Source organism: Sminthopsis crassicaudata, chromosome 4 (assembly GCF_048593235.1).
Source record: "Sminthopsis crassicaudata isolate SCR6 chromosome 4, ASM4859323v1, whole genome shotgun sequence".
NCBI classification, from domain to species: Eukaryota; Metazoa; Chordata; class Mammalia; order Dasyuromorphia; family Dasyuridae; genus Sminthopsis; species Sminthopsis crassicaudata.
The window spans coordinates 294,799,216-294,871,304 of record NC_133620.1 but is presented as its reverse complement, the minus strand read 5'-3'; the positions used below and the strand labels follow the sequence as shown (position 1 = coordinate 294,871,304).

The 72,089-nt window shown below is 38.1% G+C and overlaps 2 protein-coding genes across 11 annotated transcripts; one reads left to right on the top strand and one right to left on the bottom strand.

Moving 5' to 3' along the window:
* The first annotated feature begins 33,340 nt into the window (after positions 1-33,340).
* ACHE (acetylcholinesterase (Yt blood group)) lies at positions 33,341-38,899 on the top strand. 3 transcript variants are annotated; one of them, XM_074264925.1, is made up of 5 exons: positions 33,341-33,361; positions 35,242-36,308; positions 36,648-37,132; positions 37,697-37,866; positions 38,540-38,899. In XM_074264925.1, the coding sequence occupies exons 2-5, from the start codon at positions 35,244-35,246 to the stop codon at positions 38,659-38,661; spliced, it is 1,842 nt and encodes a 613-aa protein (XP_074121026.1). In that variant the 5' UTR covers positions 33,341-33,361; positions 35,242-35,243; the 3' UTR covers positions 38,662-38,899. The 3 variants fall into 3 exon arrangements, with proteins under 3 accessions (XP_074121026.1, XP_074121025.1, XP_074121024.1); XM_074264924.1 differs by lacking the exon at positions 33,341-33,361 and adding an exon at positions 33,378-33,577; XM_074264923.1 differs by lacking the exon at positions 33,341-33,361 and adding an exon at positions 34,302-34,494.
* Positions 38,900-39,907: 1,008 nt separating this feature from the next.
* On the bottom strand, positions 39,908-70,957 carry SRRT (serrate, RNA effector molecule). Of its 8 annotated transcripts, none has more exons than XM_074264921.1 (20): positions 70,565-70,957; positions 69,047-69,176; positions 59,547-59,675; positions 58,396-58,542; positions 57,948-58,136; positions 56,003-56,172; positions 44,239-44,417; positions 44,034-44,132; positions 43,804-43,921; positions 43,487-43,656; positions 43,191-43,252; positions 43,015-43,093; positions 42,639-42,827; positions 42,098-42,271; positions 41,843-41,996; positions 41,502-41,695; positions 40,775-40,931; positions 40,429-40,515; positions 40,200-40,332; positions 39,908-40,098 (listed from the first exon to the last, which is right to left on the bottom strand). In XM_074264921.1, exons 2-20 carry the CDS (start codon positions 69,166-69,168, stop codon positions 40,023-40,025), a joined length of 2,628 nt encoding a protein of 875 aa, XP_074121022.1. In that variant the 5' UTR covers positions 69,169-69,176; positions 70,565-70,957; the 3' UTR covers positions 39,908-40,022. The 8 variants fall into 8 exon arrangements, with proteins under 8 accessions (XP_074121022.1, XP_074121019.1, XP_074121020.1 ...); XM_074264918.1 differs by having other exon boundaries at positions 40,429-40,551; positions 70,565-70,956; XM_074264919.1 differs by having other exon boundaries at positions 40,429-40,551; positions 43,487-43,653; positions 70,565-70,955.
* Positions 70,958-72,089: the final 1,132 nt, after the last annotated feature.

Genomic DNA, 72,089 nt, shown 5'->3' with positions numbered 1-72,089 from the left:
TTGGTCATTTCTTCCTCCCCAACTCCAATTTAAGTAATTATCTAGGCCAGCCATGTTCACTTCACTCATTTTCTGGCTTTGCTCCATTCTCAGACTGTTTTCTCCATCTTCCTATAACATCTGCTTTTAAATTTCCTTTTATGTATTTACCTTTATCCAACAGAATGTAAGCTTCTTGAGGGCAGGGACTGGAATTTTTGCTTATATATGTATTTTCAGTGCTTAGCATTGTGCCAGTAAAAGTTTAATAAATGCTTTCTGGCTTGAGTTGGCTAAAATGCTCTATAGGCCTTCCTCCTAAAATCCCAAGCCTATTTTAAGGGGCAGTTGAAATGAGAAGAACCTAGTGAAAAAGTGATGGGGTCCTGGAGTCACTAGATGAGGTTGACAGAGAAAGCCTGAAATACTGATAAGATTACTCCCTCAGACACACAGGGAAGAGAACTATCAACTCAGCCTTACAGTCTTATCCCCTGTGGTGGTCGTGGGTAACTCCAATCAAAAAGCCAAATGATCAAATCCTTGAAGTTAAATTTCCCCTATAAATCTGTCCATGGCCCATGCCATCTTTGCTGAATCCTTTTTGGGTTAGCCTGCCACTGCATTCTGCCTCATGGTATCTTTCTCGTCCTCTCTCCCCAATATATGTGGTATCTTTCAACCCCACTATGCTCCTGACCTTCCTTCTCCTCCTTATAACTAACTTACTCTTTTAGATTGCCAAGTCTCTTTCAGGACATTTAAGGACACGTTAAGGGCATGCCCCCAACCTCATGGGCTATTTCCTTTCTCCTGGTAAATGAATGGCAAGTTCCACTAGAAAACTTGCCATTTCCATCATTAATTATTAAAACCCATTTCTATGCTCTCCCAGCTCTTTCATATATACCATTCCTGTTGTCTATTGCAACTCTTCATTTTGTCTGTAACTTTTTCTAAACAAACCTACTTTTTGCCCAAGAGAATGGCCATTTTGAATTCTTCACATGATGGAACCCTAACATTTGCTACCTGCCATCATCTGGTGTCTATATCAGCCACATAAATAGCGTCTTTCCTCTCATCTTTCCACTTTAGCTCATGGTACCTTTCTCCTTGCTATAGTTAACTAACCCTTAGGATGCTAAATCCTTCTATGGATTTAGCCAATGGCATATTTCTACCTCATGAAGAATATCCTTTCTCCTGGTTAATTGAGTTCCACTAGAGAACTTGTCTTTTCCATTGTTGATTGTTTAAAGCTCTTTCCTTGCTAATTATATGCTTTTCCAAATCTATTTCTTATTTACCATTCTTGGTGTCTATGTATCTCTGCATTTTGTCTGTAACCTCTTTTCATAAATTAACCTATTTTTTTTGCCAAAGAGTGTGAATTCTTCACACCACTGAACTTCAACAGTTGGTGTCAATTGCCTAAACATAAGTTTCATCATTTAGTAGTGTATCTCAGACACATCAGAGGGACATGGTGGTAAAGTCCTGAGGGCCAGTCTTAAGGGTTATAGATATGTACATATACTCCCCTCATACATGCATATACAAAATAAATTTCAGCATTAGTCATGTTAAAAAAAAGGGGGGGAAATGATATAGGATTTATTATAATTCACCATCTATTTTCCCCAAGCTTTCTGCCAACCTTCTTTTTCCTAAGTTTTTTTTTTCCTTATCCCTCCACATCTTTCTGTCTTTACTTAATGCAGAGAAACGATGACTAAGTCTAAAACTGGGGCAATTTTCAACTAAGCCCATAAATCTCCTTCTTTTACCTACCTTCCTTCTTTGTCTTTTCTCTTACTTCATTCTTCTTCCCATCAGGGAGAGGAAGATAGAAACCAAAAGGTCTCTTCCTCCTGCTTTGGTAGATTTGCAGCTTACTTGCACATAGATAGCAACATGGACTAGCATTTTCTAGACACTTGATATTTAAATAAAGATCTTGTTCTCTGTGGTCCTGGTGAGGAATTCAAATATTACCTGGAGTTCTGGGATGTAATTGTCCTTTAGACTAATCATTAAGATGTTTTTGTTTCTAAGATCAATAGACCAGATTTGAACCATTAAGACAGTTAATAGGTAAAAGGTGACTTTGAGTGGGACTGGAAGCCACCTTAATATGGTTCAATCTAGGGGCATGTGAGGATCTCTGATTTCATACAGAAACACACAACCTAAAATCTTGGGCTATTATAAAATATTCCTTATCAAATCTCCTTTCCCTATTCCAGCTATCAAACATAAAGAAACCCTCAGGAAGGACTGTTTTCACCTAATGGGATCCCGTGACAGTTTATTAAAAGGGCAAAAACTCAAAGTGAGAATTGTATATTTGGGAACCACTAAGAAAACATCTTGCAGAGACAAGGCATTTTCTTTTGTTTTGTTTCCTGGCATCGTATTTCATGACAGAAATATGTATTATGGAAGTAGATAGCTGGGCAACCCTGCACTCTAGAACTATTTCTGATTATTGGACACATATAATTGCATGAGCATGGATTATCTGGGAGAAATAAGGATTTTGTTAATTGCCATGAGCTAAATGTGAGGGTTTTTTTGTTTTTTTTTTTTTTAACTGAAAGGGTTAGACTGGAAAGAGTTTTTAGAAGATTGGTAGGAAAAAGGTAAGAAAGAAGAAAAGCAATTAATTCCCTTTCTCTGCACTGCCACCTGCTGCCAGTAAGAGATGACTTGTACCAGGTTCTTACTGTAAAAATGGGATTGCAGTTTCCCCCTGAAAAACTCCCCCATTTTTTATTCTGATTACCTAGATAAGACCACATTTTGATTGGATCATACAATTAGAACCAGGAGGGAGAGATTCTGAGGTTGGAGTAAGCATGGCATTTGTAGAACATCTCTGAGGAGCAATGGGAAGATTGAACTAAGGTAGAAATGGGAGATACCAAGGAGAGTCATTAGCTCTACTGTACACTTGGAGTGGAGGATTTAAGAAAGATTACTTCTGCTCCCGACATATGCCTATTTATCCACATGCTAATGTATAACCTGCCATTTTAATTACCCCAACATTTCCAGTAAATTGAATTTTGCCTCAATCACAAAGACACCATAGAGAATGCAAATGTCTGCCTAGATCTTAAAAATGTTCCTAACTTGGAGTTTAGTGTGATTGTAATTGAAGTCAGTAACTTTCATCAAAAATAAACCCTCTAAAACTGAAGACAAAGGAAACCAAGTAGACTGTAGGGATCATTACATTGTTCCCTAGGCTTAAAATTAATTATTATTGGAATAGAGTATTACACTTATCTTTGTTTGTACTGGCTGTCCCCTGCTACCTGGGAGGCAGAAACCCCTCAGATCTCAGCCAAGGATACAGAATTGGGAAAATTCTACAGATACTAGCCTAAAAATCTCTGCTCTTTTTCTGAAATAATTTAGCACCACCTTAGCAGTGAAATACGATGGCTCACCCTGAAAAGGAACAGAGCAATCCCCAGAAAAGCCACCCAGTTGAGCAGTATTGAGAGCAGTATTCAGTGGACTTCTGCATGGACTGCTCTTGAGGAAAAAAAAGGAATCCAAGCCTGAAGTTCCTAGTTGTGAGTAGATTGCCCTTCACACACAAGGTTGCCTCATGATAATAATATTGTATGCTTGTGCCCATTTTTCCTTCTGGATTTATGTGTATTAATAGCAAAGACAGGCTCAGATTTATGAATAGCATGTTAATATTTTTAATTATTCTTGCTTAACCTTCTATTTAGTAAAAGCTTATATAAGGCTTATCCCAAAGCTTAGTGATTGGATCCAACATATTTCCTTTCCCAACCCTTTTTATTATATCCTATGTAGCCTTTTGGGGGTTGTTGCTTCTTTTGCTTTTGCTTCTTTTGCTAGGATACATTATATATATTTCTAAAAAAAAATTCTATAAAGGTGCTTATGGAAGAGCTTCTCATTCATCAACATGAGAACATTCAGTCTTATTAATAAAAGAGAGGGAGATGTAAGGGTTAAAAAGCCTCTAGGAGCAAGGAATGCGGCTCAAGACACGTGGGAGGACCTGAGGGATGAGAGGTACTGAGGCACAGGCAGATTCTACATGGAGGTGGGACATAGCCCCAAGAGGTGGTGTCTGATCTCATGGACCACGTCTCCCTTCTTAGTACTCCCTTCTTAGAGCCCAGCACACCTCCCTTCTTCTTGGGCCAATCCCTTTATGACCTGCCCATCCAGGTTCCTAGAGGACCTCCCCTCCCCCCCATCCTTATGTGTTACCTAAGAATAAAGTTCTCTTTTGCTTCACCCCTACCTCCTGGTGGTCTATCTCTGTGGGATCTGGGTTGGTGCCTGAAGATGGGTAAGTGTGGCCTAGCCGTGCCACCGACGTGTGGGCAGTTAGTTAGAGTAGGTCTAAGGGGAGCTACAAAGTTAGAATAGCATTAAGAGATGCTACAAAGGAGGACTCTGACAAGAATTTTAGTGGCAATGACTAAGAGAGAGACCCCTCCCCCATGTTTGTCACAGGGCAACCTATTTCCTTTACTTTTATGGAGATGAACAATGGAGACATCCTTGAATTCCTGGGGGATAATATCCTATTGCAATATAACTTGGAAAATTTCAGTTACCTAGACTCTGAATCCCAGTGAAAGTCCCGAGTCTCAGCACAAAAAGATTGGGAGACTATAGGACTAGAGCCCCACTCTCACGATGATGGGGTGAAACTGTGTCCCCTTTAATCTGTAAAATAATCACTCTGTCCCTTTGATTCCTGGCCTCGAAGACTCCAGAGAGTCTAAAAGAAGGCATATTTTCCAGGCTGGGCTTTTCTAAGGTAAATTTCCCCTCCCCCCATCCCCATTGGTAGCTGAATCCCCATTCAGGAAGCCTTAAAAGTGATTTTCATTCAACTGGAGATCTGGGCCTGACACTGAGTGGCTGAAACTGCAAGATGAGTATTTAAGCTTGGGGGCACTGGCTTTCTTTTCAACTGGAAGTTTAAGCCTCAGACTTCTATAAAGAACAATTCTAAAGTCCATATTTTTGCAACAGTCCGAAGTAGAATGCTTTGCCTACCAGGCAGTGAAGAGACCGTGAAGAGACCTTCTTCTCAGTGAAAACCCTTTTTATTTCTCTGCCAGGATTTTGCCACTGAGGAAGTCAGTCTTCCTAGCAAAGCTGACTTCTCAGTGTCAATAAAATTTCCCTTTTTTGCTACTAATATTTTGGGTTCATGAATTCTTTCACGTTGGACTTGTGCCTCTGACCAAAAGGGGATTCCCACAACTCTCTGCACTGCCATTAGAACAGCATCACATAGACCTATAACTCTCAGTTTAAACAACTCCTTGCCTGAGTACAGGAAGTCCCTGGTACTCTGCCATTCATTAATTTTTTCTCTCTCTGCCACTGTCACTGCCTCTACCTCCACTGCTACTATCCACTGAAAAGAATACAGGAAACATCATCAGAACAGTAGTGGAGACTATGTACACTGGATTTGGATTCATATGAGCCTTAGTTTTCTGATTTGTAAAATAGGGACTATAATATCTACAGTACCTACATCACAGTGATATTGGGGGAATCAAATAAAATATGTACTTTACAATCCTTAAAGACATAATCCTTAAATCCTTAAAGTTTTTTGTTTGTTTGTTTGTTTTTTGTTTTTTGATGAGATAGCCAGGGACAACATGTCTCCTATCTAGTTGCCATAATTCATAATTTCTAATCAGGATCATAGCCCTGCCCAGCCAGCATGAAAAAGGAAAATTAGAGTGACTGAACCAGCTTCATGGAGGAGGTCCAGTTGATCTGAGCCTTGAAAGAAATGAGAGATTCTGGGAGGAGAAGAAACCACAACTTAAAAATGTAAAATACAAGTTATTGTAATTACCATGTTAAAGATAAATAAGAGTATAAGATTTGGGCCTTTCAGACTTATTCCTAGAAAAATATTATAACCACCATCCACCATTCTTATATAAGTCAATATCTGAATGAATAATGAAATTTATCATTGAATAAGCATGTATCAAAAGCTTATTATGTGCCAAGCACTATAGAATGACTAGAGATACAAATACAAAATCAAAGACAGCCCCTGATGTGAAGAACCTGACATTTCAATAGGGGCTGACACATATAAAGGAGGGGTAGCTAGGGAGGGGCACTTTGGAGGAGATTACCAATTTTTCATATCTCTGCTAAATTTTGAGAAATTTGTTTGAAATGTGAAAATATTAAGTGCTATATTCTTAAAGCCTAGAGAAAGATACTCTCTGTGTTAATTCTAAAGAAAGAGCAATTTAATCATGAAAAGGCTGCTTCCTCTGAATTGTCCACCAGATAAAATTTCTATTTAAACTACCAGTCCACACCTTTTGAGTTGAATAGCCTTTTCCCACTAGTCTGTAGTACTCCTGCTAGACACCAGAGGGCACTAAAACGGTGAATACTCAAGCTGGTTAAACCTGTAATGCAGAGATGGGGCTAGAGCAAGTCTGATTAACTTGCTGACAAGACCTGACTTTATTAGGGTAGGGATTTTTAACCTGAACTCTGTAAAATATATTTTTAAAAAAACATTGATAACTGGCTCCCTTTGTAACCTTCTGTAATTTTATGTATTTAAAAAACCCACTTGAGTGGGGTATGAACAAAACTGTCAAGAAAGTTAATCCATTCTCATTATCAGTAATGTCCTTCAAGAGACTGGACTGAAATGAGGACTATTAAAAAAATGGGATACTCTGGATCTCCTCAAATAATTGGTTATTAATAATAATTTCTCTCAGTTATTGTCCTCCTAACACAAGATCCCAGATCTGATGAGTGTGGCTGTAGAGGAGTGGGGATACCCTATACCAAGATAAGGTTGAGATGGGTTCATGATTTAGACATAAAGAGTAATAATATAAGCAAATTACAACTCCTTTGTCTACTTCTCAGATTTATGGAGAAGGAATGAATTTGTGGCCAAAGAACTACAGTACATTATGGAATGCAAAATGGATAATTTTGAATATATTAAGTTAAAAAGTTTTTGTACAAACAAAACTAATGCAGATAAGATTAGAAGGGAAGCAATAAATTGGGGGAAAATTTTACATCAAAGAGTTTTGATAAAGGCCTCATTTCTAAAAGATATAAAGAACTGACTCAAATTTATAAAAATTCAAGCCATTCTCTAATTGACAAATGATCAAAGGATATAAACAAAATTTTAAGATGAATAAATTAAAACCATTTATAGTCATAAAAATGCTCCAAATCACTATTGATTAGAAAAATGCAAAATTAAGACAACTCTAAGGTACACTATATAGGAAAAAATAATGATGACAACTTTCCTATCATCTTAGCTAATTTGAGAGGTGTATAGTGGTACCTTAAAGTTGTCTTTGTTGGTATAACTGATCCAGCCATTCTGAATAGCAATTTGGAACTATCCCAAAAGTGGAAACTGAGTGTATGGCCATCGGGTAAAGAATGGCTGAATAAATTGTGGTATGTGAATGTTATAGAATATTATAGTTCTATAAGAAAATGTTCAGCAGGATGATTTCAGAAAGATCTATAGAAACTTATATGAACTGATGCTAAGAATAAAACCAAGAGATCACTGTACACAGCAACAGCAAGATTATACTTCAATGGTCAATTCTGACTGATGTGGCTCTTTTCAAGTATACTGAATATAAACCAATTATATCACTAGGAAACCATTATTTGTTGTAAGATTCAATCAATCATACTGAACTATTAATCACCATGCTAAACTAGATAACCATTGTCTCATCGATTCCACTTAGTACCTTGTAAGAATCCATTGTTTCAAGTTCAGAGTTCTGGCCCATAACAAGTTCCAATGGTCTTGTGATGTGATGAAGAGAGCCATAAGCACAGACCAGCACAGAACCCATTCTGGGGCCCACCCCAGCAAACTAAAAATAGGCCTCAGGGCATTTGAATCAGTGGCAGCAGTGGCAGTTTCCAGACATCTCAACCCAAAGACAACTTACAAGGTCGGCAAGAAAGGTCTGTCACACCTGGATGAGAGTGTAATACAATTTAGAGCAGACCACATCAGCATAGCCCCAGCCCCAGCAAGCCAGGAGCAGGCCTTGGGAGACAATGAATCAGCTGTTGGCAGTGACTGCTCCTGGAACTCCCAGTCCAAAAACATTAAGGGGATCAAACAAATGGTCAGAAGGAGATTACAAGGGTCTCTTTATTAGCTTTGGGGCAGGATTCTGTTCCTTTGCCCATACTTGGATCTGGTAGCACACCAGACTTGCAGGCACCATGGAGTAAAAATCCTCCTCACAGTTCCAGAGCAGAAACAAGTGTTTGTGGTCATTCACAGATTAGAGCACAGGATACGAGAGTAGTAAATACCTCTCTTTAGAAAATACAATCTTGGAAGAACTGAAAACTTATAGGTCCCTGGAAGTATTTCTGAAAACAATTGCATAAAATCCTTGAAGTTTGGGACAGTACACCCTCCATCCTGGAAGCATGACCCTATTTTAACAAAGAGTTAAAAGTCAAGTAATAGGCTGGGAAAATGAGCAAACAGGAAAAATTTTGACCATAGAAAGTTACTATGGTGACAAGGAAGATCTCAAAACACACACTCAGAAGATAACAAAGTCAAAACTTTTACATCCAAAGCTTCCAGGAAAAATTAGGAATTGATTTCAGGCCATGGAGATCTCAAAAAAGGTTTTGAAAATCCAAGTAAGACAGATAGAAGAAAATTTGAGAAAAGAAAGAAAAGTGATTCTTATATCACTTTTATCTTATATCACATGATTTTCTTATAAATCATGGAAAATTAATAAGAGTTTGGTAAAAAAGATAAACATACAAAATACTGAAGGAAATAACACTTTTTTTTTTTTAAATTACAGCTTTTTATTTACAAAATATATGCACGGATAGTTTTTCAACATTGACCCTTGTTCCAACTTTTCCCCTCCTTCCCCCCACACCCCTCCCTTAAACAGCAGGTAGTCCAATACATGTTAAATATGTTAAAGTATATGTTAAATACAATATATGTATACATGTCCAAACAGTTATCTTGCTGTTCAAGAAAGATCGGCTCTAGAAAGAAGGTTAAAAAAAAAAACTGAGAAGGAAAACAATAACAATAACAGAAAGAGTAAAAACACTATGTTGTGGTCCATACTCATTTCTCATAGTTCTCTTGCTGGGTATAGCTGGTTCTCTTCATTACTGAACAATTGGAACTGGTTTGGATCATCTCATTGTTGAAGAGGGCCACATCCATCAAAATTGATCAACATATAGTATTGTTGTTGAAGTATATAATGATCTCCTGGTTCTGCTCAAGAAAATAACACCTTAAAAAAAACTACATTATGGGACAGCTAGGTGGTGTTTAGAATGCCAGTCCTGAAATCAGGAAGTCCTGAGTTCAAATCTGGTCTCAGACACTTAACACTTTCTAGCTGTGTGACCCTGGGCAAGTCACTTAACCCCAATTGCTTCAGCAAAAACAAAACAAAACAAAGCAAAAACAAAAAAACCTACAATAAATGATAAAGGAGGTACAAAAGCCAATGAAGAGAAGAATACTCAAAAAGCTGAATTCACCAAATGGAAGAAAGGCACAAAAATTCACTGAAGAAAAAAAAAAAAAAACTCCTTAAAAAGTAGAATTTCAGATGAAATAATCAATTATCTAGAGTCATGTGAAAAAAATGCTTTGTCATTATTAATTGAAGAAACGCAAATTAAAACCATTCTAAAAGGAGAATGACAAATGGTGAAGATGTTGAAAAAAAATGAGACATTAATGCACTGTTGGTGGAGTTTTATAGAGTAAATTGTAAATATGCCCAAAGGGCTATAAAACAAAATATACTTTTTGACCCAGCAATATTATTAAGTCTGTATCTCAAAATAGATTTAAAAAATGAAAAGACAAAGGACCTGTATATATTTTTTCTTTTTTTTTAAATTAAATCTTTTTATTTACAAAACATATGCATGGGTAATTTTTCAACATTGACTCTTGCAAAACTTTGTGTTCCAAATTTTTCTCTCTTTCCCCCACCACCTCCGCTATGTGGCAAGTAATCCAATCCAATGTTATATATTTTAAAATATATGTTAAATCCAATATGTGTAAACATTTATACAATTCTCTTGCTACAGAAAAAAAAAAATTCAGATCAAAAAGAAAGTAAATGAGCAAAAACACAAAATGCAAGTGAACAACAACAAAAAGAGTGAGAATATTATATTGTGATCCACATTCAGTTCCCATGGTCTTCTCTCTGGATGTAGATGGCTCTCTTCATCACAAGATCATTGGAAATGGCATCAATCATCTCATTGTTGGAAACAGAAACATTCATCAGAATTGATCTTTATATAATATTAATGTTGCAGTGTATAATGATATCCTGGTTCTGCTCATTTCACTTAGTATCAGTTCCCAGGCCTCTCTAAAATTATCTTGCTGATTGTTTCTTATAGAACAATAATATTCCATAACATTCATATACCATAACTTATTCAGCCATTCTCCAACTGATGGGCATCCACTCAGTTTCCAGTTTGTTGCCACTACAAAAAGGGCTGCTACAAACATTTTTGCACAATGGGACCTATATATAAATATAAATATAAATATATATATATATTTATAGCAGTTTTTTTTTTTCGGGGACAAAATCAGAAATTGAAGGATGCTCATCAATTGGGGAATGGCTAAACAAATTGTAGTATGTGATTATGATGGAATACTATAGAGCAGAATACTCTCAGAAAAACCTAGGAAGACTTATATGAGTTGATGCAAAGTAAAACCTATTATGTACAGAGTTAAAGCAATAATATAAGATGACCAAATGTAAACAGTTTAGCCATTCTCAGCAAAATAATGATACTAGACAATTTTGAAGCTCTTAATGATGAAAAATGCTACGCAGCCTCAGAAAAAGAACTGAAAGTATCTAAATACAGATTAAAACATACTTTTTTTTTTTGCTTTATTTTTCTTGAGCTTTTTTGGATCTGTTTTCTTTTATAATATGTTTATTATAGAAATGTTTTATATGACTACACATGTATAGTCTTTATCTAGTTGCTGATCTTCTCAATGAAGGGTTGTGGGGAGGAAAGAAGGAAGACAATTTGGAACTTAAAATTTTAAAAATGAATGTTAAAAATTATTTTTAGTGAAAGAACAAGACAGGAAAGTAGAAATAGGAAAAATCAGCCAGTCACCTCAAAGAGATCCTACAAGGAAACCATCTGCTAAATTTCAAAATCCACAGATCAAAGAGAACATTTTACAAGCAACAATTCAAATATGCTGGAACTACAATTAGAATTGCACAGGATTTATCAGTGGCTACAATAAAAGATTGCAAGTCCTGGAATACTATATATTGACAATCAATCAAAGAATTAGGGTTGTGACCAAAAATATCATGTCCAGCAAAATTAATTATAATATTGAATTTAAAAATGGACATTCAATGAACTTTCAGAATTTCAGGTTTTTGTCTCAAACAAACCTGAATTCAAGAGAAAATTTAGATTCAAAGAGCTAATATCAAATATTCCTTTCAAGTATATATCTAAGATTGATATTAGAATTGGGTAGTCCAAAAGAAAGATGAGGTAGAGCTGAGTATAATGTGATTCTAAAAAGCAAAACTGTCTTGGAAAAATAAAAATATTAATTATGCTATTCAAATGAAATGCAAGAGAAAGAACCAATTCAGAAATTGGAATTATAAAGGGGAGGGTTGATAGTTCTGAAAACCTATTCACATTGGGAATGGGTTAAAGAGGGATGCTATATATACATTCATACATACACATGCATATATATACCTAGAAAGGTATATAAACTAATAGGAGTAGGATAAAGTATTTAGATTAATGGAAATGGGATAAAGTGGTAAGGAAAAGGTGGGGGGAAAGAAGATAAAAAAGAGAACCATGGTTGGGGGAGGGGCTTACAGGTGGAGGATTAAGTAGCAAGAAGGCAAATAGATGGGTAGAAGTAAAGTAGAAGAGTTAGCAGGGATAAGAAATAAATATACACAAACATAATAACAATGATAAGGAATGTATTAGAAAAAAAGTAGGGGTAAAATCATTGATCTCTGACAAAATCAAACTTTAAAAAGATTCAGTCAAGTGAGAAATTAACATTATATATGCCAGACATATTAATATTGTTTTAGATGTAGTGAATCTCTGTGTATATGGGTATGTAAATATATGTATGTATTGCATATACATTATATATTGTATCTGTACATACATATGTGTATATGTATTTATATATGTGGGGGCTATATGTGTGTATGTATGTATGTGTGCATGTGTGTGTACATAATATATCCATGCCTGCCTGAGGAAAGTGCAGTGGAGACAAAAGGGGAAGAAAAAAATAAAGTAGAAAATGCCCAGAAGACAAAAGAAAACCTACAATCCTTGCTTCCAGCAAAGAAAAGATGGACAGTTATGAATACAATGTCTTCTATTATTATATATGCTTTCTTGAAATGGAAATTTATTGTTACATAATTTGAATTCTCCCTAATGTTCTGCTGGGCATATGACAATTTCTTTTCCTGTCTTTGTTTTTCTTTAAGTTTCAAATAAATAAATGCACTTAAAATTGTTTTTATATGTTAGTGAGAAAAAATAAAATACTAAAAGAAAAAAAAGAAAATTAGAATGGGTCAAACAGAAGTTAGTGATGCCATAAAATAACAAGAGATATTAAAAATAAAGTCAAAAGTCTGAATTTTTTAAAAAACAGAAGAAAATGTAAGACATCTCATAATAATGGTAGCTAACCTGGCAAGGAGAGATCAAATATTATCTGAAAGTCATGACCGAAAATAGAGCCATAATGGAACATTATCTGAATCTCTGAAAACCTGAAAGCAAAATAAAAATAAAAAGAATCCACTATTCACCTTCTGGGGAGGGGAAACATCAAAGATGATCCCAGAAATATCCACAGCTTTCAAATCAAAGGCAAAAAATTCAGCAGGCATCCAGAAAGAAAGAATTCAAGTAACAAAGAGCCACAACAAGGATCACACAAGATTTAGTACCTACTACCCAAAAGAAAAATTTGGAATGTTATCTTCCAAAATCAATAATAACTTAGCTAAATAACTAAGCATAATGTTATGGGGTAGAGGTGGAATATGCTTTTAATGAAATAGAGAAGTTTTAAGGATCCCTTATGAAAATACTTAGAGCTAAGTAGAAAGTTTTAATACAAACACAATATAGGGACAATATAATACAATATAAATTAAGAGAAAGAAAAATATTAATGAGCAATCATAAGACAATAAACAAGGGCAAAAATCACTTCATTCTAATAAGGAGACATAATACAAGTGTCCCTTCAGAAAAATAATGTCTTCGGGCATTATAGAAAGAGTCAAGTAGAACAAAGTGTTTTCATTATGTTATAATGCTCAAATAAGTCAAAGTGACTTTATTATGTTTTGATGATCTTAGAAGAAAGGCATACACTAGGCAAGAAAAGGAGAAAAATGATAGTGAAAATTATCTCACATAATCACATAAATAGAAGACTCTAGAAACAAGGAAAAGGGATAGGAGATATATTTGAACCTCACCTTCATCTGAAATGTCAAAGGAGAGTATAATGTGCATAACTGTACACAACACATTGCGTTAGATATGGAAATACATTTCACTCAACAAGGAAATAGGGAAAGGACAGAGGGGTGATGAGAAGATTCACGGAAGAATTAATAACTTAGCTAAAATCATAAGCAAAACAAATTCTAACCTCAGAGTTTATATGGTAAAGACAAGTTTGAAAGGAAAGAAAAAAGGTAAAAACCTAGATTGGGTTCTGGGTGAGGGAAAGAAAAGGGTCAGGGAAGAAAATGCAGATGGCATCTGCACACATCACTCAATATATTTTTCTTTGTAAAGAAGGGGTAGGAAGTAAAGGGGGGATTATAAGAATAGGAGGAGGGAAATACACAATTATCAGAATAGAATTTTTTTTCTATAATAATAGCTTTTTATTTTTCAAAGTACATGTTAAGATAGTTTTCAACATTCACCCTTGCAAAACGTCTTGTTCCAAAATTTTCTCCCTCCTTTCCCACTTCCCTCCCTCCCCTAGAAAACAAGTAATCCCACATAGGTTAAACATGTGAAATTCTTCTAAACATATTTCCACATTTATCATGCTGTGCAAGAAAAATCAGATCAAAAGGGAAAAAAGAGGGAAAAAAAAAAAACAAAAAACAAGCAAGTACACACCAACCAAAAAAAAGGTGAAAATACTATGTCCTCATAGTCCACTTTCTGGATGCAGATGTCTCTTCTTCCATCACAAGACTATTGGAATTGGCCTGAATCACAAAAAAAGAACCAAGTCCATGACAGTTGATCATCACACATTGTTGCTGTGTACAATGTTCTTTTGGTCCCATTCACTTCACTTAGCATCAGTTCACATAAGTCTCTCTAGACCTTCCTGAAATTAGTCTGCTGATTGCAGAACAAAATTAGAATGGAATTAGACTCATCCATAAAATGAAAGGGGATAGCATAATGGATCAGAAATCAGAATCCATGAATATGTTGCTTACAAGAAACATACTTGAAATATAAATATTCAAGGGACAGCTAGGTGGCGCAGTGGATACAACACCAGGCTTGAATTCAGGAGGACCCGAGTTCAAATCTAGCCTCAGACACTTAACACTTCCTAGCTGTGTGACCCTGGGCAAGTCACTTAACCCCAGCCTCCAAAAAAAAAAAAAATATATATATATGTAAATATTCAATAGAGTTAAAAATAACAGGTTGAAACAAAATCAATTATGTTTCAGCTGAAGTTTAAAAAAAAAGGCAGGAATAATTATCATGACTTCAGTCAAAACAAGAGGACAACTACTACTTCTCTCTCTCAGATAACTTAGAAAAGACACTTCAAAAAAAAAAAATCCTAAGAATCTACTTTCCTCCTTCCTCTTTTTAAAAATAATTTTTGAGCTTTTTCCAAGAAATCTTTTGGGGCTTCAGACTAATTCACATTTTTCTTTGAGGCTTTGGATATAACAGTTTTGACTTTGTTTTCTTCTTTCTGAGTTTGTATGTTGATCTTCTTTGTCAACATAGTAATTTTCTAAGGTCAGATTCCTTTTTGGTTTTGTTTGCTCATTTTTCACTCTATTTCTTGACTTTTAACTTTATACTAAAATTGGGCTCTGTTCTGGGGATGGCAAGTGCATTTTCTCAAGCTTCAGGATTTTTTTTTTTTTTGAACCGTTGTTTTCAAAGCTAATTCTTAGGGTATATAGTTTTACAATTCTTCCAAAGAGGTACAATCTAAGAAGACGGGTGTCTACTACTCTCCTACCCTGTAATCTGATCTGCAAGTGACCCCCAAACACTCTTTTCCACTTTGAATGAGATGAGGTGAGATCTTTCAAAACAGTTGTGAAAATCGAGTAAGGCTTCATGTACTTCAGAGTTTGAGTAGGCCTGAAGGACTTTGAGGATTGAGTCAAGGGCATAATTGAGTCCCCCCTCCCATGACACAATTTCCTCCCTATTTCAGTCAAATATGGGCAACTATGTACTTATTGGTCAAGTTCAATTTCATGGATAGTTCTCGAATTTAGAATGTAAGACTCTCAGACATTGAGGATGAGGATCAGTGGTGGGAGGGGGTGTTTTTCGTTAGAGATTAAAGGTGCTGTCCTGCCCACAGGAAGCGCTTCCTCTCTTCAATTGTCTGCTGGGGGGGGAGGGGGGAGGATGCCCTTCTCTCGAGAATGTACAATAAACTTTGCTTTTCTCTAGAGCTCTCTCCAGCTTTTTTATTAAATGGTGACCCCTCACCATTTCCATACCACACAACTTCCAGACAAGAAACTATGTTATGTTGAAAGGTGCCAAAGACCAGCTTTCTTTGTAATGGCCAGAAACTGGAAACTGAGTGGATGCACATCAATTGGAGAATGGCTGAATAAATTGTGGTATATGAATATTATAGAATATTATTGTTCTGTAAGAAATGACCAGCAGAATGATTTCAGAAAGGCCTGGAGAGTTTTACATGAACTGATGCTGAGTGAAATGAGCAGGACCAGGAGATATATTTCAACAACAATACTATATGATGATCAATTATGATGGACGTGGCCCTCTTCAACAATGAGATGAACCGAATCAGTTCCAATAGAGCAGTAATAAACTGAACCAGTTATAACCAGCAAAAGAACTCTGGGAGATGACTATAAACCACTACATAGAATTCCCAATCCCTCTATTTTTGTCCGCCTGCATTTTTGATTTCCTTCACAGGCTAATTGTACACTATTTCAAAGTCCAATTCTTTTTGTACAGCAAAATAACTGTTTGGACATGTATACATATACATATATTTAATTTATACTTTAACATATGTAACATGTATTGGTCAACCTGCCATCTGGGGGAGGGGGTGGGGGGGAAGAAGGGGAAAAATTGGAACAAAAGGCTTGGCAGTTGTCAATGCTATAAAATTACCCATGTATGTATCTTGTAAATAAAAAGCTATAATAATAAAAAAAAAAAGTGCCAAAGACAATGAATTAAGATACTGAACATATTTCAAAAAATGACATGTTCTTTTTTAAAAGAAAAATTAAATGAAAATAGTACAAGACTTCAATGTACCCTTTCAGACCTAGACAAATCTTACAAAAAAAAAAAAGTTAGGAGTCTGAATTGAATTGAATTTTAGAAAAATTATATGTGATATACCACTACCAATGACTGACTCAAAATAAAAAGGAATATATTTATTTCTTAGCCTCTGAATGATACCTTTACAAAAATTTACTGTATGTTAGGGTATTAGAAACTCTTACAAACAAATGCAGAAAATAAAAAAATCAAGTACAATAAACATGATGCAATAAAAATCATATTCAATAAAGAGTTAGTTACTGACATGATAATTAAAATTAATTGGAGACTCCATATTTTCTGATGACACAATAGTATACTTTATACATCTTGGAAAATCAGCAAAGAAAGACAACAATTGAGGCAATTGATAATTTTAACAAATTTTCAAGCTACAGAAATCAACAATATTTCTCTATAATAATGACAAAATCCAAAAGGCACTAATAGAAAAGGAAAGCTATAAATAAGTACAAAATGCATAAAATATCTGTTAATCACACAAAATGCTCCTTAAAGAAATAAAGAACAGTTTGAATAGACTATTCACTGTTCATGGCTTGGTCATGTCAACATAATAAAAATTACAATGTTCCCAAAATTAATTTACACCATTAATGCTATCTCAAATTATCAAAGAAATAATTTACAAAACTCATAAAATAATTACAGAATTCATTTTGAAAAAATTAAAAATATGGAACAGGTTTGAAAAACATAATTTGTTAAGGCAACTACAGGCAATAATGAACTGACAGGTAGGTATAACAACCACTCAATTTATGAATTCTTTAAGTTGATAATTTTGTATGGCCCATGAATGATATAAATATCCAAATGGCCTTTGGCAGAAAAAAAAAAAAAAGTTCCCTATTCCTGATCTAGAACATCGAGGAAAATAATGAAAAGTTATATAAACAAAGGGGAAATAGCCCTTCCAAACATCAAACTATATTTAAAAAGCATCAGTCATCCAAAACATCAAAACAATCTAGTCAATACCAGATGTTTAGAACCAATGTTTAGAAATGTAGCACTTAGGGCACCAGTCTTGAAGTCAGGAGGACCTAAGTTCAGATCAGGTCTCAAACACAACATTTTCTAGCTATGTGACCCTGGGCAAGTCACTTAATTTCAATTGCCTCAGCAAAAAAAAAAAAAAAGAAAAGAAATGGAGATAGACAAAAGAGATAGACAAAGAGAATCAGAAACAATTAACAATGATTTTCAATAAACTGGAAAGCATGAATTACTTGGGAAAACCTGATAATAATTTTGAGGGAAATTGGAGTATAATTTGGCAGAAATTAGATCAAAACTTTATATCATATTCCACAATTTATTCTATAATCAATAAATAATACATACGATAATATAATTAATAAATAATAATTAAACAACAATTAATAAATTATATTAAATAATATATTATTAATTAGTATTAATATTAAAGTTTATAATATTTAAAAATTAGAAGAGAAGCAGATCATACACCTCTCACAGCTCTGAGTAACAAATGCATTCTTAACTAAATATAGCATAAACAATTACAGAAGATAAAATAGATCACTTTGATTACATGAAAACAAAAAGGGAAGCAATCAAATGGGAATTTTTTTCTATTAAATGTATCTAAGAAGGATTTTGTATTGAAGACATATAAACAATAGTTATATATATATATATATATATATATATATATATACATATACATACATACATATATATGATGAAAAATTCTAAATAAAATACTAGCCATAATATATCAATATACACATGTATTGTGTATATTGTGATATACACAATATATCACAAAGATTATATATGATGACCAAATATAAACACAGGGATGATTGAACATGAGAAAAATATTAACATAATTAATTATGTAAATAACAAATTTAGAATAAATTTGAATAAACTTAGAAAAATAAAACAAATAAGAATTATATGATAATATCAATAGATGTAGTAAAAGCTTTTGACAAAATATCAAACTCATTCCTATTAAAAATGCTTGAAAGCATGATGAAGATGAGCTAGAAACCTTCCCAGTAAGATCAAGGGTGAAGCAAAGATGTCCAATATAATTCAGTGTTGTACTAGAAATGCTAACAATTGTCATGAGAGAAGAAAAATATTGAATAAACAAAAATAAACTATAAGGTAATAAAACCATCTCTTTTTGCAGACAATATGATGATAAATTTGGAAAACCCTAGATATTTAACAAAAAAGGTAGTTGAAACAATTAAAATTTAAATAAAATAGCAGAATGCAAAATAAACCCATGTAAATCATTAACATTTCTATATATCACCAGCAAAACCCTGTAAATAGAGAGAGTAAGAGATATCTCATTTTAAAAACTGCAAACTGCATAAAATACTGAGATTATATCTGCCAAAACAAACCCAGAACTATATGAACAAAATTTTATATATATATATATATATGTATGTGTGTGTGTGTGTGTGTGTGTGTGTGTGTGTATACTTTTTATACAAATAAAATCAGACCTAAATATTTGGAGAAATATTCGTTGTTCATGGGTGAGCAGAGTCAGTATAATAAAGATGAAAATTCTACCTCAACTAATCTACTTATTCAATGATATCTCAATTAAATTACAAAAAAATTATTTTACTGAGCTAGAAAAAATATAAATAAAATTCACTTGGAAGAACAAAAGGTCAAGAATATCAAAGGAATTAATGAAAAAAAATTAAAGGAAGGAGATTTAGCAGTACCAGATTTTAAACTATATTATAAGATAGTAATTACCAAAACTATATCATACTAAGAAACAGAAAAGTAGATCAATGAAGAAGAGTAGACACAACATGCAGTAGTAAATGATTGTAGTAATCTTGTGTTTGATAACATAAAGATTTAAGGTTTGGGAATAAAAATGCACCACTTTTTTATTATAGCTTTTTATTTACAAGATATATGCATGGGTAACTTTTCAGCATGGACTCTTACAAAACCTTCTGCTCCAACTTTTCCCCTCCTTCCCCCCCCACCTTCTCCCCCAGATGGCAGGTAGACCAATACATGTTAAATATGTTAAAGTATATGTTAAATACAATATATGTCTACATGAATGTCCATACAGTTATTTTGCTACACAAGAAGAATCGGACTTTGAAATAATGTAAAATTAACCTGAGAAGGAAATAAAAAAGCAAGTGGACAAAAATAGAGGGCTAAGAAATGCTATGTAGTGGTTCAACTCATTTCCCAGAGTTCTTTCACTGGGTGTAGCTGGTTCATTCATTATTGAACAAATGGAACTGATTTGGTTCATCTCATTGTTGAAGCTCTCTATGTCCATCAGAATTGATCATCATATAGTATTGTTGTTGAAGTATATAATGATCTGGTCCTCCTCATTTCACTTGAGCATCAGTTCATGTGAGTTTCTCCAGGCCTTTTTGAAATCTTTCTGCTGGTCATTTCTTACAAAACAATAATATTCCATAATATTCGTATGCCACAATTTATTCAGCCATTCTCTAATTGATGGGCATCCATTCAATATCCAGTTTCTAGCCACTATACATAGGACTGCCACAAACATTTTTACACATACAGGTCATTTTAACTTCTTTAAGATCTCTTTGGGATATAAGCTCACTGCCGGATCAAAGGATATGCACAGTTTGATAACTTTTGGGGCATAGTTCCAAATTGCTCTCCAGAATGGCTGGATGTATTCACAACTCCACCAACAATATTATCAGTGTCCCAGTTTTCTCACATCCCCTCCAACATTCAGCATTATCTTTTCCTAGCCAATCTGAGAGGTGTGTAGTGGTATCTCAGAGTTGTCTTAATTTGCATTTCTCTGATTATTAATGACTTGGAGCAACTTTTTATATGACTAGAAATTATTTCAATTTCTGAAAATTGTCTGTTCAAATCCTTTGACCATTTATCAATTGGAGAATGGCTTGATTTCTTATAAATTAGAGTCAATTCTCTATATATTTTGGAAATGAGGTCTTTATCAGAACTTTTGATTGTAAAAATGTTTTCCCAGTTTATTGTTTCCCTTCTAATCTTGTCTACATTAATTTTGAAAAATATACTACTAAATGAAAAAAATTGTTGAGAAAACAGGAAAGCAGTCTGGCAGAAATTGGGTAGACCAACATCTTGCACCATTTGCCAAGGTAAGATCAAAATGGATACATGATCTAGATGAGTTATCACAAGAAAACTAGAAGAACATGGAATACATATCAGGCTTGTGGTGAGGGATGAAGTTATAAATAAACAGGAGATAGAGAGTATTGTGAGATATAAAGTGGATAATTTGACTACATTAAATTAAAAAGATTTTGTGCAAATAAAACCAATGTAACCAAGATTAGAGAAGAAAAACAGAAAATTTGGGGTGGGGGGAAGCTTATATAGACAGTTTCTGAGATAAAAGTCTCATATCTCAATATATACAGACAACTTTGTCACATTTCTAAGAATATACATCATTTCCCAATTGATAAGTGGTCAAAAGTTTTGTATGAATAGACCATTTTCAGAAAAAATTAGAGCTATTTATAGCACATGAAGAAATGTTCTAAATTATTATTGATTAGAGAAATGAAAATTAAAATAATTTTGAGATATCATCTCACATTTATCAGTTTGGCTAAAATGATAGGAAGAGAAAATAAGAAATGTTGGAAAAGATAAGGGAAAATTGGGGCATTAATATACTGTTGGTAGAGCTGTGAACTGATCCAACCATTCTGGAGAGCAATCTGGAATTATGTCAATGCTGAAGATGTTTTAAGAAAATGAGGTATCATCCCAAACTGTTCTCATATAAGATGGTGAACTTAAAAAATGTTGTGAATGTTCTTACTATTTCACCAATCTTCCCTCATTCCTCTCTACCTGTCCTTGGACTTTCCTCTTCCCTGAAGAGGATACAATATTGAAAGTGGGCCAATTAATAATGCCACAATGACCTCTAAACATGCAAATAAAAGGAAGAATCCATTGATATGGCAAACTGCCATTATCTTATTTTAGGAAATTGCTACAGCCACTCCAGTTTTCAATAATCATCATCCTGATGAGTCAGAAGCCATTAACACAGAGGCAAAACCCTTTAACAGATAAAAAAGGCTCAGGAGATAGTATTTTTTAGCAATAAAATATTTTTATTAAGGTATTTACATTTAAAAAAAGATATTGTAATGCCGAAGAAACTGAGGCGTTAGAGATTAGAGATTTTTTAATATTTTATTTGAGAGGGAGAGATTGTGCTGGGACCAAATGGATCCATAGTTTGGTCCCAGGGCTGAATGAGACTATCGTTTCCAAGAATCCAGCAGCGAATACCAGGGGGTAGACCAAGGCAAGGTGGAGTCCAAGCAGAGAGGGGGAATAGACTATCAATCTAGTTCTGACAAGGTGGGGTGAGGCACCAGATATTCTGATGACTTAGAATGAGTTAGGAGCCAGGAAGTCTGAGCTCCCCCTTATCTTGAGTTTACACATTTACAATTTATAACTTAGAGTAACTAGCCCTATGTGATGGGGGGGGACCCTGAAACTGTCTCTATTTTTTGGGGGGAGCTGAGGTAAAATACTTGAGAAACTCCTTGAAGGAGAGATCTCCTTGCTCTCTTGTCTCTGCAAAAGACCTGCCCCAGGGAATCAAGATAAGTAGTTTCATTTTGTTATCCTGAAGGAGACCCATTGATAACACTCACTACTGATTACACTCTCTATTGAGTTGAAGATTGTCCAGAGACACTCATTCAATTGAAAATCTTCTATTCAATTGGAAGATTTCGGTCTGATTTCAATTCAAACTGCTCCCCAGGCAAGCTCCCCCCAGCTCCCAGTCAAGATAAAATAAGCATTTGCTAGCTCAATTCTTCACAGAAGCCCAAAGCAGAAACATGCCAAGCCAAGGAACCTCTCTCTCTCCTTGGCATAGCTGCCCTCGAAGACCCTCTGCCCACTGAGAAAACATTCTTTTTCAGCGTTAATCCCTCTTTATCTCTCTCACTTATTTCCCTCTTTACCTCTCTGTCAGGATTTCTCTGCTAGGAACTTTTACCTTGCCTCTGAGGAAGTCAGTCTTCCTAGCAAAGGCTGACTTCTCAGTTTCAACAATAAATTTCTTTTTGCCAGTCTAACTTTTTGGGTTTGTGAATCCCTTCATGAAGAACCTCTGCATCAACCCATAGGGGTTCCTACAACTCTCTGCCCTGCCCCAAACCTCATCACTAAGTTATATCAGTCCTAATGATCATGAGGGGGCTTGCAACCAGAGGGAGTAAGGCAGAACAATTTAAGGGGAAGAACAATTGGGGAAACTGAGGCAGTACAATTAGGAAACTGAGTCAGGACAATAAAAAGTAACTGTGGCACAATAATATAATACTATTGCACAGTTCATAGACTATAGTATAGTATTTATACTATATAAAAGTTATTTTTCCATAACTTGTTTATATCCTGGGAAATAAAAAAATTCATGTCTGGAACCAAAAATCACAATATTTGCAAAGTATGCCTGTACAGGAATATAATGAAAAGTTATTGTGCTATAAGATATAATCTTATGTGATAAAGCATGGAAAGATCTAAATGAACTGATGGAGAGTGATACAAACAGAACCAAGAAATACTATAAACAATGACTAAACAACGTAAATGGCAAAAATAACTACACATACAAAAATAAAGTGAATGTTACAAAATTATAAAGATCATGGCTCAAAAGAAGAGCTAGGAGAAAAGATCTCAAATCCACCCCTTTGCAAAGGTAAGAAATCCACAAGTGCTTTACATTATACATATTTTTAGACTCTTGATGTATTGATCAGATTTTTCCCCCTCTTTTTTTGTCTTTAAAAATAATATTTGCTATATAAGAATAAATCTCTAAAGGGGAAGAGGAGGAAAAGGAATACCAGGGTGAATTGTAATGATATTTTTTGAATGTTACAATTGAAATGTTTTTAGAGAAAAAATTTTATCTCTAAACACTTTCCTCAACAAAAGAGTTAAAGAACAGTTCAGTAAATTGGGCATATATGCAAACTAAAATAAATTAGAAAACCAATAAATTTGAAAATCCCAATTATAGAAAATATTCAAATAGAAATTCTGAAAATTAAAGAAATTAACAAAATTAAAAACAAAAAGAAATTGAATTAATAAATAAATCTAAGAGCTAGGGTTTTGAAGACAAGGAAATAGATAAACAACAGCTAAATTGATTTACTAAAAGAGGAAAGCCAAATTAACAGTAAAATCAAAAAAATCAACAGTAAATCAAAAAGGCAAATTAACAACAAATGAAGAAAAAATCATGGAAATCATTGGAAATTTTCTTTTGTCCTATGATGTATCAGTAAAACTGACTCCTAAAGTAAATGGAAGAATATTTATAAAAATATAATATACCCAGATTAAGTGAACAAGAAATCCAGTTTCAAAAAGGAAATCGAATAACCCATAAATGAGTTCTCAAAGAAAAATGCTCCAGGACCATAGGGATTTATAAATCAATTCTATCAAATCCTGACAGAACAATTAATTTCAACATTATGTAAACAGATAAAATAGGAAAAAGAGTCCTATTAAATCTCCCTTATGATACAGAAATTCATATTAAAAGGAATAGAGAGTAAAGGAAATGTAAGAAAAAAGGAATAGACAGTTTAGAAGTCAGAAAGACCTTGAGATAAATGCTGTCTTTGATCTATACTGGTGGTGTAATCCTGAGTTAACACATTCATCACTCCATGTTCTAGGCAACTCTTAAAATTGTAAGTGACAAAGAAGGTGTTAATCTGCATTGGTAGAGGGAGTTTCCCTATTTGGTCATTCCTTCTAATAATGAAATCACAGAGCCAGTCCCTACCCCTTTCTCCTTGTTTTGTCTACTTAAGAAAAGAATCTCTGATGTCTGATAAAAGGCTGCTGTCAAGGACAGCAGTGGTCTGGAATTGTTCCATATTTCCATAATTCTGGGCAGATATTCTGAGCTAAAAGCAGATAAGTATCACTCAGATATAGTCCAGCTCTATTTAATTCTTCTAATTGAGCTCAATTCAATTAAACAAATATTTATTTTATATATCATTGCAAAGCACTATTCATGGTACTGGGAAGATTTAAAATGTACTGAGATGGTAAGAATCTTCCTTTCCCTAATTGCAGGCCCTTCTCAAATTCGGTGAATATGTAACACTTCTTATTCCCTTTTAAAGGGTTGTATATAAAGCAATCTGGAATGATTTGCATAACCTTGTCTAGGAAGGTGGGAGGCAAATGGAGAATGGGAGTACTTTTCAAAATCCCAGAAGATCCATTTTGAGGTATTGACTAAGTGGAAGGCAGACTGCTTGGGTACTAACAGGCTGAGAAAAATGAAAGGGACTCACCAAAAGTGGAAAATCAGAGGTTCAGACTAATCCAAGCAGTGACATTGAAGGGGTACAGTTTCTAAGGGAAATATAGCAGTAATTCTAAGATCCCCAGACCTTAGGATGCTATTGTTCTAACAATCTGGGGACCCCCATCATGATACCTTTGTGTGCGGTCTCCTCAGCTGTGCTACTGAGAAGACCCATTATGTAGAAGGTGGAGCTGTGGATGCCATTAGTATGAAAGAGAAACAAGATAGTCAATGTATGCAGAGATAGCACTATCTTCTGGGGAAGAGAAACAAAGCCTCAGAGAACAGGAGCAAAAAGCAGGAGCAGCAGCTAGAAAAAGAGAGAGAGAGATCAGCAGAAGATGAATTGATTGCATCCTGACTGACAAAGGCTCTTACTTCTTGTTGGGAAATTCTATTCCAACATATTACTTTAAGTCATTCCTTATTAAGTCATTATGATGAGGTGTGAGATCCCCTCTGGTTGGAGCAGCAGGTCCTATGCAAAAGAATTCGAAAACCCAAAATCTGTGGCAAAAGGAATTTTATTTTCCCTAAGAAGACAGTTTGGTAAGAAAGTCAGTAGGCAGGGCATAAGAAAAGGTGATATCTTCAATAATGGGCATGATTCTGTTTAAGACATCTGCAAAGATAGGTTGACAAACCCTTGATTATATCCAATAAATCTTGGCCTGGGGGCTGGGGAGCAGTTTGAGCCACTCAATAGAGGACTATCAGGCCAAGATCTCCAATTGAATGAGACCACTTATCTTGGTTGTTTCCCTTAAGGACAGAAGGGGCGTGGTCCCTCCCAAGAGGCTGGCAGAGTTTGAGACTCAGGACAAAAGGGGGGACAAAGTTTCAGGGCCCCCTCAAAGGTTAAAGGGGACACAATTTACATCAATTACTTAAAGTCATTATTACTTTTAGTCATGGCAACTGTCAGATGCCTGGGCTTACCAAAGGCTTTTGAGGACTCTCAAAGTTAAGGAAACTGAGGCAAATAGGGTTAAGTGACTTACTAAGGGTCACATATTTAGTAAGTGTCCGAAGCCAGCCTGGAATCAAGAAGAGGGTTCCTGACTCTAGGTGTGGCACCTCTCCACTGAGCCACCTAGCTGCTCTCAGACACTAGCTATGGACAAGTAGTATCTTAATCTCTATAAAAGAGGATTAATAATATTACCTCCCAGGGTTGTTGTGAAGATCAAATGAGATAATATTTATAAAGTGTTTAGCACAAGGCCAGGAATATAGTAGGTACTATATAAAGGCTAATTAATAATTAATGTGGTAGAGCTCCTCATTTGGCACCTATATACTGTTCCTTTTTTGGCAGTGAAGAAAAACATGATTGACTGCCAACTTCAGACATCATGATTGGTCACTGCATTGATTAGAGCTCAGATGTCTTTCAATGTTGTTTTTTTTTTTTTCCCTTTGTATTATTGTAATCAGAGACATCAACAATCAGAGATTACTGACAAGCATTTTCATGGAAATTTTTGAAGAAAAACACCAGAAAAAGTAAAGGAAACAGTTCATATCTGCCATCTGGCTGTCATGAGAAGAAATGATGGATGCCAAGTGTTTTCTTTCCCTTTCCAACTCTTAGGAGAGAAGATAAAGAAAATCAATGAACAGCAATTACTATTTGCTTCCTCAATACGGGTAATGATTAGTGAGATAACCAGGGTACCTTTCAGAGAGATTACCCTTCTCTCCCCAACTTTAAGAAGGGGAAAGATGTTGTCCTTCTGAGTAATTCCTCAACAATCCTCTCTATCCTTCTCTCCAGGGAGAAAGAATTTAGGCAGAAAGCCTATTTTTTGTTTGTTTTCAGAAATACTTAATGCTGGCCTCTATATATGCTATGAACGATTTCATCCTTTTGCCCTCTTTCCCACTATGTTGTCTGGCTCCTTCCTTCCTGTTTACATTCCTCCCTTCCTTCTTTCCTTTTTACGTTCCTCCCTTCCTTCTTTCCTTCCTTCTTCCCTCTCTGCCTCCATTCCTTCCTTTCCCCACTCTGTCTATATAGGGTATCATACCCTTATCTATACAAGCTGTTAAAAGCATTTTTTTTTCTCTTTTGCCCCTCTGAACTTTCCCAAGATATCTTGGCATTTACTGTCTAGATTTCTTTCTTAAGTAACAGACTGATTCTAATTGGACCAATAGGTCCTAAGCCAAGCCCCATTTGGTCATAGTTTGGGTCCTGACTGACTAAGATTGAATGTAAATAGCAGTCATTTCTGCTTTGGCCAGAAACCCTGAGGTCTTCCCCTCTCAGATTCATTCATTCATTTATTATTTATTTTTATTTTTTGATCTAGGTGAAAGAGGCACTTCTTCACCTCAATTGCTACCTACAAGGGTAGCATCACTGAATGTGTGAGACCTCAGTCAAACTGAGACCAGTTGAAGACCCCCATTTCAATCAGGGCTATCTCCAGCCATGTTGGTCTATATCTTGCCACTGGATGCAGATGGCTCTGGAGGGGAAAGTGACTTTGCATAGACTATAGCCTACCCTCACTAAACTAATTTGCAAGTTTTCATTTAATTATTCTTCTAGTTCTGCTAACTTCACTCTTCATGCCAATTTTTTCAAGATTCTCTAAATTCTTCAGATTCATCTTTTTTTTTAATCTGGTATTTCATCAGAGTAGCAACTTCCAGTGAGATGCAAATTGGCATCTTCTCTGCAGTTTAAGGAATCTAACAGTAGACAGATTAAATGATCTGTCCAGGCTCACACAACTAGTGTGTACACGGATACAATATAGTATAATATTGTTTCATTCCATTCATACACTATAGTTTCTTAAGTTGTTCTCAGTAAGTAGATACCCTTTTTGTTTCTAGTTCCCTACGTTATACCACCAAAAAAAAAAAAAGGTTTTAGTATAGTTGGGATTTTCCCTCCATCTTTGACCTCCTTAGTGTATGTGCCTAATAGTGCTATCCCCAGGTCATTTAGCTATTTTTAAAAATATAATTCTAAAATATAGCTCCATCAACAATGTACATAGTAACATAGTAATGAAAAAAAAAAAAGCTAAGAAAGGCTTAAGAGCTTTGATTAACACAATGATCAACCAGAAATTCAGAACATTAATAATGAACTTCCTGACAGAAAGGATGATAGACTTAAGATGCAGAATGAGATATATATTTTCACATATGGCCAATGTGTGAATTTGTTTTCCTTTACTATGCTTATTTGGTATAAAGGAAGGGCTTCCCCCCACCTTGTAATGGGGTGAGTGGAATTTGAGGGAGAATAAATGAGGTGATGCCATAAAAAGAAGAAAAATGGAAATAAAGGTCATTAGAGCACTTATTAAAATGTATTTAAATGCCCAGGAGAAAACAGAAAGAAGTTCAGAAGGAGATAGAAGTTAGGACACAAGTTCTACACTTACAAAGGATCAAATGTCCATTTCAAATCTGTCACTAAAATGGCAAGCTACTAATGGAAGTGAAGGACCACCTGGTTGCCCTCAGTACAGATTCTTGACTTTTTTTCCCCTTCCAAACAAAATTGGTTATTATTTTGTTTAATTCTATAAAATAGCCATTTGGCCATCTTATTGGCATAGCACTAAATCTAAAAATTAATTTAGGAACAGTTGTCATTTTTTTTTTGTAGTGAACTACCTTGAACTAGAAAAATGTATCCAATTATTTGTCTTCCTTTATCTCTTTAAGAAAAGCATAATGCTCGAAGCTAGCCAGAAAGACCTAGGTTCAAGTTTTTCCTCTAACACATAGTAACTTTGTGACTCTGAACAAGTCAGTCACAATCTCTCAGTGATCTGAGCAACTCTCCAAGTTGCAGAAAAGGTGCTAACCTGCACACTAGAAAGAATTCTCTCTCCTTGGAGTTCCTATATCAGTGAAATAGCATGATTTCTCTAAAGAGCATTTTAAGATTGTACTTTATATATGTATTTATTGTATAGGTTTACATCCTGAATATATCTTGATAGTTAAATTGCATGATGTTATTACTTAGAATGGTATATCTCTTCCTGCCATTTTTTTATTAGTGTGTCTAATACTTCTAAAGGGAGACCTTAAATTTTAAGGGACCACCACTGGGCAAGTTATCCCAGGTACCACCTGAAAGAGATAATAACAAATCAGATCTGATTGCACACTAGAGGGAATGTCTGATATTCTCAAACATCACTGATCATCATCCAACATCATTATCATAATTGTCTGCATGGAAATAATGAATAAGAGGGAAAAATGTATCTAAGTCTTTTATATCAGGAAAAATATCAGAAAAAAAATTTTTTTAAGTTAAGATAAAACATGGACTTTGCCCTTTTAGAATTTATAAGCTAGTATATGAAGCTAGGTAGTATAAGAGATAAAGCATTATGTCTGGAATCAGGAAGACTTGAATTCAAATCTGGCTTTGGATACTTACTGGTTGTATGACCTTGAGCAAGTCATTCAATCTTGTTTGCCTTAGATCATCATCTGTAAAATTAGCTGGAAGAAGGAAATGGCAAAATAGTTTAGTATCTTTGCCAAGAAAACCTCAAATGGGGTCATGAAGAGTTGAAACTACTGAAAAACAAATTGAGTGGAATAAGAAGTGTAGAGAGTTATATTAGAAAATGTTTATAATATCTTTATTAAAATGAGGAGAGTGTTACATATGGTCCGAAAGTAAAAAAGTTATTGCTGATTATGAGGGAGATAGAATTTTTTTCAGGTATATGACTATGGGTCAAATTGACGAGGAAACCCCAAAACTCTGAAAAATCCTTAAAGGAAAAAAACCTCCTTGGACTCTACCTCAGGGAGGTGACTCCACCCTAAGCACAAACAGTCTCATCTTTGTTATCTGTCTCAGTCCTGAAACCTATTGAATTCAATTCAAATTCTAACTCTGGCTGAAATACAGCTCAGAGAGCCAATCTGGGACTTCACCTACAAGCCCCCGTCAGCTTGTAGCCAAAGCCCCCTGTTATAAAAGAGCCAGATTGGAACCCTCTCTTAGCAGAGGTCCCAAACATGGAAGCCTTAACCTGCCATGTCAAAGGATTTCTGCCCACTGGAACACTGGTTCCGTTGCCTTTTATCTCTACCTTCAACTTTATTAACTAGACTTCCAAACCCCATAATAAACCTCTTTTATCAATCTAGGTTTTCAGGTGTGTAAATTCCTTTACAGCGGACTCTTGCACCGCTACTAGACCTCATTTAACTCTGTATCCTTGCACTGAATCCAAAGGGGTTGCAGGAGAGCTCTATTTGAATCCCTGTACCCTGAACCTGCCACTAGACCTCAATTAAACCTAATTTCATTTGGGTACCCCAATTCTAAACCTCATCAAAATCACATATGACCATATTGCAGGAACAGATAGTAACCCAGTATATGTTTGGAGTATGTGGAAAACAGCAGTACGAGATAAGGCTGCCAAATTCTGAAGAGCTTTGATCTTTACTAAGTGGGCAATAAGGAGGCATTAAAGAATTTTGATGATTAGGATTTTATGATTAAACATATGAATAAAAAGAGATGACTTTGATAGTGATATGGACTGGCAAGAGAAAAGAGTGGAGGTGGGAGTGGTAATGGGAAGAAAAGAGGACCAGATGAGGGATGTTTCAGAGAAAGATTTGATAAGTCAATTTGATAAATATTTATTAAGTCCCTCCTGAATGTCTGACACTATGCTAAATTCTGCCTTATAATATTAGATTATTAGAAATGAGAAAGAAAAGAATCAAATAACACTAAAATTATGTCCAAAGTCATCATTATGACTGATAAAATTTGATGAAATCAATATCATTAAATGAAGTCAACAAAGATAACCAAAAGAGGCAATAAAATGGTTTTTAAAAACAAACAAAAATCATCCTACACCACATTCCTGGAGCACTCAGAAATATATAAGAACTTGAGGGAAACTGCCCAGACTAGGTAGGGGAGAATCCCATTTGCCTTGTCCTGCCCCACCCCTTAAAATGTTTATCAGCCCCAATCATTAAAGTTACCTTCATTCTCCCAGGCAAAATGCCTGAGAAGGTGACTTGTAGCTATCTAGCTATCTAGTCCAACCTCCTTATAGAAGCGAAAACTGAGGCTAGGGAACTTGAGTAAGGTCGATTAATAGCAAACAATCTGTGACAATAAAGCAGGTCTCTTTTCTTCTACACATTTCCCATACAAATTTTTTTCATATTTTCTCATTCAAAATTTAGTTTTTATTACCCAGTAATAATATCAACGACTGCTCAGAATTACAACTATCATTTTTCTTAGGCATAAAGCCATGGAAGTTGCAATAAAAAAGAGGATTTGGCTTAGATCCTGGGTTCCAATTCTGACTCTGCCACTTAGTACTTGAGGGATTTTTCTGAGCCTCAAGTTTCTTAATATCTTATGATCTATTTCCCCTCCGTCCAACATCGGCCATTTCCCTCAGGACGGACAAGCGACAGTAGGGGAAAAGGAGATCCAACCTTCACGTCTTGGGATTTTTTTTCCCCATAAGACCCCTACCCGCAACAGATGCAGGCACAATTGTCCCTAGCGCCACCTGGAGGTTTCCACAACCTTACAAGAATAGGAGAAATTCAGGGTTGGTACCAAAGATGCTCAAGATGGAGTGGGAGCCGAGCGGGAAGGGATGCGGTAGGACAAGGCCCTGCAACTGGGCAGGGAGGAGGGGGATCCCAGAATCGGGCACTTGGAAAGCATAAAGAAGGAATAAGATCTAAGACGAAAAACAGTCATAGGCCTGGGTCAGACCTCTGGAAAGTTGCCTGGACACATTAGCGGGAGTTTCTAAGTAGATTAGGCAAGGGCGGGGCTGGCAGGGTACTCAGCCTGCAACTAAAATGGCCAGAAAGAGAAACGAGAAAAGGAGGCTCGGGAGGAGATCATAAGCAGAAGGGATCAGTTCAGAGGGTTCTTGGGCTGGGAGGAGCAGGAAGGCAGGGAACAAGGCTTCCCTTAGGCCCTTCTGCCTGCTCCAGAGAATCTTGCCCCCTTCACCTCCTTCCCGTTCTCCCTGCTTCCATCGAAGTCCCTTTTGGTGCACTGAAATTGCAGAGGGAAAGACCGGGGTGCACTGGGGATTGACAGCCTAGGTATGAAGTGACTGACAAAGCCCCAGATACACCTGCAGCACGTGTGGGAGAAAGAGCGCTCCCACAGCCGCTCACATACGGGGCTCGGGAACAGGTTGAACCCACAGGAACTAACTGGCCGAAGTACAAGTGATCTGCGGACTGCCCCGTGCCAAGATGTGTGGGCGGTGGGGTGGGGACGGGCAATGACATGGCAGATGGAGAGGTGTCACCTCATCTCCAGTGCACTCCTGGGAGCATTAGGCGGCTCCACCCCACCTCACGCTTCTAGTCTATTCTATGGCTTCTACTGGTTGAATGATAAGGGGAGATTGACTGGAGAGTCTGGGGGCGAAAGATGAATCGGAGACAGAGAGAAGTGGTCACGATCCCTAAGGAACGGATCCCACTAACTGTCGGTGGCATTGGCCAATGATTATCCATTCTGGTGATGTCATGGGCCAGTCGGTTTCTGATTGGTGACCAGGGTCCGAGAACCTTCCCTCCCCTCCCCCAACACAAGTTCTTGGGAAACCCAAGCCAGCAGCCTCCCGAGCTTCCTGAGGTTTCTAGTGCTGGGTGGGGACCTCCCATCCCCCATCCTACTAAGCAGTCCTCATTTCTCCGGTTCTTATCTTCCCCAATCCCTCCCCTCACCCTGCTCCATAGGTTTCCTCAGTTCGGTCTTCCAAGCGTCTTCTCCGATCTCAAGGTTTCCAACCCAATGTACCTTTCCTCCACATACATCTTAACTTAGGGAAGCTGAAAATTAGGGGTTGGGACAGGAGGGCCTACACTCCTGCTGACTCCACTAAGAAAACATGGGCTGTAGGGCAGACAGGACAGACAGGCAGCCGCGTCCCGTAGCGAGGCCTTGCACCCTCGGGACCGCACTGACCCCACTAGTGCCCCGCCGCCACGTGCCCGGGGGGGTCTCCATGTTTTGGTGTGTCCGCCTCTCTGCCTCACGGTGGTCAGCGTGTGCGTGGCCCGTGCGCGCCCCTGTGAGTCTAGTAGCTGTCTCACTGATAGGGATGGTTATGTTCTTCCGTTTGTATGGGTGCCCCTCACGTCTATCTCTATAACTGATCTACCCCCTCCCCCTGGGTCGGTGTCTCTGTCTCTGTAAGTATTGTCTAAGTCTGTCTCTCGCGCCTCACAGAGGGGAGGGGGGAGAGATGGCGGGGGAGCTGAAGCCCTGGCGGCCCCGGAGGGGGGTGTGTGTGCCAGAAGCTGGGGGCGGGGAGGAGGCGGCGGCGGCGGCGGCGGCGGCGGTCAGAGCCGGCTTAGCCTGCGTTGGAGAAGCTCCTCCGCCTCCTGCTCCTGGCCCGCCCGGCCCAGGTAAGACCCCAGCCCCCAGTCTGGTCTCCCCCTCACCTCCCGTCCAGCTACTCTGACTCATCGGGTAAGGCGCAGCTCGGGTGCATGCGTGCATCCTTAGCTTCCATAGATCCTTCTCACAGACCCCGCCAGCCCTGCACCTCAACACAACCCCTCCCCCCAACTCGGACCACCCAGTCCTACTCCTCCCGGGACCCACCCTCTTTCTCCAGCGCAGAGAACCAGACACACCAGCGCGCTCCGAGGGCAGAGGGAGAGTGAGCCCAGCGCCCCTCCCCGTCTCCCAAAGACCTGCACACACGCTTCACCTTCGCTCTGGGCGGACGCTCTAGTTTCTCCTTTGCAACCCTTGGGAGGCCGCCACCTTCCAGGGCCAGAGCATTTTATTTAGTGTCTATGAGATCTCTGGGGTGGGGCCGGGACCGCAAAGAGGGCTCCCGGACCCTCAACCCGCTATCCCTAGCTTCCTTTTCCCCAATCCCCTGATCCTTGCAGGGTTCCCTGCGTCCCCGCCCCCAAGGGAAATCCATCTGTATTTTACTGCGGGGGGAGGGGAGGTGTGTGTGGGGGAGCATCAGCGGAAGCCCCGGGTTATAATTAGCCCTTTCCTCGTGTTTCCTAGTTAATCCTCCTCTGCTGCTACCCCCGCCTTGCTGCCGAGTTTCAGAACCTCGCGGGGGATCCTGAAGGCTTCAGAGGACAGCGACTGGGGCGGGGGCGGGGGCGGAGAGGGAGGGGAATGGGGGAGGCAAAAGAGATTTCCGTCCTGATCTGGGGAATTTTGATCCCTGGATGGAAATACCGGAACAGCAGCAGCTGCTATCCCCAAAATAGAGGCGGACTGGCCGTCCGTTCCTCTCTTCCCCAACGCCTCCCCCCCTCCGGATATGGGACCAGCAGACCCCTTCATAATCCGGGTATCTCTTGTCCTCTTCAGACTCCTAACTCTTGCGCCCTTGTCAAAAGTCACGGATTCCCCCACCTCGCTCCTGCGTTCCCGGGTTGGAGATGGGAGACCTTAAAGGGGGTGAAAAAGCGATTGGGGGTGGGGGGAGTGGGAATAAGAGCCAAGTAGAAGGGTACACTTTTGTCAATAGCTGCTGACCCTTGCTGGCTGGATACTGGAACTGCAATCCCAGTGCACTGTACTGATGGAAGGTGGGGAGGACGGAGAAGGGGTCACCTAGGGCAGCTGGTTCTAGGGAAGAGCACAGCAGCTGACAGGAAGAGGCACAGAGCTAGGCCTCTATGCCAGAGGATGGGGCCAGAAGGGTCAGAATAAGGATAGGGGGTGGGCAGAAATTTGAGGCAGTTTCTTGGCCCGATCTCAGAACTCCTGACCCAGGACAATTCCACGAGAATCCTTTCTCTCTTCTCTTGGTCTCCATCTTCCCCAAACTCCCTGTTCTGTAAACTGTGGTTTTGGGTGCCACATCACCTCTCCCCAGCCTCATCTCAAACTCGTACAACCCCAAAAGAATGGGATCTAGACCTTCTGAGAATGAAGCAAAGGGTTCTGTCTCTGGGACTATCAACTGGCCCCTCCTCTTCTATCTCTTCATGATAACTACTATATCAAATCTTAATCTTTTTGCTTTCCGACTTTCTCCATCCCTTCCTTCCTCTTTGGCCATCTTACCTCCTCTTCCTCTTTACCCTTGCAGGCATGAGGATGGCCATTCGACTCTCTCTTCTGTTTCTCCATAGTCCTTCCCCATCCCTTCTCCTCCTCCTCCTCTTCCTCCTAGGCAGGGGGGTAGAGGCTGAAACCACTGAGGATCCTGAACTGCTGGTGACAGTGAAGGAAGGCAAGCTTCGTGGGATTCACGTCAATGCCCCAGGGGGCCCTGTTTCTGCCTTTTTGGGCATCCCTTTTGCTGAGCCCCCAGTGGGACCTAAGCGCTTTTTGCCTCCAGAACCCAAACAGGCATGGAATGGGGTCTTGGATGCCACAGCCTACCAGCATGTCTGCTTCCAATATGTGGACAACGTGTATCCAGGTTTCCAAGGGTCTGAGATGTGGAACCCTAACCGGGAACTAAGTGAGGACTGCCTATATCTTAATGTGTGGACACCCTCTCCCCGACCAGTGGTTCCTGCACCAGTCCTGGTGTGGATCTATGGGGGTGGCTTTTACAGTGGGGCCTCCTCCCTTGATGTTTATGATGGACGATTCCTGGCTAGAGTTGAGGGCACTGTACTCGTTTCTATGAACTACCGAGTTGGTGCCTTTGGCTTCCTGGCACTACCAGGGAGTCGGGAGGCACCAGGCAATGTGGGGCTGCTGGATCAGCGACTGGCAATGCAGTGGGTGCAGGACAATGTGGCAGCCTTCGGAGGGGACCCAAGATCAGTGACACTCTTTGGGGAAAGTGCTGGAGCTGCTTCTGTAGGCATGCATCTTCTATCACCTCCAAGCCGGGGGCTATTCCATAGGGCAGTGTTGCAAAGTGGGGCTCCCAATGGACCTTGGGCCACTGTGGATGTAGATGAGGCTCGTAAACGAGCTACCCGGCTGGCTACGTTAGTGGGTTGTCCTACTGGCAGCAATGACACTGAGCTGGTGGTCTGCCTGAGGAACCGTAAAGCCCAGGACCTTGTAGATCAGGAATGGAAGGTGCTGCCCCAACAGAGTGTCTTCCGATTCTCTTTTGTTCCTGTTGTGGATGGAGACTTTCTCAGTGATACTCCTGAGGCCCTCATCAATGCTGGGGATTTTCGTGGCCTTCAGGTAATTGTGGTTTTTAGCTTCATTAGTCCCCCAAATTCACAAATCTTTCACCTTTCCACTTCATTTGGTCTACCCTTTAAACATACTTAGGCCTAAACAAAACAAAACAAAACACACAAAAAAAAAAAAAAAACCCTGAGAAGGAAAAGAATTAAATCATTTTTTTTTCTTCCTAGTCTTACAAATGTTCTCTTCATTTGTCCTATCTGCCTCTCTTGGACTCTCTGTATTTGCCCTGTTTTTTTTTTTTAAAACCTCTCCCCTTCTCTTATTTTTTCTGTATCTTTCTGTAACTGACTTTTTTGTGTTTACTCTCTTTCTCCTGTTTTTCCCCTTCAGGTGCTGGTAGGTGTAGTACAGGATGAGGGCTCCTATTTCCTGGTCTATGGGGCCCCTGGCTTCAGCAAGGATAATGAGTCTTTGATCAATAGGGCCCAGTTCCTGGCTGGAGTGCAGGTTGGGGTCCCTCAAGCAAGTGAGTTGGCAGCAGAGGCTGTTGTTCTGCACTACACGGACTGGCTACACCCTGATGACCCTGCACGACTTCGTGAGGCTTTGGGTGATGTTGTGGGTGACCACAATGTGGTATGTCCTGTGGCCCAGCTAGCAGGAGGACTTGCTGCACAAGGTGCCCATGTTTATGCCTATGTCTTTGACCACCGAGCTTCTACGTTGTCTTGGCCCCTCTGGATGGGTGTCCCCCATGGCTATGAGATTGAATTTGTCTTTGGCCTTCCCCTTGAACCAACACTCAACTACACTGGCCCTGAAAGAATCCTTGCTCGGAGACTGATGAGATACTGGGCCAACTTTGCCCGTACAGGGTCAGTTGGGTTGGGAGAGTGATGGGATAATAATTAGTCAACTGAGGAACAGACTAGGAGAGAGAAAAATAAAAAGTCTGAGGGAAAAGGATTATAAATAATAAAAGGGGTAATTAAGGATAAAGTGAAATGAAGCAGAAAGATGAGAGGTGGAAAGGGGCAAAAAAAGTTGACAACCTGTGAATAACGAAACTTTAAAGATGGAGATTTTTGAGATAAGGGAGACAATGACAAAGATGGGGAGAGAAGAGAGATGGGAGACGAAAGGATCTGGAACTAAAGGGTCCAACCACCTCATTGTGGAGGTGAAGTAATTTAAGGGAAACTGCTCAAGCTCACCCAGATAAGTGGTAGAGGGGGAATTTGAACACAGATCCAAAGCATCTCTGATGAGGGGAGAGGAGAAGGAAGACAGCATTAATATATGCCACATACGGGGGGGGGAGGGGAGGAGAAGAATGAGTTTACTATGGAAAGAGGGTAGGGTCAAGTACAGAGGAGGGAGGGAGAAGGCGAAACTCCTGGCCGACCTGGCTCTCATCCTACCTTCCCCCTTCCCCCTAGCGATCCCAACGAGCCCCGAGAGCGTGAAGCCCCGCGCTGGCCACCCTACACAGCTGAGGCTCAGGAGTATGTAAGCCTCAACCTGCGGCCCCTGGAGATACAGCGAGGGCTACGAGCGCAGGCCTGCGCCTTCTGGAACCGATTCCTGCCGAAGTTGCTCAGCGCTACTGGTACGCGAATTTAGGAAGGGTTGGAAGAGAAGGATGCATAAGGAGTGCGCTTAGGGCGGGAACAGAGGCACGGTGGGTGCTGGAAAAGGTGCGGTGCCTTGGGAAAGCCGTCTGGTTGCCCCATCTCACCCCATCAGGGTGTAACCCACTCTTCCCCTCCCCCCCAGAAAGGGATGCCCGGTGCGCCCGGTCGGAGGTGGGGCTACCCTAAGGCGCAGGCTTGGCAGCTCCTCCTCCTCCTCTGGTTGCTCCCTCTCCCAGCCCAGGTTACGGAGATTCTTAGGAACAGCCTCAGGAAGGGTCCTGTTGTCAGGGAGCTCCAGATTCGGCGCCCCTCCCACCCCGCCTCGATCTGCCTTCTCCCTCGGGGAGGGAGAACCCCAGATTAGACACCTCAGGAGTCCTTCCCAGTTTACGTAGAAAAAAGCCAAATCCTGAGCATGAATAGAGGCTTAGGGTCTCACTACCCCGCCCTTATATTGGACTATTCTTTCCCATCTTTTTCTCCATCTTCTGCCGCCCTTGTCCTCTTAATCATTGCTCTCACCATTTGCTTCTTATATTGCATTTCTTTTGCTTCTTCTTTTCCCCCGCTCCACTCTCCACCAATGCTCCCCCTACCGCCCCGTGTGCCTCGGAACTCCTCTGTCACGGCCATTGGCCGCCCTCGCAGATAGCCTGGATGAGGCAGAACGCCAGTGGAAGGCGGAGTTCCACCGCTGGAGCTCCTACATGGTGCACTGGAAGAACCAGTTCGACCATTACAGCAAACAGGAGCGCTGCTCTGACTTATGAAGGAGAACGGGACCCTTGAATCTTCCCTCACCACTCCAGGAAGCCGGCCTCCCCTCTTTCTCCCTAGTCCCGGCCCCACAGTTGTATATACTATTTATTTCTGGGCTGGGGCAAACACGGGCAAAGCCGCGGGGCTGACCCCACCCACTAGGGCTCTCTGCCCCCTGCATGTCCGGGGCCGAGTCCCCTCCCCCCGCGGTGCCTTCGCCCCTCTGGGCCAATAAATTTAGTCACTAGAGCTGGTTGTGAGCCTGGTAGGGAAGGGGGTGGTAGGTGGCTGTTGTATAAGGAGAATGCTTAGAAGGGCCCTCTTCTTCGAGGCAACACTGAAGGAGCAGCAGGGAAAGGGTCTTGTAAAGTCTCAGGAGACCAAGGTAATTTACAACCTCTGCCAAGAGCTGCAAATTGTAGCAGAAAAATAAGGATCATCCACCCCAAAAGAGTTTTATCAGATTCACAGTGTCAAAATGTTTTGCTCATCCCACCCTTCCCCCCTTCCCCCAAACCTAGAGTATGCTAACTCAAATTTCTTTCTTTATACCCAAGACTAGTACTGGCCTGGGCCTCAACCTGTCTCAACACTTCTGGGAAGGGGTAGATAGGTGGTGGTAGGTACAGACTGTGTTCCAGTTGTGGCAACTGTTCCTGGCCTGATAAAACAGGTCCTATACCAACAGGATCTAATCAATAATCTAATTTACTCACTACCACAGTATGGGCTGTGATAGAGATAAGCTTTCTGGCTTTCAAAGTTTCAAAGACTATCCCTTTAACTTTCTATGTACTAACCCAGAGAATTGTGGATGCAGGAGCCAAGGCTTGTTGGCACGGTTTGGGGGGGGGGGGTGCGAATAAAATGGGATACCTAGTTTTTCCACTGTCAGGAGACTGGAACTGTGAAAAGGTTGATTGGGTGAGTAGGCCAAAAATAGGAACAGCTTTTGACTCTCAATTTCTTCTACAATCTGAGAATTTTGGCCTTCAGAAAAATGGGGATTAAAGCCTGACTTTAAAAGCTAAATATAAATTTCCATTCTATCTCTATCCAGAGATATACCAACACACCTGTTGGGATCTGTGAAAAATAATAGCAAAGATATTAGAAATTAAAGGGATCTTATTGTAACATATGATTCTTCTTCCTAAAGTCAGAAGGATAAAAGTCAAGGAGTATGATTCTTCTGTAACTCTTATCTGTCACAGGCAATTAAGCTACTTTGGGATTCCATTCTGCACACCCAGTTGCCTCAGTCATATGGAAAGCTGTTTATTGGCAGTAGGGCTGAACATACAAAAAAATTATTTTGGATTTGAAAGGGGGAGGGAATTATAGATACAGCACTTGGGAGAAGGGATACTATTCAGAAGAAATCAACATCTTCAGGGGCATCCAGATCCCGGTATTCCACAATTGCTCTTGGGTCACCACGAACCATCCTGTAAGAGAAAGTAATCAGCCAAGAGGTAAAGCCAGACTTTAATAAATTAGGGTGGAATGGAGAAGAGAACATCTGAAGTTTAGAAATCTCAGATCTTACCGGTTTCGAGGTTTCCCAGGATAACCACCCTGGCCCCGGAAGGAGTCATAGTTGCCACGGCCAGCACCATATGGAGCATGGGGGCCACCATATGGGGGTCCTCCTGTAGGGACTGTGGGCCGGACAGCTGCAGCTGGGGGATGAAATGTTTAAGTAAGGACATCTATTTTTATTCCAATTTTCTCCAATCTCTTTCAAATTATCTCACTCATCCTTCCTTTACACTCACCTCCATAGCCAAGGATAGGTGGCCGAGGCTGACCATAAGGCATCAGGCCCTGGGGCGTCTGATGTGGGTAGGGAAGTCCTGTCAGGCCTGGGGGGAGTACAGCACGGACCGGAACATGAATTACTGCGTTAGGGAGGGAGGGGGTAAGGGGAAGATAGATTCATGGGAATAAGTGCCCTAGGAAACAGGATACCTAGGTTTTAAGATTCTCGGAAGGCCTGGGAAAATGCTAACAAATGGCTGTATGATTGATATATATATATATATATATATATATATATATATATATATATATATATATTGCCCAGAGAAAGATAAATTAGAATCTCCATGAAGCACTTCTTACTTTGAGCGGGACCAGGTGGTTGAGCTGGCTTGACCTCAGGCAGTGCTGGCCGCTTGGCATCAGTAAGGAAGTTGTTAAAAAAGGCCACCTCCTTCTTTACTTCCTCAATTTTTTCAGCATGCTTGTTGAAGATGTGCTTCCGTACAAATTCAGGGCCCTAGGCCAGAAAAGAGGTTAAAATATGACTTTATCCATAGCTTCCTAATTATCTGACCAAAATCATCAGGAAAGACAAATTGTTTAGTTTCCTCATGACCCTTAGGATCATATCCTCATTGGGGTTTTATTGGCAAAGATACCAGGCCACTTTTGCCTTGGCAAACAGGTTAAGTGACTTGCCAAGGGTCACACAGCTAAAAAATACCTCAGGTCAAATTTGAATTCAGGACTTCCTGAATCCAGAACCAGAGTCTAGATCCACCAAGTCACCTAGCTGCTTCTAGGAGGGAAGAAAACAGACCTATTTCCCCCTACTCCTTTGTTCTTTGGAGTTCTCATTTTGGAATCTTTCAAGAGATGATACGTGGATTCCAGTTACTATTTTACCCTCTGATTCTAGGACATTCCTTGATAATTTCTTGAAAGATGCAGTGCAGACTATTTTGATCATGGCTTTCAGGCAGTCCAGTATAAATGTTGTTCCAAGTTGGTTATGCTGATGTTTCCCCCTTTCAAGTTTCCTTAAGACACCCAGAAACCCTTCACCTTAGCTCCCATTATTCCTAACCTTGAATTTTTTGCCACTGAGGGGGCATAGCCACTTGTCTTTGCCCAGCTCCTGGGTATTGGAAGTGACAAATTTTTCCACCTCTTGCTCAGGGTCTTTTCGTCCCATCTTCTGGGCTTCATCCTCTGACAAAGACTCCCGAACACTCAACAAGGGTGTCAGCTTTTCCTCAAATGTCTTCTGCCATTCTACTACTGTGGTAAGAAGAGAATATTTAGGGTGAAATAGAGGAAAGAAGAAAAAAAAAATCACAGATCAGGGTAGTAAGAAATACTACATAAGACAAAAGGGGTTAGTAGAGAAAGGAGTAACAAGGGCAGATAACAAGGCAGATGTCTTGCCTTCACCATGGCTGATGCGATTTGGGGGTATAGGCCCTCGAACATGAATGATGCCACATCTGTTGGGCATTTCATCTTCATTGGGATATTCACAGGTGTTGTAATAGTCCAGAGAGTGCACAATGCGTAAGTACAAAAGGAGTTTGTCAAGAACCTGTATAAACATATGGTATAAAGAAGTCTTTACTCATACTATCTTTCCATACCGCTATACATACCCCTCTCCCTAATGCACACACAGGCAACTTCCCTAACCTTGAGTAGTTTTTCATCTCGTTCCACATTAATTTCAGCTGGATTCCCCTCCTTGGGAGGCTCTTCAGGGGGTCCCCCTCCACTGTTCCCCAGCAGCTCTTCCTCTTCAGCACTCACTTCCTCAATCAAGTAATCAGTAATATTCTTCAGAATTGGATTCTGAGAGGGCAGGCTCTGAATGGGGTAAAGGGAGAGGGAATGAGAGGAGAGAGGTGGGTTATAAGAAAGGAATAAGAGCACCACCCCAGGTTGGCTGAATTGGACTGCTTACCACATAGGGCTGTGAGCTCAGAATCTCCCTATTCAGGAAGGCAGAATTTGAAAGGTGAGATAAGATTCTTATTATTAAACTGCACGGGAATCAATGAGAGTGGTAGGTTTAGATTGGCAATATCTTGACTTTTGTCTAGTCTACAATAGTCCCCACAGTGGGGAGGGAGAAGGGGATAAGATAGGGGTGAGGAAAAGAGGACAATGATACTAGAAGAGTCTCATAATATAAAAAAGATAAAGGAGATATAATCCAGTTGCAACCACTGACCGTAGGCAAGGGAGGGGTCCCAGAATCAGCCCCCCAAAGTTGGGTCCTATCATCCAGAGTATGAATCAGCTTGGCAGCCAGCTTGATGTCATTGCGCACAATTTGTTTGTGTTGAGTAATGCCATTGACATTACGGACGCGTCGAGTTAAGTCTCGATTCACACCAGGGCTCAGTTCACATTCCCGAAGCTACAGAATAATAAATAATTACATTTCAATTTGCCCCTGAAAGATCCAAGATACTCTAAATGTGGCTATGGAAAAGTTCTTCAGAGAAATAAGTAATTGGTGAAGCTTATCAAATGAAGACAGATATGACCAGCCCGTTCAGTGTTTTGTATAACCCTATATAATTTACTCCCTGTATGGCACTCACCCTGATATTTTGCAAGTTCCAGCAAATTTCCTTGATGTTAACACTTCGATCAAAAGTCACCCAACCCCGACGGAAAAATCTAGGCAAAAGTAATAAAGCTTCAGAATAATCTTAATCATCCAAACCCTACTTAGCCCATTCCTCTCATAGTACCCATCCTGTCTGCCATAGCTCACCTCCTCTCAGGCTGGGGTTCTGACAAAGCCACCCGCATGAAGCCTGGGTATTTCTTACACAGCTGGGAGGAGAAAAATTAATCGGTATATTTAGAATTCACATTTCTCTTCTTCCAAGGCTCCTACAACTCAGGGTTACTGTGCCTTATCTCCCTCCCTTCCCAGTTAAGGGAATTCCATAAGACCAAGATCTACTTACAAGAGGGGTAAAAAGATATCTATGTGAGTATCATCACAAAGTGCAATCCCTTCACAAACATCCTCTTTGATAAATAAGGTATTCCCATCCCACTCACAGAGATAATCTCAGCCCGAGGGATATTGGGTGCAATGTTGCGCATGAAGAGGGAGCAAGTCTTGTGTAGTGGTCGGGGTTTGAATTCTAGTCCAAGTGTTTCCTTGGGCTTCTCTTTAGGTTTTTCTCGATCTTCCTCTTTGGGCTTATCCTTCTCCTTGGCAGCTTCTTCTGTGCGAGTTGGGGATTTTTTGGGAAGTACAAAAGGCAAAGGAAGGAGTCAATAATCTCAAATAAAACTTCCCTCCCAATACTCTATATTCACCTAACCCCCTCATGAAGAAAAAAAATAGATCAACAACAGGAAGCTAAACCTACCAGCCTCATCCTTCTCCTCCTCAGCCGGAACACTCTCTGATTCAGATTCAGATTCAGACACACTGCCTTCATCAAAGCTGTCATCCCCACTGTGTTTCCGGTTCCGCTTCTTACTGCTCTGTGAGGAATGGGAGGTGGGGTTGGAAAAGTCAAATGATGAGCAAGAAATCAGGACACTCTCCCTCCCCTTCCCCCTGTCAAGCTCAGTCCCTGCACAATAAACCCACTACCTTTTTAGCTTCTTTCTCAGGCTCTTCTTTCTTCTCATCTTTCCCCCCATCACCATCAGGTTTTTTGGCTTTATCTTCAGACAGACTATCATTCTCAGTCTACAAGCACACAAAAAACATGGAGATGCTATATTGGGGGCCTGTTTCTCTGAATTTCTATGTGTACTACCCTCCCCTCCATCCTATGGACTCCAATATCCCCAACCTGTTTGTTGTCTTCTTTGTCATCCTTATCAGTTTTTCGTTCCCCGTCAGGGAGCACTAAACCTCCCCGTCCATCTTCTTTTTTGCCAGGTTCTCCAGGTTTCCCTGATTGCTCTTCTTCTTCTTCCTGGTCCAGAATCCGAAGATCATGTTCTGTGCCTCCTTCCATCTTAATCACAGCTACAGACAAAAATGTTCTGAGGTCACAACCCAAACTTCCTAGTCCTTAGCTTTTGGCTTTTCAATTAAATAACAAATTGAGCACCTACTATAGGCTAAGTGATGGGGACATAAAAACCAAAAAGTCACTCCCCTCAAGGAATTCACATACTACTTGAGAAATACAACATGCTATTTGTGTATATGAAAATTCAAAGAGAAAAATTATATATATATATATATAACTTTCCTTGGAGATGCATATGCATTCAGCCTTGAAAGAAGCTTATTATTCTAAGAGGCAGAGTTGAGAATGGAATACATTCCAGATAGGGGAACAGTTTTTTTGAAAAGACATAATGATGAGCTGATTATCTAGTTAGGGAAAACAGGGTTTAAGTAGATCTATCTAAATGAAGGAGAATAATAATGGAATGAATTCATTTAACATCTTTTATGGATATACTGAAGAGGGGATGAACTTGAAAACACAGTTCTATTGAGCTGAATTATGTTTGTCAGAGAAAGAACTAACAATATTTGACAAAAAGATGATGACAGAAAAGGAAGGGCTGAGGATTAGACTATAGTCTGAAAGAATAGTGAATAGGGGAGAAAGGGAAAAAGAAAACAAATTCTATTTTGAACATACTATCACAGAATTTGAGAGCTGGAAGTAATCTTAGTCCAATCCAAATAATGCTGAATCTGAGACTAAGATAAACAGCTAAAGATGTCCAATAAAGTGATGCCAGTTTGGAAATAAGTGATGTGAAATTATGGTTTAGAAGTGGACTAGGGGGGCGGAGCCAAGATGGAGGGGTGGACACACACTTCTTTCTAATCTTCTCCCCCAGCCCTCAGCTAATTAGCCAATCTAGCCTCTGAATAAGTTCCAGACTGGCAAAATCCACGAATATTGGGACTGCAACCAATTAGCAGCAGAAGCCAGGCATGGAGGGAGGAGGCCAGTTGCAAGCAGGCCAGTACATGTCGGCACCTGTTTTGTAGACCCGGAGTGGGGTGCAGAGTCCACAGGGTGGTGCAGATTCTGCCCGGCAGAGAATATAGGGGAAGGATTCTACAGTAATGTTGGCTACTCTGCCTTGAATGCAAGCCAGTAGATCAGCAGAGAAGTTATAGTTATCCAACACAAACACAAAAGGTAAATAGTGAATGCTGAAGCCCCAGTGTCTCACAAAACCTGGCCCTGGCCATGCCTACCCAGCATGAACCGGAATCCAGCTCAACCACTGCAGCTTGTAGAGGATGCTTTGAAAATCTCCCTTCCCCTAAAAGCAGATCCCAACTTTTAAAAAGGCAAAGAGAACTCTTGACCACAGATAATTTTTAAGGTGAAAGAGAAGAACAGGGGCAGCTAGGTGGTGCAGTGGATAGAGCACCAGTCTTGAATTCAGGAGGACCCGAGTTCAAATCTGGTCTCAGACACTTAACACTTCCTAGCTGTGTGACCCTGGGCAAGTCACTTAACCCCAGCCTAAAAAAAAAAAAAAAAAGAAAGAAAGAAAGAAAGAGAAGAACAGATTTCAAACCCCGAGGAAACTCCAGATGAAACCCTAAAGAATGATATAACTTGGTTCCCATCACACAAGGCTCTCCTAGAAGAAATTAAAAAGGATCTTAAAAGAGAGCTAGAAGAAGAAAAATGGAGAAAGGAAATGAAAACTTTATTGGAGGGTTTTTGGAAAAGGCAACACAAAATAGACTTAGTGAAAAATGAAAAAAACATCTAACTCATTAAAAGATAATTGTCAAAATGGAAAAAGAAAACAACTCCCTGAAAAACAGAATTTGTAAAATGGTAAATAACTTCCAGGAAAATAATTTGTGAAATGGAAAAAAAAAAAAATAATTCCTTAAAAAACAGAATTTGTGAAATGGAAACAAAACAAAACAACTCATTTAAAATTGAACAAATACAAAAAAGAAGTAAAAAAATTCACTAAAAATCAGAACTGAACAAATGGAAATGACTCAATGAGACATCAAGAATCAGTCAAGCAAAACAAAAAAAATGAAAAATAAGAAAAAAATGCAAAATAACTACTCAGGAAAACAACTGACCTGTTAAATTGATCTAGGAAAGACAATTTAAGAATTATTGGACTCCCTGAAAACCACGATGAAAAAAGAGGTTATTTTTCAGGAAATCATCAAAGAGAATTGTCTTGATGTCATAATCAGAAGGTATAATAGCCATTGAAAGAATTCACTAAATGTCTCCTGAAAGAGACCCCCCCAAAGTAAAACTCCAAGGAATATTGTGGCTAAATTTCAGAACTATCCAACCAAGGAAAAAATATTACATCTCACAAAGAGGCAAAGGAAACCTATGTGAATCTTACTCTCATCAGATTTGGCTCAAAGAGAAAATATTAGACATATTTGTTTTACAGAGAAACTTCTCTCACCTTCTTATAAAGTAGGAGGGAAAAGCAAAAAAGGAAGGGGTAGGCTAAATAGAAGGGAAAACAAACAGCAGGAGAAAGGTATAAGAAAAGGAAAGGGACTCTAAAAGGGGAGGGATGCTTGAGTGCTCCTAAGTAAAATAATGGGGAGGAAGGAAAGGGAAAAGGAAAGAGAAAAGTATAATTTGGGGTTAATAAGATGGCAGGAAATACAGAATTAATAGTTTTAACTGTAAATGTGAATGGGGTGAACTCTCTCATAAAACGTAAGTGGATAGACAGAAACAGAAAAGCTAGAATCCAACAATATGTTGTTTACAAGAAACACATTTAAAGCAGAGCGATATATACAGAGTAAAGGTAAAAGGCTGGAGTAGAATCTATTATTTTTTAGGTGAAGTTTAAAAAAAAAAAAAAAAAAGCAGAGATAGCCATTTTGCAAAAGCAAAAATTGATCTAATTAAGAGAGAAAAGAAAGGAAACCTATCTTGCTAAAGGGTACCAGAGATAATGAATATGCTATATGCACCAAGTGGTAAATTCCCAAAGGAGACATTAAAGAGAGTTACAAGAAGAAATAGACAGCAAAACTATAATAGTGGGAGATCTCAACCCTGCTCTCTCAGAACAAAATAAGAAAAAAGTTAAAAGAGGTAAATATAATATTAAATAGATAGGCATGATAGATCTTTGGAGAAAACTGAATGGAGTTCTTCTCAGCAGTTTATGGAACCTATACAAAAACTGACCATATATTAGGACATGAAGACCTCAAAATCAAATGCAGAAAGGCAGAAATAGTAAATGCATTTCTTTCAGATCAAGATGCAATAAAAATCATATTCAATAAGCAACCAGAAGAAAATAGAACAAAAAGGAATTGGAAACTAAATAATCCTAAAGAACAAATGAATGAAACAGCAAATCATAGACACAGTAATTTCATCCAAGAGAGTAACAATGAGACAACAACCAAAAATTGTGGGATGTGGCCAAAGTGGTAATAAGTGGAAATTTTATATCTCTAGATGTTTACTTGCATATAAAATAGAGGAAGAGAAAATCAATGAATTGGGCTTGCAGCTAAAAATGTTAGAAAAAGAGCAAATTAAAAATCCCCAATCAAATACCAAACTTGAAATTCCAAGAAAGTTTAAAAAAACTACTGAATTACTAAATAAAATATTTTTTATGAAAAAACCAACAAAATAGATAAACCTTTAGTAAATTTGATTAGAAAAAGGGGAAAATCAAATTGCTAGTCTTAAAAATGAAAAGGGAGACCTTTCCACCAATGAAGAGAAAATTAAAGCAATAATTAGGAGTTACTTTGCCCAACTTTATACCAATAAATGTGATAACCTAAGTGAAATAGAGGAATACCTATAAAAAATATAGATTGCCTAGATTAACAGGGGAGGAAGTAAATTGCTTAAATAGTCCCATTTTAGGGGAAAAAAAAAAAAATCGAACAAGCTATTAATCAACTCCCTAAGAAAAAATCCCCAGGACTAGATGAATTTACATATAAATTCTACCAAACATTTAAGGAACAACTAACTCCCAATACTATATAAGCTATTTGAAAAAATAGGGAATGAAGAACTCCTACCAAATTCCTTTTATGACACAGACATAATACTGACACCTAAACCAGGTCGGACAAAAACAAAGAAAGGAAATTAAATGCAAAAATCTTAAATGAAATATTAGCAAAGAGATTACAGAAAATCATCGCTCAGATGACATACATCATGACCAAGTAGGATTTATACCAGGAATGCAGTTCAATATTAGGAAAACTATTAGCATAATTGACTATATCAATAACTAAATAAAAACCATATGATTATCTCAATAGATGCAGAAAAAGCATTTGATAAAATCTGACACCCATTCCTATTAATAACACTAGAGAGTATAGGAACTAATCAGTAGCATCTATTTAAAACCATCAGCAAGCATCATATGTAATGGGGATAAACTAGAACCATTCCCAATAAGATCAGGAGTGAAACAAGGTTGCCCACTATCACCATTACCATTCACTATTGTATTAGAAATGCTAGCTTTGGCAATAAGAGATGAAAAAGAGATTAAAGGAATTAGAGTAGTTAATGAGGAAACCAACTCTTTGCAGATGATATGATGGTATACTTAGAGAACCCCAGAGAATAAACTAAAAAACTATTAGAAATAATCCTCAACTTTAGCAAAGTTGCAGGATACAAAATAGATCCACATAAATCATTAGCATTTTTATACATCACTAACAAAATCCAGCAGCAAAAGACACAAAGAGAATTCCATTTAAAATAATCGTGAATAGTATAAAATACTTGGGAATCTATGTGCCATGGGAAAGTCAGGAACTATGAGCAAAACTACAAAATACTTTCTACACAATTAAAATCAGATCTAAACAATTGGAAAAATATCAAGTGCTCTTGGATAGGTCAAACAAATATAATAAAGATGACAATATTACCTAAACTAATCTATTTATTTAGTGCTACACCAATCAAACTCCCAAGAAACTATTTTATTGATCTAAAAACACATACACACACACAAAATTCATCTGGATTCAGAACAAAAGGTCAAGAATTTCAAGGGAATTAATGGAAAAACAAACAAAACAAATGAAGGTGGCCTAGCTCTATCAGATGTAATACTATATTATAAAGCACTGGTCATCAAAACCATTTGGTACTAGCTAAGAAATAGAGTAGTTGATCAGTGGAATAGGCTAGGTTCACAAGACAAAATAGTCAATAACATATTGCAATGTAGTGTTTGGAAAATTCTAACACTCCAACTTTTGGGATAAGAATTCACTATTTGACAAAAACTGCTGGAAAAATTGGAAACTAGTGTGGCAGAAACTAGGCACTGATACACACTTAACACAATATACCAAGATAAGATCAAAATAGGTTCATGATCTAGAAATAAAGGATGATATTATAAATAAATTAGAAGAACATAGGATAGTTTACCTGTCAGACCTGTGGAGGAAGGAATTTCTGATCAAAGGAAAACTATGGATCATTACTAATCACAAAATAGGTAATTTTGATTACATTAAGTTAAAAAGCTTTTTTTGTACAAACAAAACTAATGCAGACAACATTAGAAGGGAAGCAATAAATTGGGAAAACATTTTTACATTCAAAGGTCAGAACCTTTGATAAAGGGTTCATTTCCAAAATATAGAGAAATGACTCAAATTCATAAGAAATCAAGCCATTCTCCAATTGATAAATGGTCAAAGGATATAAACAATTTTCAGATGAGGAAATTGAAACTATTTCTAGTCACATGAAAAGATAATTCAAATCACTATTGATCAGAGAAATGCAAATTAAGACACCTCTCAAGATTGGATAAGATGGCAGTAAAAGATAATGACAAATGTTGGAGGGGATAAGGGAAAACTGGGACAGTGATACATTGTTAGTGGAACTGGAACAAAGCCAACTACTCTGGAGACCAATTTGGAAATAATGCTCAAAAAGTTATCAAGCTGTGCAGTGTTGGCCCAGCAATGTTACTACTGGACTTATATCCCAAGGAGATCTTAGAGGAGGGAAAGGGACCCACATGTGCAAAAATATTTGTGGCAGTCCTTTTTGTAGTGGCTAGAAACTGGAAATTGAATGGATGCCCATCAATTGTAAAATAGCTAAATAAATTGTGGTATATGAATGTTATGGAATATTATTGTTCTGTAAGAAATGATCAACAGGATGTTTTCAGAGAGGCCTGGAGAGACTTACATGAATTGATGCTAAGTGAAATGAGAAGAACCAGGAGATCATTATACAGGGCAACAAGACTATACAACGATCAATTCTGAGGGATGTGGCTCTTTTCAACAATGAGACAATTTAAACCACTTCCAATTGTTCAGTAATAAAGATAGCCCTCTATACCCAGAGAGAGGACTATGGAACTGAGTGTGGACCACAACAAAGCTTTTTCACTCTTTCTATTATTGTCTGCTTCCATTTTCTTTCCCTTTTCAGTTTGTTTTTTTCCCCCCTATGCTAGATCCGATTTTTCTTGTGCAGCAAGATAGCTGTATAAATATGTATACATATATGGGATTTAACATATTTAACATGTATTGGACTAACTGCCATCTAGGGGAGGTGGTGGAAGGAAGGAGGGGAAAATCTGGAACAAAAGATTTTAAAAGGGTCAATGTTGAAAAATTATCCATGCATATGTTTTGTAGAGAAAGCTTTTAAAAAAAAATTTTTTTTTAATTAGTGGGCTGGGTACATAAATCTTAAGATATTATTTTTAGAAAATAAGAATTAAGTCCATGGAAACAAAAGAAGGTCCTGACACATCCTGGGAGGAATGTGGTAATACCTACAGTTAGGGTTCAATGATGATCCACAAAGGAACTAAATTGTGGTCAGACATGAAGAGAAGAAGAGAAGAATGCCCCAAACTCCAGGAAATGACAGTGGTCAATAATGGCAGACTCTAGAGAGAGATTAAGGAAGACAACTGAGAAAAAGGTCATTGTAATTAGCACCTGACATAGATTAATAAATCACATTTAAAGTCAGAAGCCAGAATCTTTGAGGTTAAGATGTGAAAGGGAGAAATATGGTGGAGAAAAGGCAAGGAATTGTTTGGGCTCTCCCAAATTCCCCTCCAGATAACTTTAAAATAAAACCTCAAAACAAATCCAACACTAGGGTGAGACAAAACAATTTTCCAGCCCATGACAACTGTAAAGGAAGGGTCTGTCTCACTGGGATGAGAGTGGAACACAAGTCCACCAGCAGAACTTGTGATTAGGCAGAACAAATTTTGATAGCTCTGAGCAAACAGAGGGTAAAAGGGTCAAATAACTGGTTAGAAGATTAGAAGGAACCCTATGCTGGCAATGAGTTTGGCCCACATTAGTTCCAGATCATAGTCTCAATGTGAGGAGAAGCCCTAGAAAGAACATCAGTGCATGTAGCCACAGGGGAATGAGGACTTTGATCACAGTTCTAGGGAAGAAAAAAGTGCTTGTAGCCACTCACTGAACAGAAGAGTAATACATACACCTCTCCTCAGATTATACCACCTTGAAAGAACTGAAAATTTACTGTCCCTTACAAGTAGCTCTGGAACACAGCAGCAAAATGCTTGAAGTTTAGGACACTGACAACAGAAGCAAAATTCAATTTTAATATCAAATTAAAAGTCAGGAAATGGGCTGGAAAAATCTACAAACAACAAAAGAGAACCTGACCACAGAAATTTACTAGTCACAAGGAAAATCAAAATACAAACTTAGAAGACAACAAAATGAAAGTAGCTATATGCAAAGCCTCAAAGAACAAAGTAAATTGGTCTCAAGCCCTCCCCCAAAATTCCAAAAAGAGCTCAAAAATATTTTTTTCAATCAAATGAGAGGTAGAGGAAAAAACAGGAAAAGAAGTGATAGTATTAAAAGATTCAACAGCTTGGTAAAGGAGAAAAAAAAAAAAAAAACAAAAAGAAGAAAACCACACCTTAAAAAATAATTAGAAAATGGAAACAACGGCACAAAAATCCACTAAAGAAAACTCCTTGGCCGAATGGGAAAAAAGTTAACTGAATTTTTTACAACCAGTGTTTCTGATAAAGGCCTCATTTCTAAAATATAGGAGAATTGACTCAAATTTATAATACAAACGGTTCCCCAACTAATAAATGATCTAAGGATATGAACAATTTTCAGATGAAGTCATGTCTCATATGAAAAAAATACTCTAAAACACTATTGATAAAGAGAAACACAAATTAAGATAACTCTCAGGAAGTACTTTATACCTTTCAGACTGGTTAAGGTGATGGGAAAAGATAATATTGGGACAGTGGATTTATCATTGGTGAAAATGTGAAATGATTTAACCATTCTGGAGAGCAATCTGAATTATACCCAAAAGGCTAGAAACTGACAATTGACAAACAGTGTCAACATTGGGTCTGTATTTCAAAGAGATCATAAAAGAGGGAATAAGACCCAAATGTGCACAAATGTTTGTAATTGGCAAGAAATTGGAAATTGCAAGAATGGCTGAATAACTCTGTATATGAATGTCATGAAATATATGATCAGAAAGAAATGATGAGAAGGCTGATTTCAGAAAAGCCTGGAAAGACTTACATGAACTGATGTTAAATGAACAGAACCAAGAGAACATTGTACATAAAGACAAGATTATGTTATGATCCATCTGCGATGGATTTGGCTCTTTTCTTTTAATCCTCATAAAAATGCTCATCTTCATAATATCTAGATGCCCAGAGTTCAGAACAGGTGACAGTCCCTCTATACTCACTCTAATTGAATGACATCTAGATGATTGGGTCCAGTTCTGCTAACCACTGTTTTGTTTTTTTTTTTTTTGTTTTTTTTTTTAATTATTAAAGCTTTTTATCTACAAAGCATATGCATGGGTAATTTTTCCAACATTAACCCTTGCATAACTTTTTGTTCCAAATTTTCCCCTCCTTCCCCCCTACCCTAGGTGGGGGACATACATGTTAAATATGTTGAAATATATGTTAAATCCAATATATGTATACATATTTATACAGTTATCTTATTGTACAAGAAAAATCAGATCAAGAAGGAAGAAAAAAGAAAAACTGAAAGAAAAGAAAACAGGCAGAATTTAGCTCTTTTCAACAATGTGGTGATTCAAGGTAATTCCAACAGACTTGTGATAGAAAGTACCATTTACATCCAGACAGAGAACTATAGAGACTAAGTGTGAATCAAAGCACAGTATTTCTACCTTTCTGTTTTTGTTTGCTTATTTTTTTTCTTTCTCATCTGATTTTTCCACAGCATGATGAATATGGAAATACGTTTAGAAAAATTACAGATGTTTAACCTATATCGGATTGCTTGCTATCTTGGGGAGGGAGGAAAGGGAGACAAATTTGAAATATAATATTTTGCAAAGGTGAATGGTGAAAACTATCTTTACATGTTATTTGAAAAAATTAAATACTATTTTAAAACTGCAAAAAAAAAAAAAAAAGTTTAAAAAAATTTAAAATGTAAAAAAACCTACAAATTACAATTAGTTAAGTGGAAGTTAATGATTTCATGAGATATCAAGAAAGACTATATAATCAGAAAAAATAGACCCAGAAGAGATTTAAGAATTATCAGACATTAGAAGTCATGATAAAAAAAGATCCTATGTAACAAGACAACTATATAAATAGGTAATACATATATTGTAGTTAATATATTTAATACATACACAGAAGGCACAAATGTGAGCTGACTATGCTGGGTTATCTAAATACATAAAATTGAGAGATAAGAAAGGGAAGCACTGAGAAAAAAGGGAGAGGTAAAATGGGGGAAAATATCTAACATTAAAGAGGTGTAAATGAGTTTTTACAGTAGAAGGGAAGATGGGGTGGTGGCTCTCATCAGAAATGGTTCAATGAGGGAGTAATACACACTCACTTGGATATAGAAATCTATTTTAGCAGAGTAAAAAGAGAAGGGGGTAGGGAAAAAGGGTAGAGGAAGCTTTCAGAAGGGAGGGTGATGATGTCAGAAGCAAAACACTTTTGACAAGGAACAAGGTGAAAGGAGAGAAAATCAGAAGGACAAAGAGAAAAAAATAGGATGGAGGGAAATAATAAAACTTTTAAAGGCCTCCTTTCTCAAATATTTAGAAAACTAAATCAAATTCTTAAGAATACAAGTCATTCCCCAAATGATAAATAGCCAAAGTATGTGAACAGGCAGTTTTCGGATGAAGAAATCAAAGCTACCTACAGTCAAATGAAAAATGCTCTAAATCACTACTGATTTGAAAAATAAACTACAAACTCTGAGGTACCACCACACTTTGGCTAACTTGACAGAAACGGAAAATGAAATGTCAAATGAGATGTGAGAAAATCAGGATATTAACATGCTGCTGGCAAAGCTGTGAACTGATCCAAGCATTCTAGAGACAATTTAGAACTATGTGCCCAAAGGTCTAGAAAACCCTGCATACCCTTTGACCCAATCAGGTCTGTATCCCAAATTTAAAATGACCAACCAAACAAACAAATAAATAAAAAATCTACCCAGCAAGTGAAGCTTCTATTATTAGGACTATTATTGGCCAATCAGGGATAATCAGAGTGATTTGAGTTTAAAAGGCACAGCCAAGAAGCTCTATTTGAACTCGAATGGACTTTCTCAAAGCTATATTTCCAGAGCTATATTTCAAGAAATCACAAATAAAAACTACATGAGACACAAGAGTTAAACTACTTAAGATAAAAAACAAAACAAACCCCAATAGAATAAATAAGTAGGGAAGAAAAAAATTCTAGCCCCAAACCTCCAAGACAGCTATCAAAATTTGTATTCCTTTAGACAGAATATCCACATGGACTGGGAGAAGAGAAAGAAGAGGAGGAGGAAAAGGAAATAGCAGACTGTCTAACTAGACTTGGCTGGTTGGGACTCCATGGAGGGGAGCTACTGCTGTTCATACTTTCCCAAGGAGGGGAGTAAATTCAGAAACCAAAATTTTTAAAAATCAATTATTTTACATGTAATTGAAGAAAGAGAAAGAGAACGAGAGCAAGAGCGAGAGCGAGAGAGAGAGAGAGAAGTAAGAAATGGAAACAAAAAGCATTGGAGTATTTTTTAAGATTTTTTTTAACTTTATTTCAGAATGATAGAAGCCCTAGCTACTCCCAGAGCAAGGAAACCTAAATTTGTGTTTACCTAGGATAAGGCTCATCACCAGGCAAACTGAGAGGAAAGAAAGCTATATTCTTTGCTAGCTTGAGAGGATGGCAAGGTTAAATGCAGGTTTTAAAAAATAAATGGGAGAGTGAGACACATCTGCAAGAAAGGATAAAAACTAAATCTGAAGAGATTAGGGGAAGAAGAGGCAAGGGCACACATAGATTAATCTTAGTGAGAAAAACTACTTTTTTATCAGATTGGAACAATGAGAAAATGGGAGACAATATTGAAGGGTAATAAAATGGATGAGAAAAGAGATGATCACAGATAGTCATTATTATCTCCAGAGAACTCTGTTTTCTACCCCCTATCCCTAAGACCTGGATGTATTGGCCTCTCGCTCTTTCCAGACTTCCACTCTTTTCAGGGACAAAGTCATCTTGTACTCTGCAAACCCACACCTGCATCCAGCATCTTAACGATGGCATCAGCCTTGTCAATGTCCAAGAGGAGGTTATCAAACCAGCCACTATCCATTAGAGATAGGAACACTTGAAGTCTGTTCTGTAGGGCTCCTCTGGCTTCCTGCCGACGCTTCCCCACCTCATCAGGGTGGTATTTGGACCGAAACCTGAGAAAGGAAATGGGAAGGGGGAAAGACAAAATAGTCACAAGTAGCCAGGGTCATGGATGTGAGGGGGAATCCAAGAAAGCCATGGTATATCCCCACCCTCCTCATATACCCACAAAAGATGGTAAGAACAGGAGACTGTGGGGAAGGGGACACAAAGAATTATCATGCCACCCCAAATAGGACAAAGAAATTTGGGAAAAGCCAGGATCAAGGAACTCTAGGTTCCAGAAAAATGGAGACTATGGGAAAATGGGGGTAAATAAACAATGATCCCTTGATTAATTTCCCTAGCTTTCTGGGATTCTACGATAAATAGGGTCAATGTTACCAGAGCCCCATAGACAGAAGAATAGGTAGAAGAGGAAATATTATTATGTCCCAAAAGATCTCCCTTTCCTCTCTTCAGGAATTAAAAGTACTACTACCCCCAATCCTTCTAGGCTTAGGGAAAAGGCCTGAGACAGACCAAATAGGGAGAGGAGCCAAGAAGGACCTGTGACACTTCTATCTCCACTTGGGAAGACAGATAAAATTGTTATGGGAACAGAGAAAGGAAGTGGAAGAAATGACCGTATCTTATAATTAAGGTACTGCCTAGGGAAATGGAGAAAGCAAAGAGAAAAGTAAGAAGTTGGGGGTGTAGAGAATAAAGGGGGAAAGGAAAAACTATAAGTCCTGGAAAGAGAAAAAATGAAAATTGAAGTAGGGAGATTAGGAGTGAGGGGGAGAGCATGAAAAGTTGAGGTAGATTTAAAGACAGAGAGATAGGAAAAGACAAAGGGAATAGACAAAGGTAAGGAAACATGGATCAGAGATGGGGAGTAAGAAACAGAAATATATGAAAAGAAAAGAAAAACAAAAGTTCAGTGTGAGAGGGAAGGAAAAGCCGCAGGTGTCGCCTCCAGGGACTTTACCTTGGCTGCTTGATCAAACAGAGCTCAAGATTTAACTAGCCGGGCCGACCCGAGCTGGCTGGTGGGCCTGGGCCGGCTGGCTCCTGGCTGGGGCGGGCTCCCGGCCCGCCGCCCCGCCCCGCATGGCTTGGCGGTGGGGGCCCTGACTGACTAACTGCCTAAGCATTCACATTCATCTAAGCCACTGCATTGTGCACAGTGGTGCCCTTTCTCTCTGCCTGGCCGGGGGGAGCACGGCTCGGCCCAGGGGGGCTGGTGTATGGGCTGGGTGTGGTGGGGGTGAGATGGGTTTGCTCCGAGCTCCGGCGATGGGTGGGTGTAGTTCCCGGTTCTGGCTCTTTTCAAAGAGGAGGAGCAGGAGGCGGGGGGGAAAAGATGGTTGATTAAAATCAAAACATCCACAAACGAAAAAAAAAAACAAAAAAAAAAAAACAAAGGGTTTTTTTTGGGTTTTGTTTTTCTTTAAAGATGACCCCAAGACTTCTGCTTTTCTTGTTTAGATTCACTTGTCATTTTTAGGAGACCAAGCACAAATGGTACAAAGATTGGGGATGACACAGTCCCAGTTCTCTCTGTGCCAGCAAAAGGGGAGAACAGCCTCTCTGCAACCCAAAGGAGAAAGACAGTGCAGGAGGCTCCAGCCCTGAAGGTATTTCATTCACTGAGGACAATGGTATTTGGGAGTGGAGAAGGGGTGGAGTTGAAGAAAGACAAGAGTCTTTATACCCAGGAGATCACAACAGCCAATGTTGGGCACTTCCCCAAACCCGCAGGAACTCCAGGACACATAGGGCTCCACCTCCTAGGCCAAGGGTGACATGCCAAGGGAAAGGAACATGGGTAAGTGGGGGCACTCACCACTCCTCATCTTTATGAGCCAGGAAGAAGTCTTGCATCTGCTGCCTTCGGAACTCCAGCTTGTAATCATTGTATCGCTTAACAGCTTCTGTTTCATCCACAGAATCATCCAGTGACAGCAGAAACTCCTTAAAGGTCTTCATAACAGGTGGTGGAACACCCAAGTCGATTTCTGCGATGCTGCCCAGCCTGGGGGGGGCCCGGTCGGGGGGTCTTGGTTGGGGGGGAAGAGGGTGGGGGGATGGGGGGCCAAGGTAGCCAGCAGCCCCATTCCTCACCCAACATGGACATTAGTCCATGTACCAACTAGTGCCCATTTTCATTTCCCACTATTAGTCTAGTTCTCTAACAGCCCCTTTTCCCATTCCAGATATCTCCCCCCTCTTTTAAAAAATAACCTCAACTTTTCTACTTACAACATTTCTGTCATTTCCCCCTGGGTCTTTACCTGGCTTGGATGGGTAGTACATGATGTTGCATAATATGGACATCTGGATGGCCCCAGGGCTGAGGAGGGCCATAAGTTGGGCCTCCACCTCCCCCAGCATAAGGCATCTCATAGCCACTGTGGTATGGGTCAGAGCTGTGCTCATCCCTGAAAGTAAAGAACAAGAAAGTTAGAAGAACTCTGCAAAACAAAAGAAAGCTAGAACTGCTCAATGTTAGAAGATTTAAGAGAGAATACTAAGACAAAGTGATGATTTGATAAGAAAAGGATGCAGAGTGCAAAAGAGTTAAAATTCCAAATGGAGTGGAAGGATTGATGGTAAGAAGCTTCTCAACTGGAATTCGAAAGAATATGGTGGAAAATATCTGGCAATATTGTTGGCAGAGCTATGAATTACTCCAAGACTCAAGAGTAATTCTGGAACTATGATCCAAAAAAAAAAGGAAGGAAGGAAGAAAGGAAGGAAGGAAGAGAGGGAGGAAGGGAGGGAGGGAGGGAAGAAGGGAGGGAGGAAGGGAGGGAGGAAGGAAGGAAGAAAAGAAGGGAGGGAGGGAGGAAGGGAGCGAGGAAGAAAGGAAGAAAAAAAAAAGGCAAAAAAGAACTCATATGTACAACAAAAATGTTTATAGCAGCAATTTTCGTAGTGGCAAAAAACTAGAAGTTAAGAAGTTCCCACCAATTGAGAATAGCTACACATATTGTAGTAATGGAATATTAGTGTGCCATAATAATAAAGGGAATGGTTTCGGAAACTTGCATAAATTGGTGCAAAGTAAAACAAACAAAATGAAGAGCCTAGTTTATATAATAACACTATAAAGAACACTGATCAATAATGGCCAATCAAGATTTCAGTAGACCAATAGAGTATGGTAAACTACCTTCTGGTAAAGGTAACAGATTAAATATGCAGAATGAGACACATTTTTTGAATATGACCAAAAAAGGAATTTGTTTTGATTGGCTACACATATTTATTACAAGGGTTCAGGAAGTAAAATAAAAATAAGTGAATAAAATGATATTTTTTTTAAAAAGAAAAAAAAAAAACAAACAAACAAAAAAAAAAAAAACAAAAAACAAAACAAAACAAAACAAAAAAAAAAAAAAAAAAAACAAGGGAAAATAGAACTAAGCTCTGGCATTCTTACCAGTCTCGTCTCATTCGTTTTTGGGGAGGACTGAGTTCATGACGTGGTGGAGAAAAGCGTTCACGCCGATTTCTATCATAGTCACGATACTCTCCTCTGCTCCTCCGATCTCGCCCACGGTCCCACTCTCTAGAGTTGTAAAAATAAAGTTATGTAATCAATAACCATTTATTAATATTTTCTATATACCAGGACCAGTAGATGCAAGGAATATAAATAAAAAAGCAAACAGAACATCCTACTATGAATTTATATTGTATCAAAGAAGAGAAGTAGATAGAACATCGTGGACTTACGAGTCAAGAAAACCTGAATTCAAATCTGCAAGTCATTTAATGCCTGTTTGCCTCAGTTTCCTTATCTGTAAATTATAAATAATTGTACTTACCTTCCATGGTAATTATGAGGATAAAATGAGATAATTATAAAGCATTTTGCTAACCTTAAGGAATGAGTAAATACTATCTACTATATTATATAAATACTAATTAATATAGTATAGATGGACTTCAAGATACAAGATATGGGTATGAGTACCAACTCTAACAAATACAAGTCTTTTCAGTACAGCTGACAACTTCAAACTATAAATTTTTTTTATTGATTTTATAATTATAAATTTTTTGACATTATATATGCATGAGTAATTTTTAAAATAACATTATCCCTTGTATTCATCTTTCCAGATTTTCCCTTCCCTCCCTCTACTCCCTCTCCTAAGATGACAGGCAATCCCATACATTTTACATGTGTTACAGTATAACCTAGAAATAATATATGCATGTGTAAATCCAATTTTCTTGTTGCACATTAAGTATTTGATTCCAAAGGTATAAGTAACCTGGGTAGATAGACAGTAGTGCTAATATTTTATATTCAATTCCCAGTGTTCCTTCTCTGGGTGTAGTTGTTTCTGTCCATCATTGATCAGCTGGAAGTGAATTGGATCTTCTTTATGTTGAAGATAATCCACTTCCATCAGAATACATCTTCATAAGGTATTGTTGTTGAAGTGTATAGTGATCTTCTGGTTCTACTCATTTCACTCAGCATCAGTTCATGCAAGTCTCTCCAAGCCTTTCTGAATTCATCCTCCTGGTCATTTCTTACAGAGCAATAATATTCCATAGCCTTCATAAACCATAATTTACCCAACCATTCTCCAATTGATGGACATCCATTCATCTTCCAATTTCTAGCCACTACGAAAAGAGCTGCTACAAACATTTTGGCACACACAGATCCCTTCCCCTCTTTAGTATTTCTTTGGGATATAAGTAAGCCCGGTAGTAGCACTGCTGAATCAAAGGGTATGCACAGTTTGATAACTTTTTGGGCATAGTTCCAGATTGCTCTCCAGAATGGCCGGATTCTTTCACAACTCCACCAACAATGTATTAGTGTCCCAGTTTTCCCACATCCCCTCCAACATTCATCATTATTTGTTCCTGTCATCTTAGCCAATCTGACAGGTGTGTAGTGATACCTCTTAATTTGGATTTCTCTGATCAGTAGTGATTTGGAACACTCATATGAGTGGATATAGTTTCAATTTCATCATCTGAGAATTGTCTGTTCATATCCTTTGACCATTTATCAATTGGAGAATGGCTTGATTTCTTATAAATTAGGATCAATTCTCTATATATTTTGGAAATGAGACCTTTATCAGAATCTTTAACTGTAAAAATATTTTCCCAATTTGTTACTTCCCTTCTAATCTTGTTTGCATTAGTATTGTTTGTAGAGAAACTTTTTAGTTTGATGTAATCAAAATCTTCTATTTTGTGATCAATAATGATCTCTAGTTATTCTCTAGTCATAAATTCCTACTTCCTCCACAGGTCTGAGAGGTAGACTATCCTCTGTTCCTCTAATCTATTTATGATCTCATTCTTTATGCCTAAATCATGGACCCATTTTCATCTTATCTTGGTATATGGTGTTAAGTGTGGATCCATATCTAATTTCTGGCATACTAATTTCCAGTTTTCCCAACAGTTTTTTTCAAATAATGAATTTTTATCCTTAATGTTGGTATCTTTGGGTTTATCAAACACTAGATTACTATAGTTGTACCCTTTTTTGTCCTTTGTACCTAATCTGTTCCACTGATCGGCCGGTCTACTTCTTAGCCAATACCATATGTTTTTGGTGACTGCTGCTATATAATATAGTTTTATATCAGGTTCATCTAGACCACCTTCATCTGACTTTTTTTCATTAATTCCCTTGAAATTCTCGACCTTGTATTCTTCCATATGAACTTTGTTGTTATTTTTTCTAGGTCACTAAAATAGTTGAAACTACAAATTGCAGAAAAGATGCCAAAATGTCTTGATAGAGTAAGTTCCCTCACTCTAGAGTTCCATATGCTAATGAAATCACAGTTTTCAGCCTTATTCCTATACAAAATACAATACTGAGGAGAACATTTAGTAGCTAGAAAGGGTAGGAGAGATTAGGGAAGCTTCATGAAAAAAGTGATGCTTGGGGAAGAGTGTGAATTTCAGGTTTTTGGGAAAAACCAGTGCAAAGGCATAGAGATTACAGATGGTCTAAGGAACAAAAAGTATAGCTGGTGGCTATAACATAGAATACAAAAAAAGTGAGGTAGACTGAGCCCAAGATGTGAAAAGCCTTAGAAGAACATTTACTCTTAAAGGCCTAGGGAATCACAGGAATTAAACAAGAAAAGGTGAGTGATATGGTCAGAACTGTGGAAGATGTACTGAGGATAGACTGAATATAGAGGAGAATGGAGACAAAGGGAAGGCAGTTAGAAGAGTAATGCAAAAGTAAAGTCAAGGTGTGATAAGAGCCTGCCTAAAGCAGTGCTAATGTGAGTAGAGAAAGGGGCAGATTGAAAAGCTATTTATAATTCAATAATTGGATGTTTGGAGTGAAGTTAATTCTAAAGAAGACTAAAAACATGGTGATGTACCTGAGAGCACTAAATAAATCAGAAACGGAAAAGTTTAAGGAAAAAAGAAAAAAAGGGAGTTTTAGGCATGTAGAGAAGAATTTGAGCAGTTTGTGGGACATCATCTAGTTTGAAATGTCCAGTAGGGAGCTGGTGTTTGCAGAACAAGAGCTCATGAGAAAAGACTGGGGGTGGATATACAAATCTACAAGTTAATCTAAAGAGAGAGAATGTTGCCACAATCAAAAAGCAACAACAAGAAAAAATACTGACCTGGGGAAGGTTTAAAAGAATGAAGTTGGGGGAGGGGGGTGTTTGAAGGTTAAAAAGAGAAAAAGACTAGCTTCTGATACCCAAACCAGGAATAGTAAAATTAAAAAAGAAAACAAGAGACCAATATCATTAAAACAATAATGATGTAAAAAATATTTAAGACACTAGCAAAGCGGCTATAGAAAGATATACAAAAGATTTTTCATTGTAATCAGGTCGAATTTGTACCAGGAATGTAGGGATAGAATTAATATTCTAACAGGAAAACTCTAGAGATAAAAGACCACAATAAAAGCAATAAAAATCAGGAGAAAGAATACTTAATGACCCAATTTCAGAAAAAGAAACTGAACAAGCCATCAATGGACTCCTTAAGAAAAAATCCCCAAGGACAGAGGTATTCACAAGTGAATTCTACCAAACATTTAAAGAACTAATTTCAATACATAAACTATTTGGGAAAATAGGTGAAGGAGTCCTACCAAATTCCTTTTATGATGTAAACATGATACTGATACTTAAGAGCCAAAATAGATTAAGCACAGACCAACTTCCCTAATAAACATTAATGCAAACATTTTAAATAAAACACTAGCAAGAATAATATAGCAGTATCATTGCCAGGATCATATACTATGAGCAAGTGGGATTTATACCTGGTTTATAGGACTAGTTCAAAATTAGGAAAATTATAACTATAATTGACCTTATCAATAACAAAACCAAGACAAATCTTATAAACAGAAATCTTATCATTATCTCAAAGGACATAGAAAAATTTTTTGACAAAATAATGCACCCATTTCTCCTAAAAACTAGAGAAAACTTCTGACAAAATACAATAACACTAGATGGGATGTATTCTGATGGAAGTGGATATCTTCGACAAAGAAAATCTAATTCAGTTCCAATTGATCAATGATGGACAGAATCAGCTACACCTAGAGAAGGAACACAACTGTTTGCATTTTTGTTTTTCTTCCCAAATTATTTTTACCTTCTGAATCCAATTCTTCCTGTGCAACAAGAAATTCAGTTCTGCACACATATATTGTATCTAGGATATATTATAACATATTTAACATGTATAAAACTGCCTGCCATCTATGAGAGGGATGGAGGGAGAGAAGGGAAAAATCAGAACAGAAGTGAGTGTAAGGGATACAATGTTGTAAAAAATTACCCATACATATGTACAAAAAAAGTTATAATCATAAAATAAAAATAAATAAATTAAAAAAAAAAAAAAAAAAAAAAAGGAACACTAGAAGGGGCAGTTAGTTGGTACAGGGGATAGAGAACCAGTCGAAATCAAGAGGATCTGAGTTCAAATTTGGCCTCAGATAACACTTCCTAAATTGCCTCAGCCAAAAAATAAAACAAAATAAACAAACAAACAAACAAAACCTAGAAAGCATGGGGGAAAGGGGGAATGGAACTTTCTTTAAAACAAGTAGTATCTATCTAACACCATTATAATGGGGAAAAGCTAAGTTTTCCCAGTAAGATCAGGGTTGTAAAGCAAGGATGTCCATTATCACTATTATTCAAGATTGTACTAAAAAAAACTGTCACTCTTTGCAGATGATATGATGGTATATTTAAGAGAATCCTAGACAATCAACTAAAAAACTACTTGAAATATTCAACATCTTAGCATTAGTTGTAAAATAAATCCACACTTATAAATCATTGGCATTTCTACGTATTACCAACAAAGCCCAGCAGCAAGACAACAGAAAATACACAGGAGTCTACCTGCCAAGACAAACCCAGGAATTATATGAACACAATTGCAAAACACTTTTCACATAAAGTCAATCTAAACCACTTGAAAAATATCAATTGCTCATAAGTAAGTCAAACTAATATAATAAAGATGACAACTTTACATAAATTAATGTACTTATTCAGAGTAACACCAAAAAATTATTTTGTATACAGCTAAAAAAAATTTAGTAACACAACTAAAGGTCAATAATATCAAAGTAATTAATGAAAAAAAAAAATTTGCACAAGTGTGTGGCCTAGTCTTATTAGACCTCAAACTATATTATAAAGTAGCAATCACCAAAACTATTTGGTATTGGCTAAGAAATAGTGATTGAACAGTGGAATAAATCAAGTACCCAAAACACAAGTAAATGACCAGAATAATCTGTCCTTTGATAAGCCCAAAAACTTCAGCTTCTAAGATAATGACTCACTATTTGACAAATACTTCAGAGAAAACTGGAAAATAACTTACACCATATACCAAATAAGATCAAAATGTGTACATGAGTGATACCACAAGGAAATTAGGAGAGCATGGAATAGTTTTGTCACATCTATATAGAAATGAAAGAATTTTGAACAAACAGGAGAGAGGATTATAAAAGTAAAATAGAAAACTTTGATTACATTAAATGAAAAAGTTTTTGCACAAGACAAAAATCGATGAAACCAAGATTATAAGGAACACAAATCAGTTCTTTCTCTGGGCATGAATAGCATTTTTCATCCTAAGTCCTTCACAGTTGTCTTGGATCACTCTATAGCAGAGGACAGTCAAGTTATTCATAGCTGATCATCTTACATTATTACAAGTTACTTTGTATTTAGTACATTGCATCTAGCATGATCTCATGGAAGTCTTCCAGGGCTTTTTCTGAGAGCATTTTGCTATCATTTCTTATAGCACAATAGTATTCTATCATAATCAGTATTATTACTGGTTTTACAGTCCTTTGGGCATAATTCCAAATTGCTTTACAGTATGTTTGGATGAACTAGTTTATAATTCTCCTAATAGTACATTAATGTCTCATTTTCCCCACATTCCCTCCAATATTTGTCATTTTCTTTTTTAAAGTTATTTATTAATTGAGCAATAGCTCTAATCTTTATAAATCTGACTCAGTTCCTTATATTTAAGAAATGAAGCTTTTATCAAATAAACTTGCTTCAAAATTCTTTTCACAATTACTGTATTCCCTGCGCCATTCTATTCTCTCTCCTTTCTCCCAAGATTAGAAGGAAAACAGAGAAAATTTCTTTTACAAGTCTCTGAAAAAAGTCTCACTTCTCAAATATATAGAAGTGAATCAGATTTATAAGAATATAAGTTATTCCCCAATTGATAAATGATCAAAGAATGTGATCCAGCAATTTTGAGATGAAAAAAATCACTGTTTAGAGCAGGAGTTCTCAAACTGCAGAGGACGTTTATGCAGCCTGCAGGGTTATGGCAAATGGCTGAGGGGCGGAGACAGTGTGAGTTTTTGTTTTTACTATAGTCCGGCCCTTCCACAGTCTGAGGGACAGTGAACTAACTGTCCCCCTATTTAAAAAGTTTGAGGATCACTGGTTTAGAGATATACAAACTAAACCAACTCTAAGGTACCATCTCATACTTATATTAGCAAATATGACAGAAAAAAAATTATAAATGCTGGAGAACACATAGGAACACTGGGATCCTAATGCACTACTGTTAAAACTGTAAACTTATTCAACTATTTTGGAGAGCAATTTGTAACTATGCCCAAAGGGCATTCAAACCAGCCATTCCTTCTAATCCAACAATACCACTTTTAGTTCTGTATCCTAAAAAGAACCTACATGCACAAAAATATTTCAGTAGTAGCAAAGAATTAAAAATTGAGGGGATACCCATGAATTGGGGAATGGCTAAACAAGTTATAGTAAATGAATGTAATGGAATCCTATTGTTTTCTATGAAATGATTAGCAGGAATAGTTCAGAAAAACTAGAAAGACTTAGATAAGCTGGCACAGTGTAAAATGAGCAGAACCAGAACACTGTGTACAGTAACAGCAGCATTGTGCAAAGATCAACTATAAATGATAGTTCTTCTCAGTCATACAATGATTGAAGGCAGCTTCATTCTACATCAAAAGAAAGAATTGATGAAGGCTGAATACATATCAAAGTATATTATTTTCACTTTATTATTTTCATTTTTTTCTTTTTGATCTATTTCTTCATCCACATCAAATTGCTTAATATTTTAGAGAAGAGGAAGGGGAGAAAGAGAGAAATAAATTTAAAATTCAATATTTTTTAAAAATGAATGTCAAATATATTGGTTTACTTTCTATCTAGGGAAGGGGGGAGGGGAAAAGGCAGGAAGAAAAATTTGGAAGACAAGATTTTGCAAAGGTGAAAGTTGAAAATTATCTTTGCATACATTTTGAAAGTAAAAGCTATTATTTTAAAATAAAATAAAATGAATCTTTAAAATTGCCTTTACATGTGATAGGAAAAAAATAAAAAGCCAATAATTGATTTAGTGATTAGCTAGAGTCCAAACTGAAAATTCTATTCTAAAACCCTTCAGAGGCACTATAAAGCATCAAGTACAGGTTCTCAACTTGTAAGCTGTAGAATCCTGGGAAGCTATATCACCAGTGGTATTGACTCCACATGTGAATCCCTAAATAGGCAAAAATACATTGTGTACACTGAATAACATGTAGATATACATGACGTTTTTGTTTCATTCATTAAGGAAATACACTTTTTTTTTAGACAAAAAAACCCTCAATCCTTCTTATGTGTGCAAAGCACTTTAACTTCTACTAACCATACTTCATCTTCATTACAATATTATCACGTAGAATCCCTGGAGGTAGTAAGTAGATCTGTAAATAGAGCCTGGAGTCAGGAAGAGCCGAGTTCAAATATGGCCTCAGACACTAGCTTTATGACTCTGGGCAAATCACTTAACCTGTTTGCCTTAAGTCATAGGAAAAGGAAATGGCAAATCACTCCAAGATCTTTGCCAAGAAAAATTCAAAAGGGATAACGAAGAATCTGACAACACTAAACGACTAATCAATAGAACCTTGAGTCTAAACTTGGGAAAATCTAGGTTCAAATTCTGTTTTTGCCACTTATTATTTGAGAACTTGAACAAGATCCAGTTTCTGCAGCCATAAAATGAAAACAATAACTTTGGTACCATCAATGAAGGGAATAATGTAAACCTAAGTTGATATAACATAGTAAAGTACAATAATAAATGTCTGTAGTTATTATTTTCATTTTTAGATAAGGAAACTGAGGCACAAAAGAGATAAGAAATTTGCCTTCCATTCACATAAGTTGTCTTTGGCTGAGTTCAGGTCCTAGGTCCAGTGTTTTTACCTCAAGTATTAATATATATGTGATGCTCAGGATCCCCAAGGCTTTCTCATAACCCAGGTGAGAGATTTGTGCTCAGTTCTTAAACATGGGGCTAACCCTGTTTTTAGCAGAGTATGGAGGGATAGGGAGGGATGACAAAATTATTTTAAAGAATGTTCCAATAATAATAGCAATACAAATTAAAATTCATTTTTCACCACAAGTCCATAATATTAACCAAGATGGCAAGACAAAAGTTAAAAGGACTATGAAAGTGTTCTATTACTTCTTGGGTCCTGGAGGAATCTGTGAATCTGTCCAACTACTTTGTAAAATAATATAGAATTAAGTCCTTTGACCGTAATAATGGTATGTGCCCTCAAAAAGAGCATGGGAAAGAAAAATAACCAAATGCCAAAACATATATAAAACAGCTTTTCTTAGTAGAAAATTGAAAACATTAACTGAGGAATGAACAAACTCTAGCATATCTACATAGGAATATTATTATAGAGTTAAGAAATGAATATGAAAATTCCAAAAAGTCTCAGAATTTGGTTTTATGAGCAGGAAAATTTCAGAGGGAAGCAAACAGAATCAGGAGAACAATGATAACAACATTGTAAAGGAAAATAAAAATTTAAAGTCTTTTGAATTCTGATCATTACAGTGACTAATCATGATTTCTGAGGACGGGCCATAAGCTATAATTTTGGACTTGGCCATACATTTTCAGAAATATCCAACGTGTAGTTTGATAGGTTTATGTGAGAAGGGCTAAGAAAACTTTATCAGGAAGTGACAAGGATTACCCCCAAAAAAAGAAAATTAAGGGGCAATTATAAGTACCAGCCCTGGAGTCAAGAGTTCCTGATTCCGCTGACATTTAACTTACTAGCTATGGGACTCTGGGCAACTACTTAACCCCAGTTGCCAAGAAAGAAAGGAAAGAGAGAAAAAGAGAAAGACCAATGAACCAAAAAAAATACACAAAAGAAAACAAAAATTTCAAATAATCCCTCAGAAAACACTAATTTGTTAGATATACTTAAAAAAAAATCAAACTGTATATAAGTTTTATACAATCCTTTTTTCATTCTTTGTGTGTGAATGATTTTGATGATTGAATTAGTAATGAAAAAAATAGTTATTCAAAAGAATGGGAATATCTTACCTATCATTCCAGTCATCTCCCCTCCGTCTCTCATCTCTCTCTCTTGAACGATCATAATCACTTCGTTCTCTTCGGAACTTGTCCCTTCGCCTACGGTCATATTCATCATCACTGTCACCCATAGTAGAGGCTAGAATGTGACCAGAAGCATAGGGTAGTAAACAAAAAAGAGGAAAGAAGCATTTATGCAGTTCCTACTATGTGCCAGGAACTATGCTAAATATTTTACAAATATTATCTCAATTGATCATCACAACAACCCTTAGATGTAAGTACTGTAATTTTAGGGTTACACAACTAGTCTGAGGCCAGATTTGAACTTTTTCCTGAATAAAGGCCAGGTGTTCTATCCACTGAAAAGCCACACTCATTTTGCTACTACAATGAAGGGAAGAATTAATCACCCCTTTCTTACTATGTCAACCTCATTACTTCTTTTCCTTATAAGGATATTTCTGCTCCCCTAAGCCCCATCCCTGGTCATCTAATCTAAAAGGACAATTTCTCCTGCCTTTCCCTCCCTCCACCAGATGGTCCTTTATGTTTCTACTCTTTCCTAATAATATTCTCCCACATGTCTGACAGAACAAACCATCCTTAGATTCCCAAGTCTTTCCATCACCAGAACAAAAATTGATGTTTTAATGTTTGCAAAGTGCTACCTTGGTGAAGAATGCCTAAAAAAGAAAAGAGTCAACCCGGTGCTATTTTCAATGTTCGACATTACCCACCCCCACAGCTCCAATTCTCGCGAATTTTAACATAGATTTAGAGTTAAAAGGATCCAGAGATAAAGGACCTTACTGACTATTTAGCTCAACCCTAATAAAATCACTTTTTAATCATAGATTTAGAGCTGGAAAGAACCCAGTAATAACTGGATATTGGAGATTATCCTATGCAATCCTCTTTCGCAGATGGGTCTAAAACTAAATCATGGCAGACTTCAAATTCAGGCATTCCAACGTTAAATCCAGCCTTCTCTTCACTTTACAATAAGGACCATAACTTAGGCTCCTTAATTATCCATATTCCCCTCCCCCATCCGAATTAGCTCTTGATACCCTAGAGTTCTCAGACATCCAGCTTTCTAAGAGGTCCCCCACTCAGAGGTCTCACACTTCCTCTCTCCACATCTTCTAAAGCTTTACACTCTTTGGCCTTCAAATAGATATAAAGAGCACTCCCTTGCATCGCCTTCCTCCCCCGAAGCTGTGCTCTCAGAATCTTGATCTTTTTCAAGTCATACTCCCCCAGTTAGGAACCACCAGCCATAAAAGATATTTAGAAAGTAGCCTTTAAGTTTGTTCAGATAGCGCCCGGGAAGTACACGGCCGGGGGTGGGGGAGGGTCAGGTCGGGAAGAAACTGCGTTCTGAATTACCTCTCATTTTCTGGGGCCCGTAAAAGAAATTAAAAAGCACCTCCCCGCACCAGAATAGGGACCGAGTCCCAACTCCGGGGAGAGGAGAAGAGAAGCGACAGACAGAAACGCCTCAGAAACCCAGCCCCTCCTCACCTCAGGCCCACTTCTGGGCAAGTCAATCTGCCTTTACTCTCAAAGCAACCGAAGGCGTGTTGGCTTAATGCAGCCGCGTCGATTCTTTTATCCCTTCTACCGCTGAGGGAATCGGGATGGGGGAGGCGGAATTCAAGAGCGGGGGGTGAGGGGGATCTGTGTGAACGGAGGTGAAGGGTACGGGGCAACGGGGGTAGTGGAGAGGGAATAGGGAGTGCTGTAGGATCCGAACTAAGAGGTGACGAAAACAGCTCACCGCCGAGTCCGCGCGCGCCGTTGCTTCTGCAATGTCTGCTGGGAGCGACTGTGGCGTCGGCGTCGGCGTCGGCCTCTACGCCGGCGTCGGCCTCTGCGCGGGAGCGGCGTCAGTGCCTGCGCCACTCTCAGGCCGAGTTCTGTTTCAGGGGGGCTTCGGGAAAGAGTTCCCGGATGGGCGGAAGCGGAAGTCTCTGGGGAGACGGGAAGCGCCTAGCTATCTTGGATTGGGCCGTTCTGTATTTCCTTCTCATTGATTGGGTTCATCTACCATTTCTGACACATATAGTCTACGAGATTCAGTGTTAAGCTTTTTGGGAATTAAAGATGAGAAACAATACAGTTCCTGACTTCAAAGAATTTACTGTCTAGTGGGGGAGGGGAAGAAGCAAACTGCTTGGATTGGATGCCAGGCGGCTGCGCAGGGGATAAAGTTCTAGGCCTGGAATTAGGGAGACTGATCTTCCTTATTTGAAAAATCGCCCCAGAAACTAACTTTGTGAACCTGGGAAAATCAGTTAATCCTCAGTCTCATCATCTGTGGAAAAAAAAATGTATTTGCCAATAAAACTCAAAATGGGTCGTGAAGAGTCAGACACGATTGAACATTAACAGATGCCAGGCACAGTGGTTTTACAAATGTTTCATTTGATGGAATAATGGGGAAAGGACCCGTGCTATTGCTAGTGATCTAAAAATGAATTAGCCTTGTTACTTCTAAACTCCTTAAGGTCCCGCTGTCTTAAAGAAAAGGAGAGAATGTATAGATTTAATTTCCCTATTGCCATTATATATGGCATCTGGATGAAATGGATCAGATAATTCAAAGTACTAATAATTGGTTTCCCCAGACCATACTGTGAACTACATGTAAATTCCTCATTTTGTGTGTGTGTGTGTGTGTGTGTATGTGTGTGTGTGGAAATCTATTCTTTCAGTATCTTTGTAATGTCTAATAGATTTTACAAGGATCTATAATGTCTAATAGATTTTGAGTTTTCAATTAATATTTTTCAAGCAAATTATACCCTAACTGATCAATGGGGTGATCTAGAAAGGCAATATTTAAATACATTTTCCACTCACTAAGAGGAGATACACAGAATACTTAGATGTGCCCTCCTCTTGTTGGGAATGAATTTTGTATTGCTAATGATCTTCATCACTGAGAAGTTCTTACTAAGTGCTAAGTTGGTACTTAACAATTCTCTAGCTTAGTTCACATCTTTAAAAGGAATTTACACTTTAGACTTCTGAAAAGGAGTTTACA

Coding starts and splice junctions, on each gene's coding strand:
- SRRT (XM_074264915.1), bottom strand. CDS start 69,168: ATGGGTGACAGTGATGATGAATATGACCGTAGGCGAAGGGACAAGTTC. Junction 40,932..41,501: donor TCAGTGGCAAAAAATTCAAG/GTTAGGAATAAT, acceptor TTTCTGGCCTAG/GGCCCTGAATTTGTACGGAA. Junction 40,552..40,774: donor ACCACCTGGTCCCGCTCAAA/GTAAGAAGTGCT, acceptor TCCCTAACGCAG/TAATTCATGTTCCGGTCCGT.
- ACHE (XM_074264923.1), top strand. CDS start 34,317: ATGGGGGAGGCAAAAGAGATTTCCGTCCTGATCTGGGGAATTTTGATC. Junction 34,495..35,241: donor CAGACCCCTTCATAATCCGG/GTATCTCTTGTC, acceptor TTACCCTTGCAG/GCATGAGGATGGCCATTCGA. Junction 36,309..36,647: donor GGGATTTTCGTGGCCTTCAG/GTAATTGTGGTT, acceptor TTTCCCCTTCAG/GTGCTGGTAGGTGTAGTACA.